This window comes from Carya illinoinensis, chromosome 3, assembly GCF_018687715.1.
Source record: "Carya illinoinensis cultivar Pawnee chromosome 3, C.illinoinensisPawnee_v1, whole genome shotgun sequence".
NCBI classification, from domain to species: domain Eukaryota; kingdom Viridiplantae; phylum Streptophyta; class Magnoliopsida; order Fagales; family Juglandaceae; genus Carya; species Carya illinoinensis.
The window spans coordinates 39,748,519-39,819,221 of record NC_056754.1 but is presented as its reverse complement, the minus strand read 5'-3'; the positions used below and the strand labels follow the sequence as shown (position 1 = coordinate 39,819,221).

At 38.3% G+C, this 70,703-nt stretch overlaps 1 protein-coding gene across 1 annotated transcript; it reads right to left on the bottom strand.

The window, feature by feature from the left end:
* Positions 1-41,397: 41,397 nt before the first annotated feature.
* On the bottom strand, positions 41,398-43,537 carry LOC122304215 (probable pectinesterase/pectinesterase inhibitor 12). Its single transcript, XM_043116334.1, has 2 exons — positions 42,409-43,537; positions 41,398-42,262 (listed from the first exon to the last, which is right to left on the bottom strand). The coding sequence occupies exons 1-2, from the start codon at positions 43,334-43,336 to the stop codon at positions 41,574-41,576; spliced, it is 1,617 nt and encodes a 538-aa protein (XP_042972268.1). The 5' UTR covers positions 43,337-43,537; the 3' UTR covers positions 41,398-41,573.
* Positions 43,538-70,703: the final 27,166 nt, after the last annotated feature.

Below are 70,703 nucleotides of genomic sequence, written 5' to 3'. Positions count from 1 at the left end.
ATCATATTATCTTAAATTTATCTCTAGCTTTTATTCATTTTCTAAAACCTCCTACATCCCATTCTCTATCTCTATCTCTATTCCACTAAATAATATTTTTTTATTCTTTTATTATTACTTTTGTCTCTCTTTTCTATTTACAATCTTAACTGCTAACTTTTTTGTCTTATTATTTTTTTTTCAAATATCACTTTCTACTAAATATTTATATGATTTTGACTATCCAATACAGTATTTTTATTAAAACCGAAATTCGTATTATAAAAATAGTAATTTTTTATTTTTAGTTAGTACATTTTCTAACGTGATGAGGCATTTTTTTTATTTAGTACTCTTTATCAATTTCGCTAATGGGGATCCGTAGTTATGTATTGATGATAAAAATTTTTGTCATTTTTTTAATGGTAATATTTTTTGTCATTTTTCTAACGGTAACATTTTTTGGCTTTTCTCTAGCGGTAACTTTTTTGATCTTATCTCAAACGGTAACATTTATTGTCTTATATGTAACGGTAACTTTTTCTTCAATAAATACGCATATTGCTAACATTCACATTCTCACAAACCACAAACCACAAATCTCATTTCATCTATAGAACCGATATTCTATTGTATCCTCTGATCTCCCACTTGCTTCATTAAATGGTTCGTACTTTCTTTTGCAAATTGTTGACATACGTATTCTCTGAAGATGATAGCGATGCTTTTAATGAGGAGGCTGATGGACAGTCATCGAGGCATTGTGGCAATCGCCAATGTCGTAAATTTATTCGGCATGATCATACTCAAGGGCATAAGCACCTATTTCGCGATTATTTCGTAGAAAATCCAGTATATCCCTTGAATATATTTCGAAGGAGATTTCGGATGAGCCAACCACTATTTCTCCGTATTTTAAATGAGTTAGAGTCTTACGAGCCGTACTTCGTTCAAAGAAGAGATAATGCCGGAAGACTCGGTTTATCACCTATGTAAAAGATAACTGCAGCATTTAGAATGCTGGCGTATGGGGTTAATGGATATTTTATGGATGAATACATACGTATTGGTGAAAGCACAACAATGGAGAGCTTAAAAAAATTCTCTGAGAAAATAGTAAGTATTTTTCAGATGAATATTTGTGATCTCTATATGCCAATGATATTGCTCGATTGCTTGTGGTTGGTGAACAACGGGGATTCCCAGGAATGTTGGGAAGCATTAACTGCATGCATTGGAAGTGAAAAAATTATCCTGCAGCCTGGAAATGTATGTACTCCGGCCACATCCATGAACCAACTATTATTTTAGAAGCAGTTGGTTCATATGATATCTGAATATGACATGCATTTTTTGGTATGCCCGGTTCACATAACGATATTAATATTCTTGAGTGATCTTTTATTTTCACGGAACTTTCCCAAGGGCATGCTCCTCCAGTCAATTACACAATCAATGGCAACGACTATACTATGGGGTATTACCTTGCGGATGGTATTTATCCCAAGTGGCAAACTTTTGTGAAGATGATTCCGTGATCATGAGGAAATAAGAAGAAAAATTTTGTGAAAGCACAAGAATCCGCAAGAAAAGATGTCGAGCGTGCGTTTGGAGTACTTCAACAACGATTTGCTATCACCCGTGGACGTTCCTGAATGTTCAAAGTGAAAGAACTTACAAATATAATGAAAACATTTGTTATTCTACATAATATGATCATTGAAGACGAGCATGATGATAGCGAGGGTCCGAACATTGAGTATGATCAACTTAATGATGAACTCCCGGAACTCTAGCACAATCATACAACTGAGCTTACGGAATTCATCCAGCGTCATCATCATATTAGAGATAGCTCGGCACATCATCAGCTCCAAGCAGATCTAATTGAACATCAATTGCTATTATATTCCCAAAATTAGATGTCGCCTTAGTATAGTATGTCCTTCATGTTTGTAGTAACTATGTTTGAGTTAATCTCCGCTTTGTTTGTATTTCCTTTGTGACATCCCCAAATCCTACATATGGACACGAGGAAATCGAGACATCTGGATGATGACAACATGTGTCACCACCCTATCGCCAAGTGCCAAGTGTGTGTACATGCAACAAGTGTGCAAAAGAAAACGCGCAGCGGATAAACAAAGTCATATAACTAAGTACCAGAATTTTTCTTTGATTAATACAAATCCGTTCAAAACATACATAGTAAAATATTACAAGCCACAATTATAGTTTCAAACCCAACAATAAGGCATAAACTCCAACTCAATATTCCGGCGGAGCTGCCTCTTCGGGCTCAGCCTCTTCCTCCTCCTCGACCTCTGCATCAAAATCTATGGTACAAAAATGGTGCCGCAGGTAAGTAAGATCCAAATGCCACTAGATAAAAAAAATATATTAAAATCAAACAATATGCATGAAAGAATGCAATGCACATGTCCCATAAAACACATTTTTTCCACGCACGCCAAAACTCCCATTTGGCCCTAAAAACGTATTACCTTCCAACTCACACCAAAAGTCTCATTTAGCCCAAATCCAACTCAATTTAATAACCAATTAAACTGAATGCACCATGACCTCCCCTAGGGGTCATCCGCACACCCTGGCTCCCATCGTCACACCACGAGTAATGACCGTGCGTGTGACTTCGTAACGAGCGATGCCCAGTTCTGCACCCCGCACGTACGTAGCTAAGCATCATTTAGCCCTCGCCAGCAAAGGGCCACGGAGTTGGTATGAGAGCATTACCATCCCGCCCACTCCCGTTGTAGCCCAGCGACAACCCAGAGGACGTCACTCAGTATATTACAATCCCGAGTGACCAGAGGAGCTCCACCGAGATAATACCTTATCTCGGCTTGGGGTCGTGATACATACGTACCCGAAAATTTATTTACACAAATAAAACTGGATTTTCTCAATTTAAAATAAAATGCACATGAATGCATCATGCAATGCACGCCTTAAGATACAAACCAACCAACCAATCACAAAAATAACAAAACTAAGCAACTCCGTCCTCAATCCATTCGACCCCCGAACTCCTCGGACTCAATCTGGAATCAACCAACCAATCAAATAATTAATTGTAAGAGTAAAAAATATATGTAAATCTAAAATAGAGTTTGGAAAATACTTACAGTGCTATAAGGTATTTTTCGAAGGATCACGACATTGCAAACGGTAGAGAAAAAGCAACGTAACAATGTATTTTACACTGTGGCTGTGGGTTGTAAATTACCCACTTTCGAATGGGGACAAACCAAGACACGAAATTGATAGGGAATGGTCTAGAGATGTTTATGAAGCTAATGGAAGTGAGTTTTGGCCATGGGTGGCAGTGGAAATGGCGGTGAAAGTGCAAAAAGTGGCAGATCGGAGTTGAACTCGTGGGAGTTGCTCCGGCAATGGATCGGGGTCGGAAATGGGTGGGTTAGGACGGCAAGAGGTAGGGGATGAAATGGTGGAGAGGTGGTGGCCGGAGGTGGAGCGACGGCGCCAGAAACGACCAAAAGCCGTGTGACTTAGATGGGCTGTAGGGGTTAACGGTGGCACGGATGAGGCTAGAAATTGGTGGGGTGGTGCACCGGCCGGAGGGGAGTTGATCGGTGGGGGCTGTGTCGGCCACGTCGGTCGGCAGCGGTGGGTCTGGGTGCACAAGCCGGACGGCGACAGAGAGAAAGAGAGAGAGGTTGAGCGCGCGAGAGAGAAGGAAAAAGAAGAAGAAGAAAAGAAAGAAGAAGAAAAGAAGAAAAGAAAAAAGAAAAAAGAAAAAAAGGGAAAAAGAAAAAGAGAAGAAAAGATGGAGAAAGAAAATGAGGTCCAATCCTCACCTCTGGAATCTAAAAACTGATCCGACGAAAACGATTTTAAAAACCATAAAACGACTAAAATAAATTAAACACCACATCAAACTAAAATAAAATCAATTAAAATAAAATAATTTAAAATAAAAGAACTAATATATTAATTAAATTAAAAAAAAAAACTCATTCAGTGAAAATACACATAGAAACGGGATATCACATCCTTCATGTTAGTATTGACTATGTTTTTATTTTCGACCCTTTGTTTGTATTTCCTTAATGTTAGTAGTGACTATTGGAATGCTAATCATATTTTATTAAAATTTCTTTCATGTGAATAGTGACTATATTCCGTTCATTTGTAATTGTTTATGAAATTCATAACAGAAATTTCCTTACATCTACTATATTGACAACACCACAAAAAATTGAACTCCATAAGTTTAGTCAATCCATATATTCATCTATCATTGTCCATTGTCCGATACATAATAAACAAAATGATAAACTTTTTTTAAAAATACAATTAACATATAATCTGAGTTTCTTTCGTGTCTCAACATAATTTCCTTCTGTAGTTGCTGGAAATATAACCGCTGCATTTCTGGCATGGCACTTGTGTCCATCATCATAATACGCTGCTCTGATTCCTTCTTCGCGAGCTCTACTTTTTCGGCCTCCAACCTCAATCTTTCATCCTCTTGGTGGATTTTATTTTTCTCTTTTTCCCTATCAATTTTCATCTTCTCGGCGTCCAACTTCAGTCTTTCATCCTCAAGGCGTAATCTTTTTTCCTCTTTCTCCTTGTCATACTCCATCTTCTCGGCCTTAAGACGAAAAAACTCTTTCTCTTGAGCGCGTGACTCCTCTAAAAGAGTATACTTCATCTTCCTGAGTTGAAAATTTTCTCCTGTTTGCTTGTCTTGAACCTTTCGTTTTCCTTTCTTAGCTTTCCTTCCCATTGGTCGGTCTAATTCGATCACTTCATTTTCCATTACATTATCCACCTCAACATAAAAAACTGAATCAAGGGAAGCGCCAGAACATCGAGTGGGGGTTGGGGACGGAGACATTGTATTCCTTCGCTTTGGATTCTCCTTTGTGATCTACTTAGGTTGGTCCTTCAACAGGTGCCAACAATGCTCGAATTGGAATGAGCATTTCTCTAGCGATTGGTAGATAAATTTGGCCTTGTCCAACTTGCATGTAAACAAAAAAATTCAAGTTAAACCGACGTATGAACAAAAAAATAATTCATCTAACAAGTAAGAGTATGAAAATTCTACCTTGTCTTGCTCCGTCATGCCACTTTGATTTAACCCTTCAACCTGGGCTAATTTTGCACAAAACTTGTTTGTTGCCTTTTGAATAACCAACCATCGATATATTAAAGACTTTATTGTCCGTTCATTTGTGGTGACTTTATATTATTGGAAGTACTCAAATATTTTTTCCCAGAGTTGTTGGTGTTTTTGATCTGTTCCCCGGACGGCGTCAAGGCTACAATTCAGCCATGCGGAGACAAAGTACTTGTCTTCCTCAGGGGTGAAGTTCGCACCCCTGACTGATTTCCTAACGCCGATAGGCTCGTTGGGGGTAGGGGTGGAGAGTCATCAAGAGTCACAGGAGATGTTCCACTTACCTCACCGTAAGTGAGGTCGAGTTGAGGATCTTAACTAAGGAGGTTGATTAAGTACATATGTCCAGGATCTTGTGAATCCATCTCTAAAAATGCATTGAAAATGTTAGACACGTCACAGCAAAAGTTTAGGGTTTAGTCCGGGTCGTTGGCTCAAAAACCGGTTGGTGACATCTTGGTAAGTTGGCCATCCATTGATGGCTGCAACAACCGGTTGCCAGTACTTGTTGGCCGTCTGGGTTACCTAGCCGTTGAGGAAATGACCATTACTTTCCTGTATCCTAACATGCGGTTGTCATCATCACAACTGAGGGGGTATAGTTTACACATGATTTCTCTAGCACAACATGATACAAAACAACAACCAAACAAGACCAAATAACATGCAAAACACAATAATGCTAAATAAGAGCATCCTCATCCGATTTATATTCATATCGAATATATTATTAATTAAAAAGGCTTAGAATTGTGTAAATATTGACAACGTGCGTAAGCAAGGAGCCCATCATCAAATGGTTGCAAAATCCCACCCGAACTCCTATTGCCTTTTGTGGAAAGTACCACAAACTGCAATATGGCCATCCAGGTGAGGATTACCCCGTCATATCGATGAGACCCCATTAACACTTGTGACTTAACCTGCACTATAACACTATCATCATAGCCTAAAAACAGCCACCTCTCCTAAGAGATATGCAACACTGCAAATGACCCAACATCAAATAAAAAACTAGTATGAATTCCTCTCCCCGTTGCACAAAGAAAATTCATGTGAGAACATCAAGAATCATCAGGGAAGACATAAATAAACACAAGAGATTGATCACCATAAAGTTTTTTAAATAAATTACTTATTTAAAAAACCATAGTTGTAAAGAAATTCATTGTCAAACAAAATCATTGTTGGCAAGAAAGATTGTCAATGTATCGATCATAATTGCATAATGAAAATAGAATCATACAACAGATTCATATTCATCTAAAAACTTTTTGGAAATGTAAGACCAATAACAAAAGGTAGCCCAAAATGCATGCATTGATTCCAAACAGTATGGAAAATTAGCAAACCAAAAATCATCAGGATTATTTTTGTAGCAACTGAACTGAATATGAAGGATCATATGCAAATCAAAATCATCAAGATTTTTGTACCAACCAAACAATCGTAGAAGGAAAATCAGCACAACATTTCTCTAGAGATTTTCACACCAACCGAATAGTATATGAAGGAAAATTAGCACAAAAAAATCATCAACCGAACTGGAAATGAAGGAAAATCATCACAGAAAAATTTCTCTAGTGATTTTCACAACAACCAAACATCATATTAAGGAAAATTAGCACAATCATACTCATGGAGATGTTCGATGCAATGGAACATATGAAGGAAAAATCATCACAGGAAAATTGCAGCAACCAAACATTAATTTATGGAAAATTATGACAGAAATTTCTGCAGCAACCGAACATATGAAGGAAAATCATCACAGGAAAATCGCATCAACCAAACATTAGAGGAAGGAAAATTAGCACAGAAATCTCAATGGAGATTTTCACAGCAACCGAACAGAGGAAGGAAAAAAATGACAGAAAATCATGTCACTTTTCAGGGTTCCCAAACAGTATATGAAGGAAAAAAGGGGGGAAACTCCCTACAAAATTTTTGCATCAACCAAACGGACGCCGATAGGAAAATTAGAACAGAAAACCCCAACATTTTCGTAGCAACCAAACAGAAGCCAATAGGAAAATTAGAACAGCAAAATCCCTAACATTTTCGTAGCAACCAAACAGGAAAACTCAAGAAATAGACACACAAAAAGCATCTAAAAATAGATTCACAGCAATTACACATCGGTGAGAAAATTAAAGGAATACGGATCTCATTTTCGCAACAACCAAACAACAGCTCCAAAATGAGAATGTGAACAGATTTTCTAGCAGCCAAGCAGTAGAAAAAAATAATATCCAATATTAAAAACAGATCCCAAATGCATTCTAAGAATAATTAGATTCGCACATACCAAATACTCAAAGGAAGAGGCTTCACACAGAGAGAGGAAGAGTTACGTACGTTCAGCGGGAGAGGCGATGGACAAGGGCACCAACCGTCGAGAGCAAAGCATGCGAGACAGAGAAACGAAAATAGATTTGGGGATGTACAATCGGTCTCCAAAGATGGAGATTTCCTGTACATCCCGTAAAGAGGAACCGCATTATAGGGAACCGGATGGAGTGAGGGTTTTTATCAAAAATCCTATAATTTTTATCAAATTATAGAAAAAATCGGGAGATACAAAACTGAATGGGGATGCTCTAAACCACGAGAAAGGTGTACAAAAAGAGAGACTTTCAAATAGTCGCACAACAACAACAGCGAGGGCATTTTTGATAAAAATACACACCTTTTAACTCATCAGGATTCAGACCATAGGTGGGGATACTAATAATTTGTAGAACACTCACCGACAAACTCCAATGAGAAGATCTAATGAATCTGCTGATATTTTTTTGCTTTAGATTTTTTAAATTCTTTAAACATTTTAATAAAAACTACAAACTCATTAAAAAGTACTTCTTTGACCATTAAGTTAAAAAAAGTACAATCGGTACACTATTTTGATAAATATTTCCGGTGGGAATATCTTTTTCCTAATTTGTAACACCCATTCTCGTAGGTTAGAAATGTCACTTATATTCATAACATAATGCCCAATAAAGAAATTCGACATCATAAAAAAATACCTCATTTATTAAATCGTAAAACTTATATAGCACATCAAGTTTCATAATATAAAAGCTAAAAATAATAAAGTAACGCAAACTAGTCATGTGTGACATCAACACTTATTTAAATGTCTAAGAATAGCTAAACCCATGTGGCAATAATTCTTATTCAAGGTCTTACGTATATGGTGAAACATGCTTAGGTCTATGTCACCGCATATATCATAACATAACATATGATGCACACTAAGGTTTTTGTCACTGCATATATCATGGTATAGCATATGGTGAAACACGCTTATGTCTGTGTCACTGCATACGTCATAATATATAATGGACCACACTTAGGTTCGTAGGTTGCACATCCACCTATAATATAAGGCCAATCTTAAAGCTTACTTTTCATTCACATGGCTTCTTACTTATCTTATTGTAGTGCATATGAACATGGTTTCTTCATGACTTTCATGGCATGTTTTACTCATATGCATGACATAGCATTGATCACGGCCCATTAACATGAGCATTGCATAACATAACATATTATGACATAAGCGTTACATCACATGACGTAATAGACATACAATTCAGCATAGCACACATAATTTGGCAATTTGCATCACAAGCACATTATCATAAATCATTGGGGTATATAAAGAGGGGCTAACCTTGAATTGGTTGTACATAGTATAGGTGAACAACACATTTTTCATGCTGAATAGAATTATTATAGCATACATAAAGGTTATGACCATGCTACTTACCTTGTAGCATTGCTTCCAGAATCTCACTTCGCAACTGTACCTATACTAAGTACTAATCTTCACTAAGATTTATAAAAGAATGTGTCGTAATATTCTAGTTAATTAAATTCATACTATGGAGAATAACTTAAGAAATATTCTATTACATACTAAAAATACTAAATACTAATATTATATAACCATTTATAATGCTAATATCATATCTTAACTTTCAAATTATAATTTAGTAGGGAATATATTTTATCTAAATCTTTAAAATAGCAGTGGAAATATTTGGTTCATAGAATAGACTTATTAATACTTAATATTAAAACTCTTGTAAACGATAACTATATATTTTCTGTAAAAAAAAGTTTATGGCCTAACATAATTATTCAAGTAAAACTAAGCCCAACTTAAAGTATTAGGCCTAACCCAACTTTAAATGACATAATAGTTTCCGTGCGGTAAAATAAAACCAAGCCCAACGCATAACAAGACTAATTTAACATCTAGTGAACTTAAACTCAATTCAAACAACAGTCCAATGTAAACCACGCCCAACCCAACATAAGGAAAGTAAGCTAACTTAGGAAGTAGCTAGAGAAGGGGTAAGGTATGATGGAATCCGAGCTTACAAAGTTAAGATGTCATTTTGTTCACTTTCACAAAACATCTAATATCATCTTATTTAATAATTATAAATTTTTCAAATTCTTATAGAAAATAAAATAAACAATTTAATTTTTTCAAATCTCAATACAAAAATAATATTAAAATAATATATTCTAATAATATTTTATTCAATTTTAAACTTTAATTTCAATTTATCTCATCTCATCTTATCTTAAAAAACAAACGAGGCTAGTGTTGTGTTGGTGGGAGGAAAGGAGTGGAAGTTGCATCTTGAAATGGTGACATAGAAACTTAAGAGGAGATGATGTTATTTGAATGGAAGTGGAAGACGCTGCATTTTATGGGAGTTGAGGCTGTTCGTTTTGGAATAATTGAAGCTATGCATTTTCAAAAGTCAAAGCTGTGCATTCTACTAGTTCTACAATTTATGTGTCTGTCATTTTCCTATGGTCTTTCCTTCAGTCATTTTATACCTTGTACTTTTCTATTTTGAGTTTGTTACGGGGATGCTGGGTGCATTGTTAAAAGGGGGAATCAAGGGAAGAGAGGAGCATTATGGAAAGTTGACAAGGTTTTCATTTGTAAGGAGGTTGGAATCCCTTGAAGTATTCCTTATCAATATACGTATGACTCTTAGAAGAATTTTATCAAACACCTTCTCTGCATTACTTTCCTTTTATTACCAAGTCTCCCATTTACATTTCATTGGTTTCCTTATCACAACACTACATCTACATCAACAATTACAAGTGGGTTCATAACAATTGGTATCTAGAGCCAACAATCCACGGAGGACGAAATACTTTTTGAATAGTAACAAGAGATCTTACAGCATCAGCTAGACTGAGACTCTCAGGATAAGAGTCTTCAAGAGCTCAGGGAAGGCTTGAATTAGCTGATGAAGATGTCGTGGACCTTCATTGTAAATCAGAACAAATTTTGCCATCGGACTATCGTTAGAGAAAAATCAGTGTCTGAGCAATCATCGGCAACTATAACTTTCACATCTTCTTGCACCTTATTCTTGGTCGAATCAAAACAAGGCTATACACATGGCCGGTGGATTGGAACTTTAAATGCTGATGAGCCAAGAGACCTTGACCTGCCCTAGAAAGACAGTTTCTTCCTTCAACCACTGGCCCTAGCTTAGGCAGCCCAGAGGGCAAAGGATTTAGCCAAGGACATTGTTGGCATGAAGGAATTGATTGACAAGAAGTCTTGGCCTTACGTGCAAATGGATCATCATTTGAAGGCAAAGTATCTTTGATACGACCTTAGTACTATCATTTTTGCTAAGCCAAAGGACGAGAAGAAATTCTTGAACGACCTCACTCGAAAGCTCTTCTAATACATTAGCAATTTGGACCATGTAGCCAAAATTAAGAGCGTCCCATAAGCAGAGAAGTACTATACTGAGGTAGCACTACCTATGGATGAAAAGCGTACCACTACATCTGGGTTGATGAAGATTGACAAAGCATGTCGCATGGTTGAGTTTGGCGAGAAATTTAGGGTAAGAAATTTTTTTTTCTCCTTAGTTCCTTTATGCTTTGCCCCTTATAGTTGTTTTTAAGCCCTTTGATAGAGGAAGAAAACGTAACCTGTGGGATTGAACTGTGATGACCTGGATGCCATTGAGCTTTTGAAACAACCCCATAAAATTTCTATAGCAAATAATCTAGTATATCATGTTACTAAGAGGGAGAGTAATTATGTGGTTTGTGTGGTGGAGAAGGAGGTGCTGGAAAAGAACTTGGAGTGTGGAGTGGAGAGTGGGTTTTATGTGACAATTCGGATGGGTTTGAAAAAATTATTGAGGGTTGGCTGTGCACTTCCCATGGTGGATTTTTCTGAGAATTTTAAGGGTAAGAAAATGTTAGTTCCTTATCTACTTGGTTTATTGCCACTTAGAGTGGTTTTTGAGCGCTTTGATAGAGGAAAAGAGCATACCCCCGTTTTTCCACTTTTCAATGTCTGATGCTATGTTGTAGTTTTCCCTCAGTGTATGTCTCTAAAATTGGTTGTAGGATATGATGATATTACCAATGCCTGTCCCCTTGTTGAGAATTCTAAGGATACGTGGAAGTCTTCTTCGCCTACATGGGAGAATAAATTCTGCATAGTAATTTTTAGTGTTTGTTCATTATTGGGTGCCGATTGCAAGACCACGAAGATCCCCTTGTCAAGAGGAGACCCCCTTGTCAAGAGGGGGGCCTATTGGGCCCAAGTCATTATTTAATGTCTGTGGGATCAGTTATAGAAATAGGAGGATTTCTATGGTAGGGTTGAGCTACGAATCATATAGGTAAAGAAACCTAGTGTGTCCTTGAAAATGAAATTAATGGCGTTGAGTAAGGATTTGTTGCTACAAGGGTCACCCTCAGTGATGAAGACAACAATAACCTCAAAACAACCTACTTGAAGCAAAACGGGAAGCTGGGTTATTATTGTGGTTGGAAGTTAGTTGGAAAGGGTTTATCCTTTTAGCAAAAGAATTTGCAAAATATTGTATGGCTTCCATCGTGTTTAGAGTAACACATTCATCAAGGAATTGCTACCCGCACTGTAGGAGATTGAAGGAGTAAGGCAATTTAGAATGCACATAAGTTTGCAAGATTTAGTAGATAGTAACTTTTCTCTTTAGTTGCTTGATATAATGCCACCTCATTGGCCCTTTGATAGGGGTAGAGAGAAAGAAAAGGTGGCATTGGTTTTACTTGTTAGTGCTGCAAAAGTTATGGACACAATTTATTACCTGCAGGCTGGCTATATTGATCTAGCTTTAAGAGATTGGTAAAGGAGCATATTGATGCATTAGAGTTAGACAAGTTAAATTGGATCGAGCATGGTTCAGTCACTCAACATGTCAAGAATGGATTGAATCTAAAAAGTCTGATGTAGCTATTGAAGTGTTTGAAGATAATGGAAAATGCCACATTCCTTAGTAAAGATAATCAGAGTCACTTGTTTGGGATTTCAAGGGATTCAAATAGTGGAACATGAGTAATTGATAATGGTTCCAGCAGTCATTTTGGTCTTGGTAAGAGACCAAATCGTACTGAAGATGCCAAGTTTGAACTTCTAGAGGAAGGCCAAGATCTTTTTACTTTTGATGGGGATGAGTTGAGCCCTCTAAGTGGGCTTGTAGAGCATGTTTATGCAATTGCAAGAGAGTATGTTGTAGTCTATAAGAGCCTTGCTAATGTTTGGGAAGATTACTTGGCTATTAAACATTCCTCAGTTGAAGGCCAACTCCAGTTTAAGGCTATACTCCTTGTTTCCAAGGGAGAAGCCATTGACTTGGAAGGTCGAAGAACTGCAGCACCTTGAGGGTAAGGTGTTTTGAGAGAGAGAAGGGGGGGGGGGGGGGGTGGGGTTGTTAGGAACCTAGCAAGAGAAGGGGAAAGGGATGATGTAACCTGAGCTTATGAAGTGAAGATGCTGAAGTTTTGTGTTGGTGGGAGGAAAGGAGTGGAAGTTGCATCTTGAAATGGTGACATAGAAACTTAAGAGGAGATGATGTTATTTGAATGGAAGTGGAAGACGTTGCATTTTGTGTTCGTTATGGAGAGTTGAAGCTGTGCTTTTTACTAGTTTTATAGTTTATGTGTCTATCATTTTCATATGGTCTTCCCTTCAGTCATTTTATACATTGTACTTTTATGTTTTGGGTTTGTCACAGGGATGCTGGGTGCATTGTTAAAAGGGAAATCAAGGGAAGAGAGGAGCAAATGGGAATGTTGACAAGGTTTTCATGTGTAAGGAGGTTGGAATCCCTCGAAGTAGTATTCCTTATCAATATACGTATGACTCTTTGAAGAATTTTATTAAACGCCTTCCTTGCATTACTGAGTCTCCCATTTACATTTCACTGGTTTACTTATTATAACACTACATCTACATCAACAATTACAAGCGGGTTCATAACAGGGTGGTGGTGGTTATTGGTACCCTTCAATTCATACAAGGAATCACAAAACCACAAGCAATAGCACACAAAAACTCTCAAACATGGAACAAGAATAGAGAAAGAAACCCAAGAATCCAAATCTTGATCCTTGAAAGAGGCTTTTGAGGAATCTCCAACCTCTAGAGAAGAAGACTTCAATTATCAAGAATCTGAATAGAAGTCCCTTACAATGGTTTCAACTTTTATACTACTAAGCTACAAAGTAAAAACCAATCATTTTATTACACAAAACACATACAAAAATGCATTGTATAATCTCTTCCTGCATAGCTCCTGCAACTTGAAACACACTACTTCATTAAATCCTCCAAAATGCCCCATTTCAACTTCCATTCCATTAATACCATTGCTTGCCACAAAACGCACCATTTCATTTAGTCCTACCAAAATGCACCGTTTTGCTTATTTCAGTTATAAACTATTGCCATCACGACACCATCACAGTAGAACTTGAACCCCTTACATTCCTTCCCCCTTTAAGGTCCTTGACCTCAAGGCCTTAACAACTTGCAACCATATAAAGGAATTTGTCCACAAGATGTGGATATAGGTCATGCAACTTCCATAGTAGCTCCCAATTGCTATCCTCAGTAGGTGCCGCCAACCATTTCACCAACAACTTAGTAGCACCATGGTTTTCCATTTTTACATTCTCATTTATAAATTCAACTTAGGTTTAGGTTGAACCTGCCCCTTAAAGCTAGAGGAGGTAGTATAGGTAATGGCATCACATTTTGTCCAAGTTTCTTCTTCAAACATGACACATGAAACACAAGGTGCATTTTTGAAGAGGGAAATAGATTCAACTTATAAGCTACTGCATCACTTTTCTCAAGGATTTCAAAAGGCCCAAAAAACCTTGGAGCAAGCTTCAAATTGTAGTGCATGGCTATTGTTTTCTATCTGTATGGTTGGAGCCTAAAAAACACCCATCTCCAAATTCAAAGGCTCTTGCAGTTATTTTTCTATCGGCAAACAACTTCATCCTTTCCTAGGACCTTTGCAAATTTTCTCTCAACATCACCCACAATTGCTCCCTTGACTTTAGCCGTTGGTCCATTGCAGGATTAGCATATGTGCCTGGAATGTAAGAAAGTAGCTTGGGTGGAAGGTAGCCATAAAATGCTTCAAAAGGAGAAACTCCAGTTGAAGAGTGATAAGTGGTGTTATAACACCATTCTGCCAAAGGAATCAACACACTCCATTCCTTAGGTTTGTCACTAGTGTAGCATCTTAAGTATCCCTCTACAGACTTGTTTAGTGCCTCAGTCCACCCATCAGATTGCTGGTGATAAGCATAACTAAAGTTGACTGAAGTGCCTTGTAGCTTAAACAACTCTCTCCAAAAAGTGCTTGTCAAAATGGGGTCCTTATATGAGACAATGGTTCTAGGCACCCTATGTAATTTAAAGACTTGAGAGGAAAAAATTTGGGCTACCTTACTTGCTATATAAGGGTGTGCAACAGGAAAGAGATGTCCAAACTAGTGAGTCTATCCACTACTATAAAGATCACGGTAAAACCACTAGAAGAGGGTAGCCTTCAATAAAATCTATGGAAATATCTAACTATGGAGAAGTTGGAATAGGCAGTGGTTGCAAAAGTATAGATGAATGTATAGTTTCATGCTTACATGTTTGACAAACCTCACATTCTCAAACCAACTTCTTTATGTCTTTGCACATCTCTTTCTAATAAAAGTTCATCTTGGTTCTGTGCAGTTTTTTGTAATAACCCACATGCCAAGCTTGTGGACTATCATTTATATGATGCAACACCTTACCCTTGAATGGTGAATTCTGTAACACTCCCCCAACCTAAAGAAAAATTAGGATTAGACATAGTAACCCATGACCTTAGTTAAGTGAAAGTAATGATCCTTAAGGGAAGAGAGTTTTTGGATCAATATTTGGTAAAATAACTTCCACCATAGGTTAGTAAATTTTTAGAATTTTAGAGTAATGTAGATTTTTGAGAAAATAGGTGCCAAGAGGCCATTAGTAGAATGACAAGTGGCATGATGGAAACTTGCTTCTTTAATGGCCTTGGAATTTGGTCCATAGCAAACCAAGGGAATTAGATGGATTTGAAGAAGGCCCAATGATTGGTTATAATAAGGGTCCAAGCTCATTACAATAGAAGGTCAAGGATAGGCTCACGACTAGAGGTCCAACTTAGTAAGACCCAAGACTAAGGTTCAACTTATTGAACTATTGATGCCCAAGGAAAGGCCCATTTCTTGGCCCATTTAAAGGTTTAAATCTTTAGTACTAAGTGGCCCAATGGGATTTCAACATTTCGAGTCAAAACTTAGGACTCTCATTTCACCATTGCAAAAGGGCATGCAAACATCAAACCTTTTGTTTTCTCTTTCTTAAAACCATCCCACACAGCCCTAGGGTTGTTTTCCAACAAGGGCCAAATCCATAACTTGAGTTTAGGTTTCTATTTTCAAAACCCCTCATCATTTCCATGAATAGTAACTTAAACATCATGACTTGCCTAATTTTCTTCTAGTTCTCTTCTTCATGATTTTTTATTTGAAATTTTTGTATTTTCCTCTTGTTTTGCATAACTCTTAGACAACCCTAGAATAGTAAAAACACTTCAATGCATGTCACTTGAAGAAAATTAGAAGTTAGAACCCACCAATCGGCACACCTAGTGCAAACTGATGCACTCCATTGAAACCATAGTCTTTCAAAATATTTTCGAGTGATTTTACACAACTTATTCAACCCATATCATGTCACCCAAACCTAGAAAATACAAACCTAATGTGGAGCCAAAATAGCTCCCATAATCACTTCAAGTAGGAAACTATTCCACGTTGGAAATGAAGCATGCTAGCTGAAACCTCCATTCATTTTTTAGATTTTTTCTGCAGTAAACTCCACCCTCTTCACACATCATTAGCATCCTCTGAATACATGTCATAGAATCACCCTCATTACACCTCTGAATTTTGCTCACACAATGATCAAAATCGATGGGTACTTTGGTGATGCAACATGTGCTCATGAACCATGTCCATTAAAATCTCTTTTCATTTTATGTTTAAGCTTAACCAAATGATAGCCATTCATACCTCAATACACATCTGGAAAAGTTACTCAAATAGTATTTACTAGTTGATCAAATCAGAACACAAGGATGAGACAAAGGATGATCAAAACTAGACAGCTTCGGGAAGCCAAAATCGCCAGCCATGCTTTTGATTTCTCTTGAAGAAGACATGTAATTGTTATTCCAACTCCTGAAATCATTCAAAATCTACCCCAATGGCCTCCATATAGTAATTTTCCAAGAGATAATCAAGAGAGTTGTTCAACTATTCAGCTTAAAACACCAACTAGGCACTCCACCACACACACTCACCTCACTTCAGCAAACCGTGCACTCCCTCATTTCTTGCCTCTTCCATTGAAGCCTATAAATACCCCTTTTCATCCCTCACTTCTTCCACACCTTTCTCAAGCTTCTCTTTAGTGCTCTTGAGAGCAAAACACCCTTAGTGTGAGAAAAGAGTGAAACTATGGGGGCTAAGTGAATACCTTGGAGGGAGTTGATCTTTGAATGTCTCAAATGCTTTGGTTTGGTGAGTAACCCTAGCTTATCTTTTTTTCAGTGATAGATTAACATGTTGGGCTTTGTGTTATGGCATGAGAAAGAAGATTTGATTGAGTTATAAGAGGTTGAACTTGAAGAAGTGCATTTCGATTCATATTTGGAGTTTTTCATGTGTAAATTGTTTTGAGATGAAATTTTAGCCATGAAATGTCTTCATATGACCTTATAAACCTTAATAATTTCTTTTTTGATTTTTTTAAGGTTCATAGTTGAAGAAAACAACATGTCACGATAGATTTATAAGTCAATATCTTGGGTTGATCATCTAGCATACATCAGCTTCCACTTGTGTGAAGTTATCTTGTGATTTCTTAATTAAGTTTTCAAAGCATGAGTGATAAACTTATGGAAATATGTTTTCATCAAGATAAAATTTAGATTACATAATTTATTTAGGCTTTAAGAGTTCATATGACAAAGAAAAGTTAGATTCATCATGCATATACTCAGTTTGAAGACTTTATGATGTTTTGATTTTGATCGTTACATAAATATTGATGGGATCACATGTGACCTAAATCTAAGTTGTTAACAGGTCCTTAGGATCTGATCCATTAATTTTTACATAATATATTTGAGTCACATATACATTCATGGAGATTACAGGCTTAAAATCACATAGGGTGTAAATCAAGTCATAAAGCATGTCATGGGTTGGGTGAATTTAGCATGATAGATTTTGATTCTTGTAATTTTAAGATCATATATGGATTTATAACATAGAAAATATAAGGTTTGTGCAATCTGGTGAAATTTGGAATCAATTTGTAAATAGTGAAAGTTTTGGGCCAAAATGACAAATTCGGGAAACTAGGGGGGCATATAAGAAAATACTAAAATTTTGATCCTTGGATTCTAACTATAGTACTATTTTATTTCTATGAGAAATGATCCATAGAACTCATGAAGTTTGTAAGTTAGCTTCTAACTTATTCTTGAATAATTTATTTATGATTCTTGTAGAAACACCACATTTTTGCATAAAAATGTTACTTTTTGCATAAAGCTTGCTACATGTTACAAAATGAACACATGTAATGAAATATTTTGTCATAAAGTATAGCATGAAAAATTTTTATCACGACCTAATGCTAGAATGAGGGAATATCTTAGTGGAACTCCTATGCCCACTCTAGAGTGAGTAAAAATGGAGTGATAACCCTTGTATTGACAAAAGGACCAAACGGGATTCGAATGAATTCTTTTTAAAGAATATAAAAACAAAGTCCTATATGACACGTAATGCTGGTGGGTGCACATATTATGATGGTGTTGATATATTATGATGTCAATGCATTGAGAAATGAGTATGTAGACAACGTAGTTTCAACATAAGTTATACTACGGTCACCGGCAGGTACTTATAGTGAAAAGGGAGAACTGTGATGATACCATATGTTATGTTATATGATGATGGCTCTAATAACAAGAAGTATGATCTTAAGAAAGTTTTCTCATTAAGAAAATGTGCATCAAAGCTTATTTTTTGAAAGATGTTGAGGAATCTAGATTGAATGGCAAATACACTTTTTCTGCATATCATGCATGCATCTTATGTTTATAATTAGTCATGCATATCTTATCTTGGTGCAAGTTGGTTGTTAATTCATTGAGATTTCAAGGAATCTCACTGTAGCAGTCCCACTATCATTCTCCAGAATGATAGAAGTTGTGTCAAGACCAACCTTTGACGAACAGCCTGATAGAAAGATAGAAGTTCCCTAGAATGAATTCCACTTGGATTTAGATGATTGAGAACGAGCCTGATCCTAAATGAAAGATGGAGTTGATATTATTGTTCATAGAGATGGTCTTGATCACCTTGGAGTGTATAAGAGAGATGCTTTGAGCTCCATTTTTCATGAACTTTGTTTGTAATAAGAAGATTTTTATTTCCTAAATTATGTTTGACTTATGTCTTACTATTTGGACCTCTTTTAAGTAAGGCACGATCTATGGTTAATTTTCATGTTGGGATATTTTAGTTTGTTCTGACACAAAATTTTTAGTAGTCACCATTTTTCCTCTGCGATTATTGCATACTGCTAGTTGCATACTAGGATACATTTACATAATATTTGTCATGCATGGGAGTATGTAACCATGTGTTGTATGTTTTGGCACTTCAAGTATTTGTTCTATCCCAAGTGGACCTTTTAGGCCCTATTTAAGCTTTCCCTTTCTCAATAACAAATCCTGTTGTAATGCAAAACATTTAGGAACCTTCAAGCCTTGCTGAAACTTAACATAAATGTCACTAATTGTAGGAGAAAACTGAAAACTTTGCTTCAACTCTTCAATCCAAACAGGAGTTGGGAAAGTGATTAAAGCCAAAGTAGCTGCTTGGTTTGTTGACTAGTCTTCACTTTAAAAACTTCCACCAACAAATAAGGTCTCCATTTGTTCATTGCAGAAAGAAGAGCTAGTAAAATTTTTTCATAAGTAGATAACAAGAGTGCTTTCCCCTTCAAAGCCTTGTTGTAAAAGCCAATAGGCTAGCTCTCTTGCATAAGAATAGGCCCTAAACCCATTCTAGAAACATCATATTCAATTGTGAAGCTCTAGGAGAAATCAGGTTGTCTAGAAACAGCAGGCGTGGTAACAACATTTTTAAGCTATTGGAAGGCTCGAGGTGCTTTTGTAGTCCAATTGAAAGAATGTTTCTTAGGAAACAGAGGTGGGGGATGAAGGGGCTAAGCCCCCACTCTGCATTTCCCACACCCCGCTTTGCGCATATATATATATACATTATATCCCTTTATAAATGAAATGGCGCCGTTTCATTAAGTGAGTTAAGTTCCCGTTCCCCCCCCCCCCTCTTCTCGTCTTCGACTTCTTGAACACTCTCACACTCTCTCTCAGACTCCTCTCTCTGTCTCTGTCTCTGTCTCGCATGATGCACGATATCTAGATTCCAGTAGTTCTAGTTCAAGTATCCTCTCTCGCCGTCGCAAAGGTAAGAATCCGCAACCCAGTTTGGTAGTTTCTCATTTTTTTTTTTGAGTTTTGATCAGAGATTGGAGGAAGGATGGGTTGAATCGGAGATGGAAGATGAGAATTTGTGTGCTGTGGATTCGTGGATTGTGATTGTGCATGTGTATTGTATTTGTGAATTTGTTTGAATTCTTTTTTTTTGGTAGTTTTTATTGTTTCAGAAACCCTAAATTAATTTAGGATTGGAAATTCAAAACCCCTAAATCAATTTAGGGTTCCAATCTAATTTAGGGTTTCAGATTGGAACCCTAAATCAAATTTAGGATTCCAATCGGAACCCTAAATTGATTTTTTAGGGGTTTCAATTTAGGGTTTCAGATTGGAACCAAAGGATTGTAAACCCTAAATTGATTTTGAAAGCTCTAAATCAATTTAGGGTTCCAATCTGAAACCCTAATTTTATTGATTGGAACCCTAATTTTATTTAGGATTCGAAACCCTAAATTGATTAAGGGGTTTCAATTTAGGGTTTTAGATTAAAAACCCTAATTTTTATTGATGTTTATTAATTTTCAGAATTTAATAACTTGAAATAAATGACAAAATATGAAAATTTTTACCATATTTAACATTTTTATGCTTCAAAAGAGTCTTTATTTATTTTATTATTATTATTATGGACCCCAATTTTAAATGAAATTGAAATGAATCAAAAGATTATTGTTTTATAAAAAACTACTAATATCTATGTTTTTTCACAAATATTTATGCATTTTTAATTTTACCCTTTTAATTCATAATACTTACGGTTACAATTTTTTTTAGTTTTATTTATTTATTTAGTGATTAAGAAAATATTGCTTAATAATATTGTAAATTTTTTAAAAAATATTTAAAAATATTAAAAAATAATGTAAAAAAACAAAAACAAATATATAGCTAATTAACTAATTGATTTTATTTAGGGGTTTGAATGAAAACCCCTAAATAAATTGGTTTCAATCATTGCAGTTTGCCTTGTTTATTGTTTGGTGTATTATTACATTATTTTTTTTTGTGTCTTGTGTTTGATTGCACTTAGCCCTTTTTTTTTTTTTTATTTTTTTTTATTTTTTTTTTTTATGTCTTGTATTAGATTGCACTTTGAATTTTTTATTGTGTTGGAAAATCAGGAATGTCTTCTAAAAGGGATCCAGATTTCAGTGATAGCTCTCTTGCCCTAACTAATACCCCTGCCCTAGAACCTAACTGTGACGCCCCCAAAACCTCACGCACGGATACGGGAAAATCAAGACGTCCGGATGATGACATCACGGGTCACCACCCTATCGACGTGTGCCAAGTGTGTGCATAAGCAACGAATGTGCACGAGAAATTTGTAGCTAAAAGCAAAGTCAATAACTAAGTACCAGAATTTTTCTTAATTTAATACAAAGCTGTTCAAAACATATATGATAAAATATTACAAAACACAAAACATAAACTCCACTCAGAACTCCGGTGGAGCCGCATCCTTGGGCTCTGCCTCCTCCTCCTCCTCGAACTCTGCACCAAAATCTACGGAACCAAAAATGGTGCCGCAGGTAAGTAAAATCCAAACACCACTAAACAAAAACATATAAAACTCAAACAATATGTATGAAAGAAAAACCAATGCACATGCCCCATAAAATCATAATTTTTCTACGCACGCCAAAAACCCATTTGGCCCAAAATATACCCTTAAAACCAAGCCTCGCCATTATCCTAGATAATGCCCCAAACCTCCATTTTCCCGAAAAATGGGTCAGAAGCCTTAGTACATTCTCGCCATTATCCCAGATAATGGCCCAAACCACCATTTTCCCAGAAAATGGATCAGAAGTCTCGAAACCAAACCTCGTCATTTTCCCAGAAAATGCCCCGCATTCGACAACCATAAGAACAATCCAATTATGCATGCACCATGATCTCCCCTAGGGATCATTTGCACACCCTGGCTCTGTGCCACACCGCAGGTAACGACTACGCATGTGACACCTAAACGAGCGATGCCCAGACTCGCGCCCCGTGCGTACTTGGCCAGGCCATCCTCTATCCCCGCCACTCTATGGACCACGGAGTCGACACGACAGCATTACCGTATCGTGCAATCCGGCCTCGCCCTGCGACAACCCAGGGGATGTCACTCAGTATTATCCACTCCCGAGTGACCAGAGGAGCTCCACCGAGATAATAACCCATCCCGGCTTGGGCTCGTGGGACACACGCACCCAAAAACCATTTACGCCAATAAAACGAGATTTTCTCGATTAAAATAAAATGCATAAATATGCAATATGCAATGCATGCCTCATGGTACGAATAACCAACTAAATCACAAACAAACATAACCAAGCACTCCGTCCTCAAACCATCCGACCCCCGAACTCCTCGGACTCAGTCCGGAATCAGCCAACCAACAAATAAATATTTATTGAATGAGCAAAATATATTTAAATCTAAAAGTAGGGTTTGAAAAATACTTACAACGCTATATGGTAATTTTAGAAAGCTCGTGGCGTTGCAAACGACGGAAGGAAAGCAACGTAACCTTGAAATTTCACTATGGCCGTGGGTTGTAAAATACCCACTTTTGAACGGGGACAAACCAAGGCTTGAGATTGATAGGGAAAGGTCTAAGGATATTTATGAAGCTAAGGGAAGTGGAGTTTGGCCGTGGGCAGCGGCAAAAATGGCGGAGGAAGGGCTTAAACGCCCAAAACGGAAACTAGCTCATGGGAGCTGTTCCGGCGACTGTTAGAGGCCGGAAATGGGTGGGTTAGGACGGCAAGGAGTCGGTGATGAAGTGGTGAAGATGTGGTGGCCGGAGGTGGAGCGACGGCGACAGATTGGAGCAAAAACCGTGTGGCTTGATGGGCTTTTTCCGGCTAAACGGCGGCTCCGTTGGCGGTGAAAATTTGTGGGGTGGTTCACTGGAGGGAGGGGAAGAAAATGGTGGGGGTGGTGTGCCGCACGGTGGCCGGCGGCGGTGGGTCTGGGCAGATGGTGTGTTCGGCGTGAAGGAGAGGGGAGAGAGAGAGACGGACGGGGGAGGGGGTCACGCGGGAGGGAAGGGGAAAAAGGAAGAAAAAGAAAAAGAAAAAAAGAAAAAAGAAAGAAAAGAGAAAAAAGGAAAAAGAGAAAAGAAAAGATGAAGGGAAGAAATGAGGTCCAATCCTCACTCCGGAAAACAAAACAGATCCGCCGAAAACGAGATTAAAAACCGTAAAAAGATTAAATAAATAAAACACAACAACAAATAAATAAAAACCAATTTAAAAGGAAATAATTTAAAATAAATAAATCAATATATTAATTAAATTAAAAACAACCCTTCAGTTAAAATACATGTAAAAACGGGTCCTCACATCCTTCTCCCCTTAAAACAAATTTCGTCCTCGAAATTTGCAAGATCTACCACGAACTTAAAACAAGCCACATAATATCACATAAACCATCTGTGACCAAGATTAAGAAACATACCGTCTTTACTCAAACAAGTATGGGTACTGCTCCCTCATGTCCGCTACTCGCTCCCAAGAGAATTTTTGAGCTAACGGATCTCCCCATGCCACCTTAACCAAAGGTGTCGTCTTGGACCTCAACTGTTGCTCCTTCCAATCCATGATCTACGACGAAACAACCTCATAAGTAAGATCCGGCTGCAACTGAATACTCTCTGGGTCGACAAAGCATGGCTCTTGTTGTCCAAAACTCTTCTTCAAGGACGATACGTGGAAGACATCATGAATATCCCCAAAATACTCTGGCAAAGTAACTCTATAGGTGACGGACCCTACCTTCTCCAGAATCTGAAAAGGGCCGACATACCTCGGATCCAGTTTCCTCTTCTTACCAAAACGCTTAACACCCTTCATGGGAGAAACTTTGAGATAAACCCAATCACCTTCTTCAAAAGAAAGCTCTCTCCTCCTGGTATTAGCGTAGCTTTTCTGGCGACTCTGAGCTGCTGCCATTTTATCCTTGATGATCCGAACTTGGCTTTGCATCTCTTGAATTATTTCGGGTCCAATTTTCCTACTCTCCCAACTTCATCCCAACACAAGGGCGATCTGCACTTCCTCCCATAAAGAGCTTCATAGGGAGCCATCTGAATGGTCGCATGGAAGCTATTATTATATGCAAACTCTATGAGCGGCAAATGATTTTTCCAACTCCCTTGAAATTCTATGACACATGCTCGCAACATGTCTTCAAGGGTCTGAATGGTGCGCTTTGATTGGCAGTCTGTATGCGGGTGAAATGCAGTACTGAACTTCAAATTAGTACCCAATGCTGCCTGCAAACTCTTCCAGAACTGAGACGTGAACCTTGGGTCTCGATCAGACACTATACTCTTTGGTATGCTGTGCAGCCGCACTATTTCTTTCACGTACAAGCGTGTCAACTTACCCAAGGAATCGATGTTATTAACATGCAAGAAATGAGCACTCTTCGTTAACAGGTCAACAATCACCCAAACAGAATTTTTCCCACTAGGCGTTCTCGGCAAGCCCACTACAAAGTCCATCGTGATGCCATCCCATTTCCACTCAGGAATAGGGAGGGGTTGGAGCATACCAACGGGTCTTTGATGCTCGGCCTTGACTTGACGGCATGTGTGGCATTTCTCAACATATAAGGCAATATCCCTCTTCATTCCATCCCACCAATAATTTTTCTTCAAGTCCCGGTACATCTTTGTACTGCCGGGATGAACTGAATAAGGGGCCGCATGAGCTTCTGCCACGATCTGCTCCTTGAATTCTGAATCTTTGGGGACCACTCTGCGATCTCGGAACCGAAGTATTCCATCTTTATCCATACTATAGTGTAACGGTCCTCGAGATTTTCTGACTCTTTTTCTGATATTCAGCAGCTTCGGATCCTTCCTTTGAAAATTCTTCAATTCTTCAAAATCAATTACCCGAATATCAAGAACTGAAGATAAAATCTCTTCTTGCTGTGAACTTTCAATAAGGAGCCTTCTCATCCCACAAAGCAAAGAATCCAATTCTAACGGCTCGGCTTCATCTTCCAAGTGCGATTTTCAGCTCAAAGCATCAGCAACTATATTATCCTTCCCCAGATGATACTTGATCTCACACTGGTAGTCACTGATTAGCTCTAACCATCGCCTCTGCCTCATGTTCAGATTTTTCTGGGAAAACAAGTGTTTCAAGCTCTTGTGATCGGTGTATACTTCACAAGCTTCCACATAGAAAAAGTGCCGCCAAATCTTAAGAGCAAAAACAATCGCAGCCAATTCCAAATCGTGCGTCGGATAATTCTTCTCATGGTCCTTTAGCTGACGAGATGCATAAGCAACAACCCGTCCTTCCTGCATAAGGACACAACCCAAACCGAATTTAGACGCATCGCTGAAGACTACGAATGGCTTATGCGGTTTTGGAAGCGCTAACACTGGTGCTGTCGTCAACCTGCTCTTCAATTCTTGGAAACTTCTCTCATACTTATCTGACCAAACAAATTCTGTATTCTTCCTAGTCAAAGCTGTGAGAGGTCCGGATAGGCGAGCAAATCCCTCCACAAATCTTCGGTAATATCTGGCAAGTCCCAAGAAACTCCGGATCTCGCGCACTGTAGTCGGATGCTGCCATGACAAAATGGCTTCCACCTTACTAGGATCAATAGCCACTCCGTCTCGGGAAATCACATGCCAAAGAAATCTGACTTCCTCCTACCAGAATTTACACTTGCTGAGCTTGGCATACAACTGGTGTTCTATCAATTTCCCAAGTACCAGACGAAGATGATACACATGCTCTTCAACATCTCGGGAATAAATCAGAATATCATCAATGAATACTACCACAAAGGAATCTAGATAAGGTCGAAATACTCAATTCATTAAATCCATAAAAGCAGCAGGGGCATTAGCTAACCCAAACGGCATCACCTTAAATTCATAATGCCCATATCTCGACCTGAAAGCAGTTTTGGGCACATCCTTGTCTCTGATCCTCAGCTGGTAGTATCCCGACCTCAAATCAATCTTTGAGAACACAGCTGCTCCTTGAAGCTGATCAAATAAATCGTCGATCCGTGGGAGAGGATATTTATTTTTGATGGTCACCTTATTTAATTCCTGATAATCGATGCACATACAGAGGGTTCCATATTTCTTTTTAACAAACAGCACTGGTGCACCCCACGGCGAAGTACTAGGCTGAATGACTCCCTTATCTACCAGCTCTTGCAACTGAGTCTTCAACTCTTTTAATTCAGCCGGTGCCATGCGGTAATGAGCTTTATGTACAGGAGCCGCTCCAGGTTCTAAGTCTATAACAAACTCCATTTCTTGAACAGGGGGTAGTCCAGGCAAGTCATCCACAAACACATCGGGGAATTCTTCGATAACTGGAATGTCTACCAAAGTCTTCTTCTCAGACGGCGTGGACACCATCTGAACTAAGAAGGCTTTCGCTCCCCATGCAATCTCTCTTCTTGCTTGAATTACCGATATAATTACCGGCTTTTCTTTTAACTTACTCCCCGCAAATTCCAGACAATCACCATCTGGAAGCTGAAAGCTAATTATCCGACTTCTGCAATTAATACTCGTAGAATATCGGTATAGCCAATCCATCCTGAGGATGATATCAAAACCCAACAGCTTAAACACCACCAAATCAGCATCCAAGAACCTTCCATCAAAATTTAACGGGCATCCCAAAGCAACCTTGGAACACCACACCATTTCACCATCGGGTAGAGCCACTACCAATGACTTTGGCAAAGGTTCTGTGACCAAATTACACATCCGAGCAAACGTGGAAGATACAAATGACTGTGAAGCACCCGAATCAAACAAAGTGCAAGCATAAAACTCATATAAACGGACTCTCCCTGAACCAAACACATTAACCCATGAAATCCAAAAAAACAAAGGAGAAACCAAATATACTAAAAATTAAATCCAACATAAAATTAAATTAAATTAATCTATACCTGTAATTACTCCAGCATCATGGGTCGCTGGTGCCTCATTATCCACATCTCCGGGTGTGACAGCATAAACCCGGGCTTGCACTGCTTGCCTTGGATTTGTTCTTCCACCGTGTCTACCTTCACGGCTTCTTTGAACTGGTCTTGGACACTCACGGGCAAAGTGACCCTACTGGCCACAATTATAACATCGAGCACCACCAGAAGGGCACTCACCCACACGGGCTCTATTACAAACTCCGCAAACTGCCACACGTCCTACCATGCGAACACCTGAGGATGCTTGCGTTCGAGTTCCGGTCCGCTGAACAAATTTCTGAGGCGAACCCAAGTTGCTTCCTTCACTAGAAAAACTTCGCCTCTTATGCCCTGGAGAGGAGCCCATGCTCAGATTATTCTCTCGCTCTATAAGAGTGGCCACATCCACTAAGTCCTGAAAAGTGGATATCCGGTGACTGACCACCATATGGCGTATATCAGGGCGTAGTCCCTCCTGGAAACGCTCAGCTCGCATCTCCTCTGTGGCGATGAGGTGGGGAGCAAATCGCCCAAGTTCTATAAATCTTCGGGCGTACTGTTCCACTGTCGTGCTCCTTTGGACCAAATTTGAGAACTCTATTGCCTTTTGCTTCCTTACAGAAGCGGGAAAGAAGCGATCATTAAACTCTTTCTTGAAGCGATGCCAGGTTACAGCGGCGAAAGATCCCAATTCTAATTCCAGCATCACCCTCTTGGTATCCCACCAATCAGAAGCGGTGCCTTGCAACAGATAACAGGCGTAGAGTACCTGTTGCGACTCGGTGCAACCACACACCTCAAAAGTTCTTTCCAAGTCCTTGATCCACTTTCCAGCTTGAAGTGGATCATTTTCTCCAGTGAAGTATGGAGTCCTATGCGCCTCGGTGCAACCACACACCTCAAAAGTTCTTTCCAAGTCCTTGATCCACTTTCCAGCTTGAAGTGGATCATTTTCTCCAGTGAAGTATGGAGTCCTATGCGCCAGAAAGCGCTCATAGGTGCATCCGGCTTGCCCCATGCTACTAGATCCTCCTGGGTATAGCCAAGGCCCTCCCTGATGTGGCCAAGGACCTCCTGGTTATGGCCAAAACCCTCTTTGTTGTGGACAAGGCCCTCCTTGTTATGGCCAGGGACCCCCTTGTTGTGGCCAACGACCCCCTTGTTGTGGCCAAGGTCCTCCTTGTTGTGGCTAGGGCCCTGTCTGCTGTGGCCTAAAATTCTGCTGCATAAACTCCGTCATCTGCCGTATTGCTTGGGCTATGGAGTCATCTCTTGATGTATTGTCCCGTGGCTCCTGAGTAGATTTCCTTGGTCTCACCATTTTTCCTGCCACCACAACCTTTGACCCCCTTTAAGAAAACAAAAACACATAAAACCAACAACAAACAAAAACAAAAACCAAAGACCAACACCACATAGCAAGAAACAAAAAGAAACCAGCTCGCAAAAACATAACTAAATAAATAAAAACAAGCAACCAAGTTCAAACAAATAAAACAAACATATAAAACATGTCAAAAAGCAACTTTACTTGAAATAATTTTTTTAAAACACAACTTAAAAAAATATTCTGGTACTACCTACGGGACATGTGGTTTTACCCACAGCCAAACCGCTCTGATACCACCTGTGACGCCCCCAAAACCCCACGCACGGACACGGAGAAATCGAGACGTCCGGATGATGACATCACGGGTCACCACCCTATCGACGTGTGCCAAGTGTGTGCATAAGCAACGAATGTGCACAAGAAATACGCAGCGAAAAGCAAAGTCAATAACTAAGTACCATAATTTTTCTTAATTTAATACAAAGCTGTTCAAAACATATATGATAAAATATTACAAAACACAAAACATAAACTCCACTCAGAACTCCGGCGGAGCCACATCCTCGGGCTCAGCCTCCTCCTCCTCCTCGAACTCTGCACCAAAATCTACGGAACCAAAAATGGTGCCGCAGGTAAGTAAAATCCAAACACCACTAGATAAAAATATATAAAACTCAAACAATATGCATGAAAGAAAAACCAATGCACATGCCAGATAAAATCATAATTTTTCTACGCACGCCAAAAACCCATTTGGCCAAAAACATATCCTTAAAACCAAGCCTCGCCATTATCCCAGATAATGGCCCAAACCACAATTTTCCCAGAAAATGGATCAGAAGTCTCAGTACATTCTCGCCATTATCCCAGATAATGGCTCAAACCACTATTTTCCCAAAAAATGGATCAGAAGTCTCGAAACCAAACCTCACCATTTTCCTAGAAAATGGCCCGCATCCGAAAACCATAAAAACAATCCAATTATGCATGCTCCATGATCTCCCCTAGGGATCATCCGCACACCCTGGCTCTGTGCCACACCACAGGTAATGACTACGCATGTGACACCTAAACGAGCGATGCCCAGACTCGCGCCCCATGCGTACCTGGCCAGGCCATCCTCTAGTCCCCGCCACTCTAGGGACCACGGAGTCGACACGATAGCTTTACCGTATCGTGCGATCCGGTCATTGCCCTGCGACAACCCAGGGGATGTCACTCAGTATTATCCACTCCCGAGTGACTAGAGGAGCTCCACCGAGATAATAACCCATCCCGGCTTGGGCTCGTGAGACACACGCACCCAAAAACCATTTACGCCAATAAATGAGATTTTCTCGATTAAAATAGAATGCATAAATATGAACTATGCAATGCACGCCTCATGGTATGAATAACCAACCAAATCACAAACAAACATAACCAAACACTCCGTCCTCAAACCATCCGACCCTCGAACTCCTCGGACTCAGTCTGGAATCAGCCAACCAACAGATAAATATTTATTGAATGAGCAAAATATATTTAAATCTAAAATTAGGGTTTGGAAAATACTTACAGTGCTATATGATATTTTTAGAAAGCTTGCGGCGTTGCAAAAGGTGGAAGGAAATCAACGTAACAGTGAAATTTCACTGTAGCCTTGGGTTGTAAAATACCCACTTTTGAACGGGGACAAACCAAGACTCAGGATTGATAGGGAAAGGTCTAAGGATGTTTATGAAGCTAAGGGAAGTGGATTTTGGCCATGGGTGGCGGCAAAAAGGGCGGAGGAAGGGCTTAAACGCCCAAAACGGAAACTAGCTCGTGGGAGCTGTTCCTGCGACTGTTAGAGGCCGGAGATGGGTGGGTTAGGACGGCAAGGAGTCGGTGATGAAGTGGTGAAGAGGTGATGGCCGGAGGTGGAGCGACGGCGGTAGATTGGAGCAAAAACCGTGTGGCTTGATGGGCTTTTTTCGGCTAAACGGCGGCTCCGTTGGTGGTGAAAATTTATGGGGTGGTTCACCAGAGGGAGGGAAAGAAAATGATGGGGGTGATGTGCCGCACGGTGGCCAGCGGTGGTGGGTCTGGGCAGATGGTTTGTTCGGCGTGAAGGAGAGGAGAGAGAGATACGGACGGGGGAGGGGGTCGCGCGGGAGGGAAGGGGAAAAAGGAGAAAAAGAAAAAGAAAAAAAGAAAAAAGAAAAAAAAGAGAAAAAAGGAAAAAGAGAAAAGAAAAGATGGAGGGATGAAATGAGGTCCAATCCTCGCTCCGGAAAACAAAACAGATCCGTCGAAAACGAGATCAAAAATTATAAAACGACTAAATAAATAAAACACAACAGCAAATAAATAAAAACCAATTTAAAATGCAATAATTTAAAATAAATAAATCAATATATTAATTAAATTAAAAATAACATTTCAATGAAAATACACGTAAAAGCGGGTCATCACACTAACCCTATTCCAACCCCTATGGGGAGTACACCTTGCCCTGCCCCTAATCCCACATAGGGCAAGAAACATGTGTCCATAGTTTGGTCTGACTTTACCAAACTAGAGGGTGGTGACCTTAATAACCCACAAGCTAAATGTAATGACTCTGAGAAAATATATGGATGTCACTATAGGAAATATGGTACATCCCAACTGAAGGTCCATTTAGAGGAACAATGCAAGAAGAGTCCAACGTTGGGGGTCCAACGTTGAAGGGGTATACGAAGTATAATTTCGATGAGTGTAGAAGGAGGTTAGCTCGTATGATTGTCATAGACGAGCTGCCTTTTCAGTTTTTGGAGGGTAAAGAGTTTCAAAAATTTTTCCAAGAGTTGGAACTGAGATTTATGCTTCCTTCTTGTCATACTGTGGCAAAATATATTAAAAAGATGTACATAAAAGATAAAGATGTTTTGAGGGGCCAATTGGTGGGTTGGTAGTTTGCCTTACTACTGATACTTGGACTTCTACCCAAAATATGTATTACATGCCTTTGACTATGCATTTTGTTGATTTTGATTGGGTTCTTCACAAAAAGAATATTAAGTTTTTTCGAATAATTGATCACAAGGGTGAGACAATTGGGAAGGTCTTGGAGGCTGCAATAAAGGAGTGGAGGTTGGCACGGGTTTTGACTATTTCGGTTGATAATACGTCGTCTAATGCTGTTGCCTTGGGATATCTGAAGACTTATTTTAAAGAGGCAAATAAGAGATTCTTGGGTGGTGAATATTTGCATGTTAGATGTGTTGCACATATTTTGAATTTAATTGTGACTGAGGGGTTGAAAGATGTTGATGACTTGGTTGCACGAGTTAGAATGTTTGTGAAATTTGTGAGGCATTCTCCTTCTAGATTGGAGAAATTTAAAGTTTTTGCAAAGGCCACGGGCATAACATTGAAGAAGGATCTTTGTATTGATGTTCTTACTAGATGGAACTCAACCTTCTTGATGTTGGAGGAGGTACAAGAATATAAGATAGCCTTTCAATTATTGGGTGATGAAGACATCCAATATGTCAAATACTTTGATGAGCACGGGGGATTGGGAAAGCCTAATGTTGATGATTGTGTGGTAGTTTATACTTTTGTTGATTTTCTCGGGCTTTTTTACGATATCACATTAAATATATCTGGTTCTTTGTTTCCTACATCCCATGGGTTTTGTCAACAAATATGTAGGGTGAAAGAAGAATTAGAAGACATGCGTAGGGGTTCCAATGAAAAGATGAAGGGGATGACAGTTACCATGATGCTAAAATATAACAAGTATTAGGGAGATTTGACTAGAATGAATATTTTGTTATATGTGGCTGTTATTCTTGATTCTCGTTTGAAAGTTTTAGGCATGTTATATGGTTTGAGACTTGCTCGCGATTAGGTATGGGCTGATCTTATTGGTGAAATGGCCCGAGATACCCTGACTAAATTGTTTGATGAGTTTAATGCAATTAAGGGTGGTACTGCATCTAAGACACATACTCCTACCCTAATGCTTTCTATAGACACCGTGACCAGGCCTCATAAAAAGAAGTATAGAATGCCGTGGACTAAGACTCTCGCATAGAATCTCACACTAGTCCATCAATCTACAGAGGTGGTTTCGAAGTTAGACAACTATTTGTCAGCGGATATGGTCTAAGATGATGATGATAATTTCGATATATTAGGATGGTGGAAGACTGCAGTAAGGAAATATCTCATCCTTTCTAAGATTGCCTGTTGTAGTTTGGTCATCCCTATTAGTACCGTTGTTTCAGAGTAAGCCTTTAGTACCGGAGAGCGCATATTGGATTATTTCCATAGTAAATACAATTGTCGAGGCATTGATATGCACACGGAGTTGGATGATAGGAAATGAAATTCATGTTCCGAATGTTTTAGATTTTAAGAAGACTGATGAGGAGGGTGGTGATCACTCTGGATCTGGACCACCTGGTAATTGTTTTTATTTTATTATTTTGATTTATTTATATTCATTTTGATTTCGTCGGTATTAATTTTAGTATTAATTGTTGTAACAACACATGAGATGAAGTTTAGCTCCGTTGCAATATGAATATGTGCTCAAACCCGGGCTGCCCCAAATGTCACGGCCAAAGACAACCCACAGCTCTTTCTTTAGAATATTCAAAATTTGAATCATTTGTTCATATTATGTATTCAATGATTTGTAATGTGGATACAATGTCTCTTGGACACTTTTATATCTGTAATTTTGTAATTGTTTAGTCTTTCAATTTTGTAATAGCTTAGTTATTATTGTTAGTTTATTATGTATTAGACTAGTAATTTTTATTCATGTAACTTTTTTTTTAGTAGACTAGACTAACTAGTAATTATTAGCCATAAAATCAATTTTTATTCATGTAACTTTTTTTTTTAATCTGGTTTTTAGGGTTTTTTTTTTTTTTTTGTAACTTATAATTTTAGATCCAGAAACAACTTCTAGGCCATTTTAGGCCCATTTTAGCTATTTCTGGGCCAAAAACCGCTTCTGGACCCAAGGCCTAGTAAGGGGATGGGGGGCGGACTGATTGGCCCCCCAATTCGCACCTTGTTATGCGAGAAGGGGTACCCTGCCCCTGCACTTCGAGAGAGGATGATGGGGGTAGAATTCCCCATCTGCCCCATGCAAGGGTGGGGGGAGGGGAGGGGGCTACCCCACACCATATGGTGGGGTAGCACCCCTACTATCAATGGAGCAGCAATTGTTTCATAATTTCTTATAAACTTCTTGTAATAGCCAATTAAGAACCCTCTCAGTGCTTTCAAGGAATTGGGAATGAACCAATCTATCAAGGAAACAATCTTACAAGGACTAGATTTGACACCACAACCATAAATGACATGACCCAAGTAATCAAATTCTTCCATTGCAAATTTACATTTTGACATTTTTACATACAAACTGTGCTGCTTTAATACCCTCAAAACTAATATGAGATGTGCCAAATGCTCCTCCAAATTCTTGCTATAAATCAGATTGTCATAAAAAAAGTCAAAACAAACATTCTAAAAAATGGTCTGAACACATCATTCATCAACTCACAGAAAATAGTAGGAGTATTAGTAAGGCCAAAAGGCATTACTAAGAACTCATATTGGCCGCTCATGAGTTCTAAAAGCTGTTTTCACAATGTCTTATTTTGTGACTTGAATCTGGTGATAACCAAACCTCAAATTTAGCTTGGAAAAAACCGTTGCCCCAAATTATTCATTAAGCAACTCATGAATGGTAGGTATGAGATACTTGTCCTTGATGATTAGTTCATTTAGTACATGGTAGTTTGCACACATCCTCCATGATCCATATGATTTTTTATAAGAAGCACTAGTGAAGAGAAGGGCTTTGATTGGGCCTCAGTACTCTATATTTTAACAAATCTTGGACAATATTCTCTTTTTCAATCTTCTGGTAGTGTGGGTATTTGTAAGGGCTCATTGAAACTAGGCCAGTTCCATCCTTTAGTAGAATATGATTATCCAAAGTTCTGCTGGGATGCAACCCAACAGGTTTTGCAAACACCTCCTTAAACCCCTCAATCAGTTTTGCTACTTATTTTATCTGAATTCTAGGTTTATATTCTTGTTCCCCAACCACCAATTGTAAAAACCATTCCTGCTATCTTACCAAAGAAGACTTCAACCTACTCTCCCCATTCTGCACCTTCAAATCATTAGACCTCAGTCCATACAAAGAAACTTTTGAATGTCAAACCACAAAGCACATTGACGTAGAGTTAGAATTCCAATTAATGGAACCCAAGTCTTTTAACCATTGAACCCCCAGCACAATGTTACAACCAGCTAAGGTTAGAATATGAAAAGAAATTCTGAACCTCAAGACTTGAATTTTAATCAATTCTTCACATCTTCCTTTACTCAACTGTTTATCACCATTGATCACTCTCACATGTAAATTTGAATCATCCAGAACTTTTTACTTTGCTGCTTGTAGCACTAGTAGATCTAAGAAGTTATGTGTACTCCTTGAATCCACCAAAATTCCCACTGTAAAACTCCTATTCTTCCAAGTAATCTCATAACATTATTATTAGAACATCTCGAGATTGCATGAATGGATGTTTTCAGACCTTCATCCCCAGCTGCTATCTCTTCCCCATGACATTAATATATTCAATGAACTCCTCAACTTCTGCCTTTTTATTAACATTGTCCTCTACTCGCAACAAGTACACTTTTGGATTCTTATATACATGTGCAAGATTGCATTTTTCATCACAATGGTAGCATAGACATTTCTTTCTTTTTTCATCCATTTGGGAAGAAATCTCTTTTTTCTTGACTTGTAGAGTAGGTTTCTGCATCTTTGTCCCTTCCACAACTAAGTCCGTATTTACTACACTCGTCATCCATGGCCTCTTAGTTGCTAATAGGTATTCTTCTTGGATTTTTTCTAATCCAAAAGCTGTATTGAGGTTAATAGGATTGAGCATTCATATTGGTAATTGAATTTCATCCTTTAGGCCACTCAAAAAGTAGTCCAATTTAAGCCTCTCAGACAACCTTTTAAGCGTATGGGACAAAGCCTTAAATTGAGCTTTATACACAACCACATATGAGGATTGCTTAAGACGTGTTAAAGCCTCCATTGGGTCATCATAAATTGTTAGCCCAAATCTTACTTGCAATGCATTTACAAAAGAATTCCACCTATTTAAAACACAACAGTCTATGACATCTTGATACCATATGACAGCCTCACCCTCCATATGATATGATGACATTAAAAGCTTCTGACTTAAAGGTGTCTGATGATAATCAAAGTATTGGGTGGCTTTGAAAATGTGATTACTTGGACTTAGCCAGGTCATTGTCTATTACTTTCATTATATTTAGTTTAACACTTAATTATTTGTCCAAGTTTTGGCATATACAGAATATCGAAAGCATCAAAGGCCTTGCTATCTTAGAGAAGGGGCGCCCAAGCCCACTACGAGGCCCATCATTTGTTAGTTAGAGTTGGCCACTAAGGGCCTAGGATTTAGAGAAAACCCTAACTAGAGTTTTGGCATAGGAGTCGTCTACTTGGGAGAAGAAAAAAAAGAACTTTTAGCTTTTCCTAGAATTCCCATCATTAGGAACCTAGGAAAGAAGCACCTTGGATAGCATATTGATGCCACAAGGCCAACATGCAAACCAACACCTATAGTACTTTGAACCTAGATATGAAAGTGAAAGGGGGGAGGGGGGAGAGAGAGAGAGAAGAGAGTCGAAACCGTAAGGGCCACATGCCACATGGACTTGTGTGTGAGTTTCTAGGAGATGCAATGATTTGGGGCACCTAGGGAAGGTGCAAAATCATAAGCACAAGGTTCTAAGAGGCTCTAGGAATTTAGCCAAAGGGGATTACATGCCTAGCTATGAAGCGCCAACAACCATTTTGCCACTTGTAGAAAACATGAGAGTTCCAAGGAGTTGGCATGGGGAAGTTCAAAAGGCAAATTCATAACCTGTGAGGATTAGGGTTTCGGCCAACGTGAGATGTACTTTGTCAAGTGTCACACATGCATTTGAGATGAGGGATTCTAGAAGGAAAAATGATTAGAAATGGAAGAGGCAACTTGGGACAAGGCAAAACCTAGTCCTTAGATTCAACAACACACACGCACCCCACACCCACACGCCACATGTCAGTTGCCTAGGGAACCAACACCCACACGCCACCCAAGTCTAGAGGAGAGGAAAGGTTGCCTAGGGAACCAACACTACACGCCACCCAAGTCTAGGGAAGAGCAAGAGACCTTGTGGGGAAATGAGAAGGTTTGACCAACCCACACACATACATTCGCCACTTGCCAAGTGGCAAGCCTGCACATGTTCATACTCCCAAGGATGATTGAGGGTTTTGTGTTTTGACCTTTTAGTCATCGAATTCATTGAACCTAGACGCCATGCATGAGCCTCTTGCTTTTCCAAGGTTAGGATGTGAGAGAAGGAGGGATGTCTATAAATGGGAAGGGGCCGAAGGGTGAAGGGTGTTTTTGGACAAATTTCAAGTCCTTATTCTTGCTTTTCTTCTCCTCCCATATGGCTAAGCCATTTTCTCACCATTTCTTGCCAACCAAACACCATACACATACCCTCCATCTTCATCCAACCAATCTCACGAGTGAAGAAGGAAGTGGTGACTCCACCCAAGAGGAAGGAACACGCATGGTAAGAACCATATGCCCATCTTCATCCACACACACTTGGCCACTTTGAGTGAAAAAGGTGATCCATGCTTTCTTGTGCACATACACATTCAAGAAAGGCTAGGGTTTCTTCTCAAGGGAAGGATTGGTCCACCACTAGCATAATACATGTGAGCATGAGATTTTGGAAGGGAAGAAGGCCACGACCCCTCTTGAGTTTGAACTAGGATCCCTTTTCTCTATAGAGTTCAGCCATATGAGTTCAGCCCGAATGCATGAGGAACCTATCTAGCAATGAAATAGAGTTCATGGGCGATGAGGGAGTAAACCCTAGTTTGAATTAGGGTTTTTGCGTGTGTCTTCCTCTAATATTGTTTAATATATTTTTGGCTTGCTATTTGTTAACTCTTTGGATAATGTTTGCATATGCCACGTAAACGTTGCATTCTTATTGCTATTGTATGCCCTCACTGATTGATGATAATCTCTTACTTTGTAATCTGATTCACATGATGATCTTGCCATCCTTAATTGTTTATGATGCTTTTGGATATGCTTGAAGATAGTGGTTCAAGCTGTTGGTTATAACATGTTTTTATAAGTCTCAATGATTTGGCCATTTCTATATGTATATGCTCGGGTTTTAAACATTGTCCTTCCATTTTGGTACGTGTTGAGTGCTTTACCTATGTTGTAAGCTGAGTATTCGAATCTCTAATATGTTCAAGTCGTAACCTGAGATGTTCAATGTTTGATTACATGATCACATGACTCACGGCATTCACATGGTCATATGGTCCATGAATAGAAAAGTGTTACAAGTCTCATGTCACATGCATTTGGGTTGCAAATTTTTTTCAAAGAAAAGAATCTATACATGTTTTATAACGACCCCAAATGCTAGGATAGAAAAATGTCTTAGTGGAATTCCTTTGTACACTCTGGAGTGTTTAAAATGGAGTGGTAGCACTGGGCTTGACAAAGTATTGTCGGTGGATCTTGAATGGATCCTTGTGAAAAGGATATCGAAGCGGGGTAGCACCTAAAACTAGTGGATGCCTCACATATGTTAAACATGGTGAAGATGAAATTGTGAATTGTCATATAAGTTAAAGATATGACATATTCACCATGTTCAAGTGGGCCGTTGAATGATGGGATAACTAGTGGAGAACCAACAGTGCATAGGGGAGTCGTGAGGTATCTAACTATATGTTACAAGAAATAAATAAGGCAATGAGCTCAAAGACATGTTACATGTATATTGATTAATGTGAAAAGATGGAAAAGATGTTTTATTTAAAAGTTAAAGTTTCATAAGCCAAGTTTTTGTGTCAAGTACATGTCCATGCATTCATTTCATAGTTTGCCTTTATATGCTTACGTTATCTATTGTATTTTGTGTGTTTACTTACTGAGATTTCTTGAAATCTCATCGTGGTATTTTCTACTAACATTCCCAACTCGGAATGGTAGAAGTTGTGGCAAGTACGTGAGACCTTATAGAGCAATAAATGAGATTAATGAGTTGATAGAGGACGAGTTTACAGTAGAGGTTTGTTATAATTTTATTGACACCGTATTGGAGCTCACGACACAGCGTCTTAAGGATATTCTAGAAGCTCTTCATAAGGATGACCTCGGGACCAGGTCACCCAAGCCCGAAAAGGCCTCTAAGTTAAAGAAGCACATGGATTTTGTGATGGGATATATTAAACAAGCTAGAGATTGTTTTGTTGAGGCAAAGGAAGTTGCTTCTAGCTTAGGACTTCTTGAGCCAGAGCCCCTACAGACAAGGAAAATTTTCTTGAGTGTAACTAGCGATGGGACCTTAGTGCTACTAAAGTTTCCCGTTTCTTAAATTGAGGTTGAGATGCTTTGGGATAATTAGTTTATGGTACCATTCTATTTTACAAATTGCTTTAAATCTTACTTAGATTTACATGAATTTTTTGCTACGATTTATTGCATACTGCTGAATATAATAGGTGCATTGCATCTTAACTATCATTTAGGGGAGTATATATATAGCTTTGAGTTACATGTCTCGACGCTTCAGTCACCATCCAGTTTCAAGCGGGGTCTGGGGTCATTAGAGAAAATCCACCCATATGAATTATTCCCACTGAGATGGGGAAAATCTAACCTCACTCTATGAAGTATAGAGATCATTTCTTCATTCATACCCAATCTATCATCATAACAACTACCCTACCCCAGGTGAAACTACTTGATGATTTTCTACAGAGTTTTGATCATACCAGTGAACATGTCTAAATTGTCAGTCTTGCCATGTATAGCATTCTAGTGTTCATCCAATTGTCTCTGTAGAACCTCTTGATTTTTCTAATTGCCCTTCTGATGTAACTTCAACGTAGCGGAACATGTACTATTTGCCATTGTAGGATCACATTTTCTCTGATACCAATTGTTAAGATTAATCCAACTATTGATCCAAAATCCCTAAGACTGTTGGATGTTAATTTAATTAAACATTTAACGTTCAGGATGATTACAAACTTCAACGTAGTGGAATGTGTACCTTCTGAAATTGTAGATCACATTCAATCTGATACCAATTGTTATGGTTACCCTTCAATTCATATACAAAATCACATAACACAAGCAACAATACACAAAATCTCTTAAACACAGAACAAGAACTAAGAAAGAACAAGAATTGAAAATTTGATTCTTGGAAGAGGCTTAGAAGGAACATCCAACCTCTAGAGAAGAAAACTTCAATTATCAAGAATTTGAACACAAGTCCTTTACAATGGTTTCGTTTTTATACTACTAAGCTACAAAGTAAAACATAGTCATTTTATTACACAAAACACATACAAAAATGCATCATATAATCTCTTCTTGTGCAGCTCTTGCAACTCAAAACACACTGTTTCATTAAATCTCCAAAATGTCCCGTTTCAACTTCCAATTTCTTAAATACCGTTGCTTGCCACAAAACGCACTGCTTCATTTAATCCTTCCAAAACACACCATTTTGCTTATTTAAGTTAAAACCTGTTGCTCATCTTGACACCATCACAACATAACTTGAAACCCCTTACAAGGGTTATTGGTTGGCAATTTCTGTAGCTACCCGAGTGGTGTTCCAACTTCCTGAGGTGGTCAATAGTGGACACAGCAAAAGCCACAACTTCAACTTAGTATACGGTACAGAAAATAAAATAACGCAAGGGTATACGGTGACAATGCCATCGTGGAGGGAGGCCGGAGACATACCATTGGTGTGTTTTGTGATAGTCCTGGTGAAGATTTCCAGAGGATGGCCTTCTTGACTTGGTGTGTAGGAAATTTGATTTCACAATAGGGGTTTTGGCCGCAAGAATATTGTTCGTTTGGTGGAGGAAATATTGTGGGTGAAAAAGAGAGTATATACGTGAGGGTTTTGAGGTACGTGTAAATCCGTTGGTTACCAATTAGGAAGGTTTTCAAACTAGGAAATCAAAACCGAGAGATATACGGGCGGGTAGAGAGTGGAAGAATTCCACTCAAATAAAATCACCGTCTCAAGAAAGAACAGATTAATTTGTTTTTAATAATAATAATAAAAATCCATAATTTATAACCTGCGTTACACAATTACAACAAAAAAATGCAAAAAATGACCGCAAAATAGTACGAAGATCATTAAAGACCTTAGGGCAAATCTATTCATTTTATTACATCAATTCCTAGTAATTAGTATGGTCTATACTCGCTTTTTTATTATAAGCATGCAGAAAATATTAATATTTGTTAATATATATATTATGATCAGAATTGCTAGATGCAGTCGGTAAATACAAGCGGGATGCAAACGGTTGTACGGAATGAATAAAAAAAAGTTATAAAAATAATTTTTTTTATATGAGTCCCATATTAATTCACTTTTTTCAAAACGACTGCACGCCGCTTGCACAACCATGACTGTAAATATCATTTCTCTATTATGTCGCTTGCACAATCACGACTGCAAATATAATTTCTCTATTATGATACGCTATCCCTCAACCATACGGCAGTAGTACTATCAATCGCTGGAGTCAAGTCTCGATCGGCGACAAGCGATAGCCCAACTTGCAGATTAAGATGGATGGAGTCTTCCACTTTGGATATAAAATGAAGACAAAGACCTGCCATAAGCAACCTGTCCCAACTGTCTCCCCATGCATACTCATACTGATATTTCTCTTTTTCTTTTTTTATTTGAAATTACCAGTATAACATTAACTAGTTCAGCTGAATCATTTTCATTCTTAGAGGCACTAGCATTTTGACATCGATTTTGTATACCTTTTTTCCAGATACAAAGGCACAGATCAGATTCAAGGCACCTTGAAATGGCATCAGGATGAATTGTACATGTCAGCGTGCTTTAAATCAGGAATGCAATAAAACAAATGCAGTACTGCTTTCCAGAACAGGAAATTATTATGCTTTAGAACATAATGACCACCAACTTACTATGGCCACTCATGTTTTATAAAACAGGGAAGAAAAGTACAAAACCTACCAACCTAAATGCCTTGGTCGTAAGGAAACGAGGTGGAATCCAACCAGGCATCACCAGTAATGAACTCCGACACCGTGTAGTTATATGCATCGTAATAATCCATTACATGATACCCCGGCCAACTAACCCGACCGTCCGTTGATGAACCAGGCCCGTAATTGTTATACTCCCCGTAATTCAACGTGTCCAAGCCTTGACCCCCCTTCCATTGAATCCACCCAGTTGGGTCGATGAAGTCGCCGACGTAGGACTCGAGGTAGACCGTCCGAGAATACAACCTCCATGGCCGCCCGAGGTAGCTCTTGAACCTGCCGGAATTGGAGGTCAGATCATCCGTAGCTAGGATTGAACAGTTCTGTATAGAGATTCCGGTGTCCTCATCTGGGGAATCGCGAGACTGTGCTGTTATAACCGTGTATTGATTAGGCAATGGCATTCTGGAGATGATGTTACAACCCTGGAAAACCACCGCTGCATTCCCGAAGAGGAAATCTATTGTCCCTGAAATGTCGCACTTTCGGTAGAACTGTCGGAAGGAATGAACGTATAGTGTGTCCTGGTAACCATCGATGGAGCACCTGTACAAAGCGGCCAAGTCAGCATTTACTCTCAAGGCAACAGCTTGCTGTTTCTCTGGTCCAGCCCTGTTCTCGATCGATATGTCTCGTGCCAGAAATCCATCGCCAGACACAGCTGAAATCCATTCAAGTTGCAAGTCAAATATGGGTTACGAAAGAGGGTATTTTATAATGTTCTCTGTCTGAGAAGATCAAACCCAAAACAATTAGAGTAACGAAGAAGACGAAATTAAATAAAAGCAAATTGAAAGTTTACAGTACCAAGAGTTGCAGATCCGAAAGTGGTCCAGCCATCGGCCACACTTCTGTCGCCAGTAATGAGAGTGACATCACTTCCATCTCCAAGCAGGACAATGTTGGGCTTGTAAATTGGGATTTCCACATTTTCCTCATAAGTCCCTCCTTTAACATAGATGATCGTTCTATCGTTGTAACTATTATTTGGGGCAAAGTTGATGGCATCGGTGATTGTGGTGAAGTTTCCTGTTCCATCTGCAGCCACCGTCAGCACCTGCCCCGGATCATATTCGTCATCTGAGCTCTCAAGGATCCGAGTGTCTTTCTTTGACAACCATGTTGGAACACCCATGAGGCGCCGATTTTTGGTGCCTTTTTTAGCCCTTTGCTTGGACACAACCGAGAGAGAATTACTCACATGTTTGTAAGTGTTAGTTATGGAGTTCACGAGGATTGGCTTCAAAGAACCCGATGCTGTATCCAGACCTTCTAAGCATGTGTCCTTGTTTGTGAGTGCTGCGCTAAGGTACGCTGATGCATCGGCCAGTTTTCGTTGGTTGGAGGAATTGATTCGGGCCACCGATCTTCGTAAAGAAGACAACGTTATTTGGTGTAGTTCCCGGCAGTCTTTGATGGTTCCTCTTTGTTTCTCGATGATGTTTGATTGTCCGGCAGTAAGAAACAGATTCGAGAGCTTTTCAGACTCGGTTATTGCGGTCTGGAGGGTGTGGAGGAGGAAGTTGAGGATGTCTGGACCGATACTAATCGATATGGAGAGCTTCAATGAATAGAAACAGACATCTGGGTATGGTGTGGTCTTGCAGAAAGATCTCATTGTTGATAGCTGGTAATGCAGAGAATTTATGGAAGAAGAGGAAGAGTTTAGAGCCCATGTTCTTGAGAAGATTGCAGAGAGGAGAAGAAACAACTTCAGATTCATGGAGGCAGCCATCGAAGTTACATGAAACAAACTGAAAGACAGATGCAGAGGTTAAGAAGGAAAATGGCTGATGGCCCTTATTAGATAATGCCATTGGGAACGTATGGACTCTCTTATTGTCGAGAGTAGTTTACACGGACTTTGATGGCAAAGGTTCAGGACAAAGAAATAAGCTACTAGGCATTTTTTTTTTTTTTAATTTTTATTTCCTTCACGGAGAAATATGAATATGTTGAGAGATGGTCTTGTACCCTTGTTAGCATACTGGGAAATGCTGGAGGGTGGCTGCCCACGGTATTCCATTATTGATCTTTTATTTATGTTCTTTAATTATTTATTCATCTCGGTATATGATATCTGTGTACTTATTTGACACATTTTCCCCCATTTTTATTCCCTAGAATTTGAAACTTTAATCCACAATCAATGGCACGGTTGAAAAGTGTGTATATGACAGTCAATATATATAAATAAAACATTAATGCTTAAATTAGTCTTTGTGGTTACCTTTTAGCGGTTGAGTTGATCACGAGAGAGAGATGCATGGATGCTCCGTTAAAGAGAATCTTATGGGCATGGCCTCACGGGGCGGTCTAAGTTCAAATTTTGGACTATGAATAAGAGAACTTATGTGGGTATACTTTAACTTATACACAAGTTTTTATTTTTTATTTTTCTAAAAGTTACTTTAGTATAAACGCATTTTGCTAAATGGTGGTGGCCGGGTTTAGGATGTAAACCCGAACTCGATATTAAATTAAGTAACAGAGAAATGAGAGAGAACCAACCCAGATAACAAGGCATGACCTCTAGCCAAGTCCAACTAGATCAAAAGAAAGCAAGGCCATAGCCAAGAGTGGTTTAGTTCAAAGGGAGGACTTGGTTTTCATCACCAAAACCGAAGATCCAGTCCATTGTGCATAAGAGAATTTCAAAACAAGAGTATTCTCAACTTTCATCAACCAACCAATCCATAGTGCAAAGGGTTTTAGAAAATAAGTTCAAATCCACAAATCTAAATGAAAGATTTCTAGAAGAAACTAGAAGGACTTCTCCCCTCTACAAAAGTGTGCAATTCGTGTTGTTGTGTTTGTGAGGACCATGCCAAACTGAGGGAAGGGATCTCCTCCCTTAGGTAAAATACTGACGACATTAAGGCAGCTGGGTAGGCAACGTGCAGCTCGTCAAGGGGTAAGGTGAGCAAGATGTTGCCGAGAGCTTGAGAGATGTGGGATAGCACAGGGCGACGAAGGATGGTTCGCTTGACACCAAGCGAATAGATGATGTGCTAAATGTACAAGGGTGAGCAAAGACAAAGAGAAGCTTGATGCAAACATGGGAGCTCTCTGAGATAACATAGAGGAGCTCATAGGGCGGTAGATGTCTTACCAGAGGCCCATACTCCACCAGAGACGTCATATCTGGAGTAAGCCTATGGAAGAAAGATTATGAATCAGCAGGCTATATTGTCTCACCTAAGAGGTATGGCTTAGCACCACGTGGGAGTACCCTACTAGGAGAAGGATTGCATGATTGGACCCAGAGGGCATATGGACTGTTGACATCGAAGATCTCTTATTCAAGCATATCGGGAGTAAGAAGAATGTTAGGACTGTCCTGCTGTATATAAAGGCTTTAGACAAGAGTCAACATCTCACTTTTGAGATCATAAAGTGTTTACTCTTTCTTCTAGTCAGAGTCCTCAAGAAAGAAAATGTCATCATTGCCTCAAAATGGAAGGATCGACACCAATGCAACTGTAGTATTAGAAATACTATTGAGGTAGGTTAGCTCCTTAGACCATACTGGGAATGTGAGGTAAATTTTTGTGACTATGTTCATGGAGGGCGGCTTAGCTAACACTCCAACAACACTGGATATCAAGAACATGGTGTTCAGGCCATTCTTAGATACCTTTGTGGTGGTGTTCATAGTTGATATTCTACTTTACTCCAAGGATATTGAAGGTTATAATAGTCACTTGAGGTTAGTACTGGGGAACCTAAAGGAACACTGATTGTTTACCAAACTCAATAAGTATTAGTTCTGGATGGACGTAGTTAAGTTTCTTGGTCACAGATATCCAAGGAAGGAGTCATGGTGGATCCAAGTAATCTAAGTAAGATTAAGGGAGTCATAAGTTAGCAATGTCCCACAATGGTTCACAAAGTTAGGAGTTTCTTGGGACTAGTTAGATATTATAGGAGATTTGTGGAAGGATTTTCTAAGCTATCGAGTCCACTCATGATATTAACAAGGAAAAACTCGAAGTTTATATGAAGCGAGCTGTGGAACAAAGTTTGGAAGAACTAAAGAGAAGATCAACCACACCCCTTATATTGGCTCTGCTAGAACCCCATAAACCATTGGTGGTGTTTAGGGATACATCAAAGTATGGGCTAGGATGTGTTTTGATGCAACAAGGACGGGTAGTTGTAATGACCCGACCAACATTTTTAACCAAAACCTAGCCCAACAGAAAAAAAAAAAAACAAGGTGCAAAATGCAATGTTTTAACAAGCCCTTTGTTTCCCCTCAATCTTTCCAGTTTATACAGCATCGAAACAAGCCCTGCCCCATGCTAAATCTTTCTCTCCAAGTTGCACCTCCATAACACGTTGTCGCCCTTACACCCCAAGCATGTTGTCACTCCATCTGCCACCCTAAGACTCTCTACTTTTTATCCTTCTCTTTGCATGAAACTACAAATAGCAGTAACTCCATTGTACCACTGTCATCCTCCGCGTTGCAATGCAACTTCGGTAAGCATGTCTCTCCCCTCCTTCCCTTGCCCATCTTTTACTCTCTCAATTTGGATATTCTATTACATGATCCAAAGCATTGTCTGACCGTCGCTGACAACCCTAGTACATGCCACCACAATCATTGTCTGTCATACGCATTGGGTAAGTGTTAATGAGAAGTTTGGATTATCTTTGCTTGTAGTTTTGGAATTGTGGATTAAGTGATCTCATGGTTGGTGGATATTTTGTTGGTCTTGATTTGTAAGATTGTGGACAGAGAGGGGATGCATGTCAAAATTTGGGTTGGTGTTTCGATATGCTTGGGGAATGAAGGTAAATGTGATGTGCGTTGGGATGAGATTTAAGCAAATCCAAGAAAATTGGACTAATCTTTTGGCTGAATGGTGAAGTTTGGATGTTGTGCCTAGGCCATTATAAAATTGAGGCACCATGATGGGCTATTTGGTATGGGTTTATACCGCGCTACAAACTTTAGAATTTTATAAGTTAGTACAATTCTATGTTGGTATGAGATACTAATATGTTAGTGGTTTTGTGTTGTTACTAGTTCTGTTTGAGTTAAAAAGCTTAGATAGTATATTTTAAAAGCCAGGTAAGTAGTGCTCCTATGCTAAACTTTGCTTAAAACTTATTGAAGTTGAATTTGTGAAAAAATAGCATATTTTGTTGTGAAAACAATCTCGATTATTTTTTGCATTTTTCCATGTATTTGAACTCGAACTCTTAGATCTAAAATTTTATCATGACTGGTGTAGACAAGAGTAATTTTTGCGCTTTGTTTTCTTTACTACATGAATCTTGAATATGAAGTCTAGAATTTTTATTTGATTATATGATATTTATTTGTTTAGTACTCTGTTATGACATGACATTGCATATGAAAATTCTAAGGAACAAGATTCTGTTTTGCTATAATTTCTGGCCTTGGCACGGGATACAATAGTGGTCTTGAGCCTTGCCATAGGATACAATAGTAGCATATGTTCTAAGTGCAATCACTTTGGTGACAAAGTGATTTTTCTTTTGCCTAGCTATCCATAGGATGCACAACCTTGCCGTGGGGATAAACATGGCCTTTGTTTTGAGTGCATCACTTCGGTAACAAAATAGTGATTTATGTTCTGTTTAAGAGGAACAAGTGGGTTATCAGATTGGAATAAGTGCCAAAGGGTACAAGAGACTATTGGAAGATTTTATGTAGGAAATTAGTTACTTTACTTTTGAATAGTATTTGAGATAATGTTGCATCATTTAAGACTTTGTGGAGTTTTATTTTATTTTATATGTTGGAGGAGTTCATCTGTCTCTGTGGAGGAATGTATATTTTTGGAATAAATTAATTTGACATGTTATAGAGTTGATTCCTGGTCATTTAGAGTTTATATCTATATTGTTGGGATGTGATTTTTAGAGATAGGAACTAACCCTCCAAGTACAGGGCAGTACATTAGTGGCTTACAAGTCTACGCAACTGAATGATCATGAAAAGAACTACGCTACTCACGATTTGGAAGTGGTAGTGATAGTATTTGCCTTGATGATATGGCAACATTACTTTTATGGGAAAACTTGTGAGGTCTATATAGACAACAAGATTGTAAGACATCTTTTCACCTAGACAAGCCTCAATATGAGATAGAGGAGATGGTTAGAGACTATAAGCGACTATCCATGTGAAATTAAGTATCATCCAAAGAAGGTCAATTGGTCGCCGATGCCTTAAGTTGGAAGTCTTGAGTGGAGGATGCATGAGAGTCTATGGATGTGGACTCACTCCTTGAAGGAATGAGGAAATTATTAGTAGAAAGCTCACAAGAGGAAGGAGTCCTCGCTTTGATGGAGCAATTAAGGGCAACAAATTACAATAAATAAAAAATCCATCAAAGGAAGGACCCAAAGTTGTTGGAGATCTAGCATAGGGTCAGAAAAGTGAAGGGACCCTTATATTTTAGCCTTGGTGAGTGCGGAATCTTATTTTACAAATGATGAAAAGTGGTTCCTATGAATTTAGAAAATATGGAAAGCATACTCACCAAAGTGCATGCATCACCATATTTGATACACCCAGGGAGCACTAAGATGTACTAGGATCTGAAGAACTACTTTTGGTGGGAAGGAATGGAGAGGGACATCACCCTCTTCATTGAAAGGTGTGCCACGTGTAGGCAGGTGAAAGCTAAACATAAAAGACATGCTGAGAGTTTAGAACCCCTACCCATCCCAAAATGGAAATGGGATGATATAGCTATTGTGGCTCCCTTGATCCTTGGTAACATTCCTAGCAAGGATCCATGATGCTAGGGGTGCCAGTTGGTCAACAATACCCTAGATCTTACTCAAGGCTAGGCATGCATTTTTGGATTGAGTACATGCCAAGTAAATATATATTTACGGAATAAGTAAAGGGATTAGTCAAGCTAATACTAAATGTACATGAGGTCTGTAACAGTAAGCAAATTATACTTCATTCGTAATATTCATATGTCATTGTCACTTCTTCCTGAATAATATTATACATCATCACTAGTTCATCACTTACATAAAAACACAACAAACTGTACATGGTTCATTGCTTAACTAAAACAAACATCTCAACAGTTACAAATGACTACTAATTGGAGACAAGTCTCTTTGTCTACAACTCAGGCGGGGCTGGTCCTACTTCCTCGAGAAACATTGCTTGGGCTAAATCAACAACAAGATCTATGGCTTGGTAAAGGAACCATAGATGGGACTGCCATAATGAGACTTCTAAGATATCTTAGTAGGTTAAAACCTAGGATAAAACTAATAACGAGAGACAATGGTGATGAATATCCATTCATTATTTCAGGTAAATAAATTTGTGAACACAGATATTCAAGAATGGTGAAGAATCACCTTTTGGCATAAAAAAATATATTCATAGTCATGACGAGGAATCACCCTTAGAATAAACCTCAAAGTATGTAAGTATGGTGAGGAACCACCCTCTATGCAAATCTCATATACGTATAGTAATTATTAAGGTGAGGAACCACTCTCTTATCAATCACATAAATTCCACAATATCTCATCATATAATTACCAATGGGAAATCACTCCACCCGCCTGACATAGGGAATCACTCTACCTAGCCAACGTGTGAGCTCATTCACCATATCCAACCCATCCGACTCGAAGAATCACTCTACTCGGTCAACACATACAAAGACACCATGCATGATCAATTTGGAGCTCTCTCTACTATCAAGGGAGGCCAATACGAAAATGTTCCATCCTGATCATCACGAGAAATCACTCTACTAGTATAAGACTCATGGTAACGTGCCGTAGGATTGGCACAAAGATTCCTTAACCCATCCATGATTATAGACATATAAAAAGACTCAATACTCAAAAATCACATCAATCTCAAAATCATAGCATAAAGATAACCAATAAATAGAATGAAGAAGAATGTGTTTTCATGCAAGGAGGAGGTAAGTTATAGATACTCACAAAGATTTACCCCACATTCCTAGTATAGTCATAGGAGATAACCTACTTGGATAGTATTTTCAATATTACAGTACGTACCGATCCTTTTGTCGCAAGCTTTGAAGCCCCTTGCTTTCTTGAAGACTCTTGACTTTAAGAGAGAGTAAACACTTTTTGATCTTGAAGGTGAGATTTTGGCTTTCGTCCAATGCCTCTTATACTATGGGATTTTCAGTTATAGTTTTGATGTCCTTTTGATTCCAGATGTGTTTGAATGAGAGACCTTTGATCTCGACCATACATTTGCACTATGGACTTGAAGCAACCAAATGACTGATGCAACAAGATGTGCACACTCCTATCGTTTTCCTTGTGTCCAATCCCAATATACTTCCCCTAGTAAGGTCTCCCACTTGTCTCAATAGCATACCTTATGTGATTAGATGATATGGCCTATAGACTCATAATCCCTTTTTTTCTGTAGACTCACTCTACACCTGTTGCCTTCTAAGCTCATTTGTCTTATCTTAGAGAGATCCCACATGCTTGAAATTTGGTGAGGACTAACCTTTGCATTGGAATGTGCCCGAGGCGGGGTATACTTCATCCCTCTCTATTGATGCAGGTTGGGGTCGTAACATACTCAATCTTTCACACACCCTTCAACCCTCATTATCTGTCACTGGATCAAATGTTTCCTCCCTTGTATTCTTCATCGATTGCTTTCATAGCCTTCGTCCTTGTTGCTAACCATTGTTCTAGCTCATTTGTTAGATTTGACATCATAAGACATCTGTGAGACCTCATCTTTGTTCTCCTCTTGTCCATGACATTCTTGGATTTTTCTGGTTACAACATCTTTGAGATCAAGGCCCTAGCCCTCCGATGACCCTCTTCATCCTCGAGGTGTTCCTTCTCCAACCTTGTCGTTTCGTCCCCCTCTCTTTCATGAAATGTCAAAAGATTTCTTCTAGAGGTATGGTTGTCTTTCACACAATCCTTTTTTCTTATACTATTACGAAGTTTAGGGATTCTAAGTGTTGCAATCAGAATGGGTAGTTTGAAGGTTATTTATAGTCGTGCTCTACCCTTTAATTGATCAAGCTACCATTACTTAATGCACTCTAGCATAATTATTGTGATTCGAATAAATAGGAAAACTACTTCTGCATCACTCACTCACTTTCCCATATAAAATCCTCATTTTCCGAGCTTCGCCATTGCACCTTTACCAAAAATACAATTTTGGACCTAGCTTATTGATGGGCCCCAAGGTGGACCAAGTCTTAAGGATCAATTACAAGATTAAGAGCCATGAAGATCAAAGAAGCAATGCAAGGATTGGTACAATCCAATTGGGATAAAGCTAGCAAGAGCCAGAACCATTTTTGATCCACTTGATCCAAACTATGAAAGACACGACTTGGGCCTACTGTTAATGAAGACCATGAACTTATTTATTTCATTAAAAGAGCTTATCTTATTAGTTTAGAATAAGTGGGCTTGAGAATGTTGGCCCACACATATGTCTTATTTCTAATGAACTAAGTTTTTGGGAAGGCCTTGTATTTTGGCCAAGGGCATATTTGGAAAGTTATAAATTAAAGTGAACTAGGGTTTAAGAAGTACTGTAGCCCGGGCACTGTTCACGCTACAGTACCCGCGGCTCACTTTAGGGTTTTGGGGATTGTTTATTTAAACCACTTGTAGCCTCATTTGAGGGGGTAAGACATTTTTTATTGAATTTTCATTGTGAGTGAGTTTTCTCCTCTTGTTCTTAATTGAACTCTTGAACTTATCAAAGGTAAATCACAACTTTTGTGGCGTTCCTCCTTGTAATTTGGGTTCTTGAGACGAGATTTCATTGGGTCTAGATTTTAATATAATCTAGGTTCTTGAAACGAGATCTCAACGGGTCTAAATTCTCCATCCATAGACTTGAGTTTGGCGTTCTTGGGTTTGTTTTTCCAATATTGTTGTTGGGTCTCAAAGCGAGTCAATTGGGGTTCACATCATTTGGTATTCAAAGCAAGGTTTCCAATCAGGTCTGATTCTATCTTTTTATTTATTGTATTGTTAATTCTAGGGCTTTAATGTTCTAGAATTGCCCAAAAAAAAAAAAAAAGCACAAAAATTCGTTTTTCCTAGGGCTGCCAAAATTTGCACCATCTAGGGTTTGAAATTTCTAGGGTTTCATTGATTTCCTTCTATTTCCTTGTCAATTTGTATGTGTTTGAATTCAATTGTTTGATTTTCACAATTGAATATTCCTGTTTGTGGTTGAATTTTTGAGAAAAGAAAAGAAAGGAAAAGAAAAGAAAGGAATAGAAAAGAAAAGAAAAGAAAGGAAAGGAAAAGAAAAAAAAAAATTCGAAAAAAAAAAGATTTCAAAAAAAAGGGGAGAGAGAAGGAAAGTAGAGGTAGCATATTCAGTGGTTGGTATATAGTTACAATAAAAGAGAAAGAAAGAAATTTGTTGATTGGGTCTTGTCCTTAAAGGGGCTGAATTACTTCTTGTTACCTCTTTCTAGTTGGTATCTTGTCTTATAGTTACACTTCCATTCCAATAATTTCCTTGATTCCCTTGTCATTTTATTCATTCCGTGTTTCTCTTGTTCTTATTTCTTGAATCTAATTATTAGTTGGGATAAAACAAGGTTGTATTGTCTTGATTTAGTTCAATTAGTTTTGAAAGAACTTGAGTGGGAAAACTCTTGAAGTAAAAGGCAAGAGAGTGTGAGATCATTATCGGAAAAAAGCCAATTAAGAGTGAAACACGAGTGAAGTGCCATTATTTGAGTGTAAACACGTGAGGGAGAGCGTGTGAGGTCTTTGTCCACTAACATTCTTTTTTGTGCAGCACATACAATGTCTCATTAAAGTGACTCATAACCAAAGAGGATGTCAGACAATTCATTCTTTTTGTTGCAGTCCATGCAACAAAAGTTTGAAAGGTTAAATTTGAAGTTGGGGGAAGTGATGGATAAGATGGAACAACAAGGTGCATTGATAAGAAATTTGCAAAGTGAGAGAGATAGGAGGAGATGTGAGCCTAGTATTGAGAATAGGTACAATAAGAATGAAGAGTATGGCGAGTCTCTTGTTAGGCGTGCTCCCAATACAGAATTTAAGATGGATGGTATAGAGCATCAAAGAGAGAACATTTTTCGTACTAGGTGCCACATCAACAACAAGGTATGTAGTATGATTATTGATGGAGGGAGTTGTACTAATGTTGCTAGCACTACTTTAGTTGAGAAATTGAATCTACCTACTTTGAAACACCCTAGACCATACAAATTGCAGTGGTTGAATGATTGTGGGGAGGTTAGGATAAATAAGCAAGTGCTAGTTTCTTTTTCAATTGGGAGGTACAAGGATGATGTACTTTGTGATGTTGTGCCTATGCATGCTGGCCATATTTTGTTGGGGAGGCCGTGGCAATGTGATAGGAGAGTGATCTATGATGGGTTTAGAAACATGTACAGTTTTGAAAAGGATGGAAAAAGAATCAAACTTGCTCCTTTAACTCCAACACAGGTCCATGAGGACCAACTGAAGTTGAAAAGTGAGGTTGATCAAAAAAGAAATAGTGAGGCCAAAACCTCAAGAGAAGGAGAGAGTGAAAAGAACAAAGAGAGTGAAGAAAAAATAGAGAGTGAAAAGAATAAAGAGACTGAAGCAAAGAGAGAGAGTGAAAAGAAAAAAGAGAGTGAAAAGGAAAAAGAGAGTGAAAGAAAAAAAGAGAGTGGAAAGAAAAATAAGAGTGAAGAGAAAAGCTGGAGTGAAGAAAGTGAGAGAAAAATAAAGAGAGAAGTGAGTTTTTATGCTAAGGCGAATTTTACTACTAACGGATTTAATGAATCTTTGCCTAGTATTGTTATCTCTTTGTTGCAGGGATATAAGGTCGTAATTCCTAGCAGAGTGTTTAGTGAATTGTCATCTATTAGAGAGATAGAGTATTACATTGATTTTATGCCAAGTGCGACAATCCCTACTCGACCTTTTTTTGAAGAACATGAGTCCTTGATGCACTTGAAAGGACACTGTAAGTTGAATAGAATGCATGACAAGTGGGTGCAACTCATTGAGACATTTCCTTATGTAACTAAGTACACACAAGGTAAAGAAAATTTTGTGGTTGATGCTTATGCAAGAAGGTACGTCCTTGTCATCATTATAGATGCAAAGTTATTGAGACTTGAATATGATAAGAACTTGTTTGTTAATGATGATGGCATGGCTAGTGTGTATGGAGTACGTAAGAAAGCATCGTTTTCTCATTTATATAGACTGGATTGTTACTTGTTTAGAGAGAAAAGATTTTGTGTGCCTACTAGTCTTATGCGTGAGTTGCTTGTGCATGGATGTGGTCTGTTGGGAAATTTTGATATAAAGAGGATTTTAGACGTGTTGGATGACCATTGGTGGGAGTACTACTTACCATTCATTGAATTTGCATATAATTGGAATGGTCATTTTGGTACAAAGAAAACCTTAGATGTGTTTCATGAACGTTTGTGGGAGTATCATTTGCCATTCATTGAATTGTTGGATGAACATTTCTTTTGGCCTAAGATGAAAAGAGACGTCAATTGCATTTGTGGCATGTGCATTACATGTAGGAAGGTCAAGTCTAAGGTTTTGCCACATTGGTTGTATACACCCTTACCCGTTCCTAGTAAACCATTGATAGGCATATCTATGGACTTTGTTTTGGGGCTGCGTACAACTAAAAGGGGTAGTGATTCTATTTTTGTGGTTGTGCATAGATTTAGCAAAATGTCACATTTCATTCCATGTCATAAAATTGATGATACCACAAACATAGCTAACTTATTTTTCAGGGGGATAGTGCGACTTCATGGTGTACCTAGGAGGATTGTTTCTAATACCCAGCTCTTATGCACTGTTCTTCATAAGAATTTAAAAACTTGCGAGGATTGTTTGCCATTTAAAGAGTTTGCATATAATAGGATCTTGCATACTACTACTTTATATTCTCCTTTTGAAGTTGTTTATGATTTTAATCCACTTACTCATTTAACTCTAATACTTTTGTTTGTGGATGACAGAAGTAGCTTGGATGGACATTTCCAAATTCTTGATAAAATTAATGATATTTCATACTTAGTGGATCTTCCAGGTATGTATCACATGTTTGCTATTTTCATTATTACTGATCTTTTTCCCTTTGATCCAGGTGGAGATTCGAGGTCGAATCCTTTTGAGGAGAGAGGGAATGATGGGCCCCAAGGTGGACCAAGTCTTAAGGATCAATTACAAGATTAAGAGCCATGAAGATCAAAGAAGCAATGCAAGGATTGGTACAATCCAATTGGGATAAAGCTAGCAAGAGCCAGAACCATTTTTGATCCACTTGATCCAAACTATGAAAGACACGACTTGGGCCTACTGTTAATGAAGACCATGAACTTATTTATTTCATTAAAAGAGCTTATCTTATTAGTTTAGAATAAGTGGGCTTGAGAATGTTGGCCCACACATATGTCTTATTTCTAATGAACTAAGTTTTTGGGAAGGCCTTGTATTTTGGCCAAGGGCATATTTGGAAAGTTATAAATTAAAGTGAACTAGGGTTTAAGAAGTACTGTAGCCCGGGCACTGTTCACGCTACAGTACCCGCGGCTCACTTTAGGGTTTTGGGGATTGTTTATTTAAACCACTTGTAGCCTCATTTGAGGGGGTAAGACATTTTTTATTGAATTTTCATTGTGAGTGAGTTTTCTCCTCTTGTTCTTAATTGAACTCTTGAACTTATCAAAGGTAAATCACAACCTTTGTGGCGTTCCTCTTTGTAATTTGGGTTCTTGAGACGAGATTTCATTGGGTCTAGATTTTAATATAATCTAGGTTCTTGAAACGAGATCTCAACGGGTCTAAATTCTCCATCCATAGACTTGAGTTTGGCGTTCTTGGGTTTGTTTTTCCAATATTGTTGTTGGGTCTCAAAGCGAGTCGATCGGGGTTCACATCACTTATGTTCCTTCCAATCTAGGTTTCATACTAGTATTTCCTCGTAGGTGAGATTTTTGTTTGTTTTCACAACCATTCTCATTTCTTCTCATTTCATTTAATCATTACGATTTTTCCAAATTTTCACAACAAAATAAAATAAATAATTCAACTTGTTTAAGTCTCAAAATAAAAATAATATTAAAAAATATATTTTATCAATATTTTATTCAACTTTTAATGTTTATTTGAACTCATCTAATCTAATCTTGTCTCATCTTATCTGCGAAAACAAATGAGGTTAGTTGTAATGGACTTGGACTAATTATGTGAAGCTGCTGGTTCCTAAAAAATTTTCTCGATGAGGAGACCTGAAACATGTTATGGATCCTTTTATATTCTTTTGGAAACACCATTATTTATGCCACTAGGCCCATTGTCTCCAATACCTGATAAGGTCTAACATACCTTGGGCTTAGTTTTCCTTTTAATCCAAACCTTTTTATTCACTTTGTAGGTGATACCTTGAGGTATAACCAATCACCCTGTTCGAGGGTCAAATCTCATTTTCTTAAATTGGCGTAGCTTTTCTATCTACTTTTTGCAATCGCCATTCTTTCCCATACGAACTTAGCTTGCTCTCTTATCTCCTATATTATTTATGGCCCAATTATTCCAGCTTCTCCAACTTCATCCCAACATAAAGGCATTTACACTTTCTTCTATACAAGGCCTTGTATGTGGCCATCTAGATAGTTGCTTGATAGAAGATGTTGTTGTAGGCAAAATGTGGCACCTTATTCCTCGAGAAAGAGCTTGACGAGATTCTTGGTCCTAGGGATGCTAGACGGTCGGAAGCACCTTGTTGTTCTTGTTGGGTCTAGACGCGTAATCATGGATCGAGTACTTGGTAAGTGAAATAAGCCGCAACAAAATAAGTAAAGGATTAGTCAAAGACTAGTATACCAGAGGTTTACACCAATAAGAAACTCATTAATTAGTAATAGTAATATTCATTTGTCATTGTCACTTCTTCCCAAATAATATTATGCACTTTCATCAGTTCATTACCTATGTCTAAACACATCGAACTGAATGCTGTTCGTAGTCTAACTAAAATGTAAATTTTACCAAATACAAGCAACTAACATCGAAAACATGCCTTCATATCTACAACTTAGTTGGGAACAATCCTTCTTCCTTGGGGAACTCTGCTTGGGCTACATCTGTATCAAGATCTATGGCTTCTACGAACAAAACTATAGTTGGGATCACCATAGTGAGACTTTTAAGAAATCAGAATAGGTCAAACCCCATGATAGTACTATTAGTGAGAGACAATGGTGATGAATATGCATGGACAATTTCATGCAAGTAAATAAATGAACACATATTTATGCATGGCGAAGAATCACCCTCTCAGCAAGACACATGTATGCATATCATTACCATGGCAATGAATCACCCTCTTGTCCAGTCTCACAAAGTTCAAATACCTCATCATATAAATCACAGCAAGAAGTCGCTCCACCTATTTGACTTGAGGACTCACTCTATTAAGCCAATGTGTGAGTTCATTCACCAAATCCAAACCAACCGACTTAGGGAATCACTCAACTCGGTCAACACACCCAAAGACAATACAGAAGATTAACCTAGTGAATCTCTCTACCCAGTCAATTGAGTCGTAGAAACAACACATGATCAACTCGGGGAATCTCTCTACCCATCTTTGCAAGTGAGGTCAATATGAAAATGTTCCACCTCGATCATCATGGGGAATCACTCTACTAATATGAAACTCATGGTAACATACTGTAGGAATGGCATGGGAACTTCTCAACCATTCCATGATGATTGACACATGATAAGACTCAATACTAGAAAACCACAACATCATCAATTTGCATGATTTAAACTTATCATTTCAAAATCACAGCATAAAGATAACCAATAAACATAATGAAGAAGAGATATTATTTTCTCGTATAAATGAGGTGAATTACAGAATATGCAAGACATAATTTTTATGAAATACTCACAACATTTACCCCACATTCTTAGTATGGTCGTAGAAGCTAACCTCCTAGAACAATATTACTATTACTACGGTAGCACTAGTGCCGCTCCTTCCGGTGCACCCTTTAAAGTCATTTCTTGGGATTTGACAGAGCTTGAAGAATCGGGACATGCAACACAAGATTACATACCCCCATTGATGATAGTTAAGAATGCGATGCACCTAGCATGCTTCTAACAATATGCAGTAATCATAGATGATAATTTTCTTTTTGAGCATTAAACAATTTACTAGAATACTAATCCCAAAACATAAACACTTCCATTAATATTCTATACCATTAGACAAATCATTTGGCCAACAAGTTTGTAATCAAAATGACGTAGTACTTTCCTTCCTCTTTTAGTCTTTCCTCTCCAATAGCTAGGTATCTAGGTATGGAAGTAGTTCCCGACCGTTGAGTAGAAAGAAGACTCACTACGAAGATTTGAAGTTGACACCCCTTGTTGCCTTTACGAAGATTTCCCATGTCTTACTCTAGGCCAACAATCAACGAAGTGTTAAAGTAGAGTTTTTTCCTGCTCTAGAAATACATTAAGTATGATTCCACTACGCAGGGAGTCAATCAAGGTCAAGAGAGCCTAGAACAGTCATGTTTGACAGGGCTTACAAACTTACCTTGATCAACGTTTCATGCTTGACTAAAAAATATTTCATGGTAGACTCATATGCTTCATGACATGGTAATCATGATAGGTGACAAATATTCATAATTGATGCTTATATGATGTGGAATGGCATAACATTACAAATAGAACTATCATAACATCACAATCACATGGCATGGCATGGATATCGTATCCATGACAATCATATAATTACAATAACATGGCATGGCATAAACATTGTACAATAACAATCATATAATTAAAATAACATGACATGTCATAAACATTGTAATTATAACAATCATATAATTAAAATAACATGGCATGACATAAAAATTTCAATTAAATAAGCATATATTAAATATGAATATAATTAAGAATGAGAGGGGGTAGCATGGGCTATAGGGGCTGATTTGTGGGTGGTTGAAACTATGACACATGAAGTGAAGGTTGCTTGCAAAAGAAGGAGAAAAATCTATTGTAAAGGGGCTGAAATGGTGATTTTGTGTGTAGGAAAAGCTTGCTTGTTTAACCTTTTATAAAACACTATTTGGGGCTGAACATGAGGTGGGAAGTCAACCATGGTATGGCCTTGTATGTGGAGGAAAACTTGGAGGAGAAGCTTGGGGGAACTAGGGGTTTCAGTGGAACTAAAAAGGGTGTAACCGAATGCACTCCATTAGGGGTTTCCGTTAGGATTTAGTCCAAATCTAGTTTTTGTTGGTCAAATGCAACTACCAAGGTGTAAGAAGTGGATGAGGGCGTAAGAGAGTGTACTTGAGTAGTTGGTTGCTTGTGGATGTGGCTTAAACCAATTGGGAATCACAAGATCAAAACCCTAAATCTTAAATGGTTTTCTATGTCCACCCTCTTACTTTCATTGACTTCAATATCGTTCCTCTTACTCCTAAATGGTTTTCTAGATCTAAACAGGTAAAAGAAAATAGTACTCCTAAGGAGAATTTTTATTCCTCCCCTTTTGGCAGCAACTTAGTTTATGAACTGAATATTGGTGTGACGTTGCATACACTAAAAACAGTAAAGCGCTTGAATTAAACAATGTACAAGCCGTAAAACTCAATGGCTTGACATTGCCTAATGTTAAGCATAAAACAGTACTACTATTGACCATAGTTAAACTAATCTTATCTACGCTCAAATATACATAGTCTATAGAGATACCAATGTTGATTCCATTTCCTCCTTTTCTAGAGCGTTAGTATCTACATCTCCCAGAGTGACAACGTACACTCTAGCGGGTACTTGGAATCTCAACTTTGGTTTGTTGTTGATGTTGGGGGCAATTCCACTTTCTTGAGCTTTGTTGGGATAGTCCCTCAGCATATGGCCTTGTGGACCACAATTGAAAAAGTTCCCTAAATTAAGTCTTCATTTGGGCCTCCATGTTTCCTAGCACACTTTCTACAGATGTGTACCAGAGTGGAAATTCATCCCCTAGTCATGATACCCTTTCCCTTATCCACTTTGGTTATCAAATTTTTATTTTCTGAGCCTCTATTCGTAGCAAATGGGTAAGCTCTCTTTCAGTCTGAATTAGTGTTGGTAGTTAAGCCCTTATGCTTACCTTCAGTAATTGCTACCATATTAACAAACTCTTGTTCATTACCAATTTGGAAACAGACCACTTGGATGTAGATCCTTGGATGCAAACCTCCTTGAAACTTCTAGGCTTGTATCTTTTCAGTAGAAATTAGTTGAGGTGCAAACCTTTCCACTTCCATGAATTGGACAACATACTGCACTACTGACATGATGCCTTAAACTTGAGATGCAAACTCCTGTGCCTTCTATTGCTTAATTGATTATGGGAAGGATCGATTATCAAACTCCTCTTAGAATCTTCCCCAAGTTATGGTAGCTAGGGTTCCCATTCTCTCACCAAAAGCTGTCGTCTAGTATCCCATCATATATCGGCCTCACCCTACAACAGGTAACTGTCATACAACACCTTTTGATCTTTGGTGCACCCATAAATTTTGAATGTTTAGTCCAAGTCGATTATCCATTTGTCTGCCCTCATAGGTGATTTGTTGCCCTTGAAGTTTGGGTAGTGGTATACCTGTAACAACTCACCAAAAATTCAGTGGATGAATTTCTTTAAGTTTTAGGAACCTGGTGGAAACCTAGAAAGGTCTCACAAATTGAGTAATCATGTAGGTTTTAATTAGTTAAGCATAGTCAGTTTCTTAGCCATTTAGGTATAAAAAACACGATTTTATTTATTTGAGGTACTTAGAAAAACTAGAATGAGAAACAATTTGCGCCTTTAATCTCATATGAATATTTAGATTAAAAAAAAGTAATTAAATGATTTTCTTTTTCCGAACAAAAATTGTTCAAAAATGCGTTTTGATTTATTCGAGGCACTTAGGAGTCAAAATTTGCAAAACAAATTGGACTCCTAATTTTGTAGGTTTATTTATGATTTTATAGTGCAAAGTTATTTTCACCATTTTCAAAATGAATAGTAACTTCTATGTTAGCGCTATGTGACACGCAGTTCAGTCATTTTTAGATCATAGTGTGGAATGTCCAGATCAGTCTAGAGAAGCTTTAGTTCGACTCATGAATAGTTTAGGACATTTGGCACTAAGAGGAATCTGAGATGATATGTGAAAGAAATTAAGGAAACTCAAGCATTGTGATCATGCCACCTAAGCCAAACACTATTCCATCCAACCATTCATTTTTGTGCCAAACCAAATAGGGTTTCAACCCTAGTGGAACCCCAAATATTTGGGATCCAATTGAAACTCCAAAGACTTGGTGAAACTTGAAAACCTTAAATGATTTCCCAAACCCTAAATGAAGTTGGTTTTAGCATAGTAGTTAATCACTTGATTATATCACTTTCATATGTTATTAACCATTCAAATTCAAGTTATTATACCCTTAACTGTTGCCCGCAATATTATGCGATACTTTTAGTCATACTTACATGTCACATCAACTCATGCCATGTCATTTATCATTTCATTTCACACCATGTCATGACACGAGTTTGGAGTTCATCACAAAAGCAGTATTTTCAAGTTAGTTGAGTCTTTTATGTTTATCAATACCCCTAGTGCTAGGATGAGAAAATATCCTAGTGGAACTCCATTGTTCATGTTGGAGTGTTTAAACTAGTATGAAATTTCATGAGTTGACAAAATGCCATCAATAGGCTTTGAATGGGGGCCTAAGTAATTGATCACTTAAGTGAAGTCAGGCACCACATCGATGGTGCCACACCACAGTTCAATTTAATGTTAAACGCACTCGTGTAGGTGCATATATTTGTCACGGGTTGTGTACATTATGTACTTGCAGTGGGTGAAGATATCCATATTGTGATGCGTATATTAGCGTAATAAGTACTAGTGCAGATACCTATAATGTAATGCGGTATCAATAGGGGAACACTGCTCAAGGGGACTTGTGTAGCATCCATAGTTGATGTTTAATTAGTCAATTTTTTATGGGAACAAGATTTCAAGTTCATGTTCAGTTTCAAGTTTAGTTTAGTTTTAGTTCACATCAGTTATAGTCTATGTTAGTTCATGTCCTATTAACTGCCAGGTCATTTTACACTCATTCATATTCATGTCAACATTCGTGTCGTTTTACTATCATGTATGCATTTGTAAACTATTAGTTTAAATTATTTGTTAATTTGCTCAGATTTGTAATCAAATCTCATTTGCTAGTCTCAATTACCATTCTCATTGAATGGTAGATCATATGTTAGGATCAAGAGGACCCACGAAGGATCATCTAGATGAGGTCAATTAGACTGCAATGCAACAATGAGGAGCTTAGCATGTCGATGCTCCATTTTTTGGATAGGATTATGGTTATTGTGGCCAAGTTTCACAAGCTACTCCTTAGGCTAGCTTAGTCACTAATATGTTAGCTTTATTATGTGTGTGAGGAGCGCTATCTCTAGTACTAGTGACATTACAAACATTTTGGACAAGTACTATAACTTTTGGACATCATTTATTATATGTTTATGAAATATGATTTTGTTAATTTGGGATATGTTATCTCTGGTGCATACTATTGCATATTGCTAGATGCATGCTAGGTATATTGCATCTTTATATGTCATGAACAAGGGCGAGTAAACTTGTGTTGCATGTCCCGATCCTTTAGAGTCTGCCAAATCCCAAGCCAAATATGGGGCATCACAATGAGGTATCAAAGCAATACGTCTCTGGGTTAAACCCACATGTCCCTGGAATTGTACCAGATAATAGGATTGAAATCTTAGTCTTTCTTTAGCATAGAATTTGAGATATTTAGGCTTAGGGAACATACATGTTGGATTAGATAAGCATGAAAGCATCGGCCATGGAACAAAGGCAACATTGCCCAACTTTATAGATCATGGAATGGAAACATAAGTCTGAAATGAAGGAAGGTAACAAATTCGGATTACCCAAAAGAGTTGAGGTTTTAGAAATTGAAGAGTCTAAGGAAAGATTCTTATTAGGATTTGAACTTTAAATTCTATAGGCCTAGTTTATGAGTTTAACCCTACCCAAAGTTTTGCATCTACAACTATTAGGAGGCTGATTAAACTTACTGTTAGATTGGGAGACATTCAGCTGAGGAAATTTTATGAGATTTGAAGGTGATGAACCTACTAACTTTGGATAATGATCTTACCTTATATTAGGTAATGGATTGAGTGCAATGTTTAGAAGATGAATCCGATCCAATTTCGGGTTGTAGATTGTGTAGACTTTAGGAAATTATTCTGTTGGATCACTGAATAAAGATGTAGCTAGCCGAGAGGAGTGACATATTTATTCTTTGGTATTGGGTATGATAAAGCTAAGATAGGACTACGAGAATTGGCTTATGAGATTGAATTTTTGGAATTCGAAAGGGGATTGTCAATATGATACATGTAAGCATGTGTTTCATGACGTTACACATGGTGCATAGAAGAGTACCAAGAAACCCTGGTGGAGGCAACAACCAGGAGGAATAGAATCCTCCAATGGATGGAGGACAAGGGATAGTAGAAGCTCTTCGTTTACAAATGGAGTTGCTCAGACAACAACAAGAACAACAACAAGTACCTATTAGAGTGTATGTTCTCACTCCAGGAAACACAAAAGTTGACACCCCAGAAACTGAGGAATCTGATGTCGTCACTGGTATTTACTAAGATGCATTTATTGTTAAGTTTAGCTAAGATTAGTTTAACTATTATTAGTAGTAGTGCTGCTTTATGTCTGATGTTAGGTAGTGTCAAGCCATTGATGTTTGTAGCGTGTACGTTGTTTGATTCAAGTGCATCACTGTTTTTAGTGATTGCGGCAATCGCATGAGAGCTCAATTCGTAGGCCGAGTTGTTACCGAGGAGGTAAGAGTAACAATTCTCATTAGGAATATTACTGTTGATACAAGTATAGATATAAAATATCCTTTAGTAGTACGAGGAAGGATATTGAAGGTTGATTAATTAGTATTCATGTATTGGAGTTTGTTTTGATTTGCGGATACAATGGAGTTTGTGTTTGGAAGAGAAGTGATTGGGAGAAATATTGGTCTTAGTAAGGTTCACTTATGATAGTAGTGTTACCCGGTCACCATTAAATGGTCTCTAGTGAAGCACTGTATTTGTGGAAGCATAGATTGCCTTGATATTGGAGACAAATATGGGGAGAGTGAAGTTTGGGTCCTAAGGTTTTTTGTGATCAATAGAAATAGATTTTTTTGTTTAGAGTTAGGTTTGGAAACAACTCTTGAGGGATAGAAAAACTATGCCAACCATAAGGGAGAAAACCTTAAGTTTAGATTTATGCCTGAATGATTATCTAGGTACCACCTATGAGGAGGAACGAGTCATTTTGGTTATGACGGAGTAAGCTAGTCCTAGACAGATAAGATTCCTTGAGGAAATAGAGAAAGTGAATTCAGTTGTGTATAGATTAAAATATGTTCAACTAAATTACAAGGACACTTGAAGTGTGCAGCATATATTCTTCTAAGGAAGACAATTATAGATAAGCCATATGAAGTTTTAGATTCAAAGAGTATGCCAGTATGGCTTAGCCTACTTCATGGAATGATTCTAGTACAAATCGCTGACTTGAGAGAGAGAGATAATTAAGAAATGACAAGATCTTGGTGGTGAAAATATTTGTGATGTATAATTCTTTGAGTAGCAAGGAAAGTAGTGACTTCACTTAGGCAATGATTTAGTGTCCTAGACAGTTAGCCTAGAACTTGTTCAATTTAGGCAGTAACCCTTGTGTGTGTGTGTTATATTCTCCTTTTATATGGTAGTTTTTATTTTATGCACCCATGTGATGGATATAGATAGGAATAGGGTATGTTATGTGTAGCACCCTGCCTAAAAAATCCGATAAGATTTAGCCATTAACACTCTTAATCCTAATTAGCATAGGATTGCGATTTTTATTTTTAGAGTTAATTATTTCTTACGTTTTTTTAGCTGAACTATTTTATTTTTATTAGTTTTTTCATCATTCTTAGACAAAATTAGAAGATTAGTCTTGATTCAATACATGTCAATTGAGGCAAAGACATGTCATTATACCAATTCAGCCTCTAGCCAAGTCCACTCCAATTTCACCTTTTCCTCAAGGGAATTTTTGTATTTTAAGCCGTCACATTATCCCTCTTAGTTCAGTTTGAGTGTTGGTTGAATTGGCTCCAAGGAATCAAACCATAAAGATACAACTGGTTCTATGAGAAGTTTAGTTGAAGACAAATCGAATGGCTTTGTGGTTGTTTGGGTTTCTGCACTTAGCTGAACCACCACCACATGCCACCTCCCTCCTCCTCCAGTCCCCAAGAGTTCCTCAAGTCATCATGGTGAGTCTTGACTTAAGCCACCCCAAGTAGAGCCAAAATTGATTGGCTTTTGAGCAAAACATCACTCGACAACCACCCTACTTCACCCTTTTCCATTGGCTACACACTCATTAACAATTAGCAGCCAATCCCTCTGCCTTCCACCACTTGAAAAGAGCATCAAAGAGTATCATTATACCTGTGAGCCATGGAGAGAAAACAAAGGTGATGAAAGCAATGAAGTGAAAATATGTCTAGATTTTCAAACTTCTACCTGACAGCATCATGGCATGACTTCATGCCTTATTTTCAATTTTTTTTTCTCTTCTTTCTACACCACGGTAGCCCTACACCCTTAGCCTCCTTGTAGCACCTGACCTTGATGAGATATGGTGGCATAGGGCATTTTTCACACCTACACAAAGATGACACATTTTGGGATTTTTTCACTCATCACCACTATCACCCGCTTCCACCACTCACAAGCCTCACCATTGCCTTGCCTCTCACCACTTACCCCTCCAATGAACTCTATAAATACATCCCTCACCTCCACATTTCTCCATGCCTCTTCTCCCAGTCTTCTCTTCAATTTATTGAGAGGTCTTCTACCCTTTGTGTGCAAGAAAGTGGAAACCGAGTGAGTTGAGTGAAGAGTGTTTGAGAGCTTTAAGGGCCGCAACTTTTGTAAGTATTCTTACTTAATCTCTTGATAAGTATCAGAATAGCATGTTAGGTTATAATATATGGCATATGAATGAATTTTTGATTGAGTTTAATCAAGGGTTAGCTTGTTAATACCAAACTGGGACATATTTGATGTTTTGAGGAAATAAATTATTTTGGGTTGAATTTGTAGCCATGATGTAACAGCTCACTAGAAATTAAATGGTGGAATTTTTATAGGCCTTAGGAACCTCTTAAATTTTCATGAATCCAATCACGTAGGTTTAGTCTGTTAGCCTAGTTAGTGGTATCACTCACCATAATGCCAGAAGCGTGATTTTATTTATTTGAGGCAATTAAAAGTGTCAGAATGCGTTATAGTTTGAGCCATTAGACTCAGTTGATTATTTAGGATTTTATAGTGCAATAATCCTATTTTGAATTTTTGGACGAGAAGTTTATTCAAAAACGCATTTCGCTCTTTTTGAGGCACTTCGGGGTGGAATTTTGATAAACGAATTGCACGGTAGGTTTGTACAAATACTTCAGATTTTTCAGTAAAAAATTTATTTTTTACTTTCTTGGAGTGAATTGTAACATTAATAGTAACACCTAGTGCAGTGTTTTCAAAATCACAGTGTGGAATGTTCAAAGTAGGTTAGAGTAGTTTTATTTGGACACTTGGCAATATCTTAGCCATACTTGGTGAATAGTATTAGACACTTGGCACCATGAGGAACCAATAGATAGATTTGTGAAGGAAATTAGAGTGTGAGATCATGTCATCTAAGCAAAATCTTATTTTTCATCTAATCAACCAAATTGTACTTGATCAAATAAGGTTTCAACTATAGTGAAACCCTAAATGGTTGGAATCAAATCAAAACCCCAAGAGCTTGTTTGAAACTGAAACCCTAAAGTTGGCCTCCAAACCCATTTTTATCTGATTTCTAGTATTGTGTTTAATCACTTGATTAAATCATTTTCTCATGCTATTAATTCTTCAAATTATTTTTATGACATCATTATCCAATATTTTAAAACTTGAAATTTGATTGGGACAAGAAAAATTATATTTGTGCATGATAGTATCCCAAAGCCCACAAATTTGGCCAACTTGGTAGACTAGCCTCTGCCCTTGACAGCCCCCAAATAGTTTCTTGATGTGAGTGGAAAGTCCACCACATCACCTGTAACAACCCTCTCCTTATTTCTTTTATAGTTACAAGCCTCGTTCTACGTGCCAAGCCTCGATGACATGTTTTTAAAAGTACCAAGCAGATTTTAAAGCAAGTCCAGTATTTTAAAGTTTATGAATATTTTAAATGCCCTGAAAATATTTATATGTAATATTTTTAGTGTTATCGAACTAAGCTTTGTTTTTAAATAATAAAATTGTAATATTTTTGAAGAGCTCCAAAAATATTATAATTGTGGAAAATTATTTAATTTAAATGATTTTAATCATTTAAAAATATTACGAGATTTAAAATATGTTGAAAATTTCAAATTAATTTAAATGATTTTATTCTCTTCAAATAATTAACAAGATTTCATAATTTTAATTAATGATGAAAGAATATTATTTTATGAACTTTAGTTGATAAAATAATATTTTATCTTAATTCATCTCAGTATTTTAAATTAAATAAATGCTTACACATTTTTCAAATCAGTATTTAAATTCACCGTTAGATCGTTTTGAAGATCTCAAGACGAAGGACCTAGATTAAATACCCAAGCCCTTACCCTTTTCCCTTCACTTTTTCCTTCTCTCTCTCTCTCTCTCTCTCTCTCTCTCTCTCTCTCTCTCTCTCTCTCTCTCTCTCTCTCTCTCTCTCTCTCTCCGCAGCGTGCTACTCTTCCTTCCTCCAGCGCAGTCACTGCCAACCACCCAGCCTCACCTCCACCACCTGCAGCTCCCTCTCACGTCGGCAAGTTCAACCCCACCGGTGGTGAGTCCCATCGGCAACCCTCTCTCTCTTCTCCTCCCTTCGAAATGGGTTTTAAACCCATTTATCTCACCTTGCACCATCGTATGCAACCAATGGAGCCACCAAGCACCTCTACCAGCACCTCAAGCTCATGGGCTTCACCTTTCCCTACAACTCTATCCCTCTTCGTTGCACCACCTCACACATGCAAGAAGCCTTCACATGGGTTTACCACTCTTGCACCGTCGTACACTACTACCCAAGCCACCACACCACCACCAACGGCCTCCCGTAACCACCACGACCTTCCCTAGCCATTCCCATGCCCAGCCGAAGTCCCCACATCTGTCACTCTCCCCTATTATCTCACGAGTGTTTCTCAACCTCATGGCCAGATCTGCCACCGTGGACCATCGTATAGTCACCACCTCGCCACTATAGCTCCACCACACCTCCCTCATGCCTTCTATGGCCAGCCATCAACAAACTAAGCCTCCCTCTCCATTTCCCTTCTTGAGACCCATGGCTCAAAACCCCTCCATGAACCATTGTGCCTCCACCGAGTGCTAACTTGGCACCACCATGACGTCACCACTCTAGGACCATGATTAAACCTTTTTCCGCTCAGATCCACACCCTTAGCCACCTTTAGTAGCCCAAACAGTCACCGTACGCGGTTTAACCGCCACGTACGACTCTTTTAATACCTTTAACCGTGACGGGCAGTGAGCAACGCACGAGTTATCCTGTTGATGGTATAACCCTCTATCCCTCGTTATTTATATTAAATGTTAGTTGGTTGGTTGGATTGTAGATTGTGTTGTTCATGTTGTGGAGTTCATTGTGAAGTGTGGTTGTGTAGTGAAGTGTTGGGCGTAATCATGTAGTTGTGATGCGATGTAGTGTTGTAAAGGGAGTACACGTGGAGTGTACTCCATATAGTGTAGCGATGCACTGCGTGGTGTAGTATGAAGAGAGTACATGTGGCCTGTAGTTTGAGGTGACTGGTGTCATGACTGGTGTCGCCTTTGAGTTGACTTATGGCTTAGGGTATGTGTAAAGTGATAGGATATTGTAAGAGTACCGTAGTGGAAGAATGACGGGTGTCGTAACGTAACTCGAGATTTGTCTCGAGCTACATGACGTGACAGAGATGTAGTAGTGAATGAAGCCTTGTCGTGTCAAGTGTTGGGATGAACTTGTAAAGGGGTTGGGAAGTAGGAAGGTCCTGCTAATCGGGATTGAGTAGGAGTTGGTATCGGAGTATGGAGTTTGTTTATACAAGCATGTGTTCACTGGACTATAAGTTGATCTTAGGTGATGAACGGTAAGGTACATGTGCAACTGGTGAGACACGTGTACCGGATGACTTTTCCATATATAATGGGTAATTTATCCTAAGCATAGTTGCACGATGTTTAAACCTTAGAGTTGGCTTAAAGTCATGTGGCATGTATGGATGGGAATGATGATTTAGTATGGGCTAAGAAGCATGAAGTTAGTAATGGGTATGTTGTCTAGGATCAGGGTGCATAGCTTAGTTAAGTCATGCATCGGAATGGGTTTAATAGAAGAGTAAAACAAAGATCTTAGTGTCTTAACCCTAAGGTGAAACACGGAGGTAATGAGGGTAAATGGACCCAGAAGGTTTTAGCATAGCAAATAGCATGTAAGAACTTAGGGTATAGCTACTTATGCATTAGATAGAGAATGACATTGAGGTTATGTGTATGCATTTAGGTTGCCATCTGACATGCACATGACTGGACTGTATGGAATGAGTATGGCATGGAGTCCAAGTAAGTATTACGTTCATACTCTTCTAGAGTTTTCTAAATAAATGAAAATGAAAATGAAATGATTTTACTTTACAATGCTTTACGGAATGACACGAAACACATTTTACGAAAGAACGCTAAGTATATGTTTTCAAGCATATGTATGTAACGGGCCTCCTTATGCTTATGAATGGATGCTATATGAATGTAAGTGTATGCATATGAATGGATGCTATATGTGGTAAGTATTGGATTTATTTTCACTAAACGAAATACGAGGCTTAGGCCTTATGCTTTAAACGACATGAAGAAAGAGTTTTAAATGTCCATATGAACTGATGCTTTATAGGATGCATGAACTAATGTTTTAGATAAAGCCATGAAAGATGATGTTAAGCTCATATTTTTAAATGACTTTTATGAATGAACGGACTAAATGTTAATGTATAAAGAAACGTAACGGCTATGATTGAATGAATGGATGATAGTACCAAAGGATTGGACTGGTCAGATTATAATGTTGGGCAAGTAGCACTGGTAGTGCACCCAGTGTTGCACCCTAACATAATCGATTCCTAACCCATGGCCACAGGCGGAATTAGTTCTAAAAGACCACTAACCCTCACACACGGGGCATAACTGTGTGCCACAGCAAAGAATGTATGCTTACGAGTCATCGACTCATTTTAGTTTTTACGTGTGCCCTCCTAGAGACAAGACGAGCATGACGCTTCAGGACAGACACGACCCAAGGGAAAGAGCATGAAAGCCTAGGCACAACATATTGTACGAGAGACTTTAATTATAAAATTTAATGTTTTCCATTGTAACATTTTAAATTAAGAATCATGTTTTATTTATAAACATGGAGTCTTTTGTATCCTGGCTTGGAAGGAAAAGAAATTTGAAAAGGAGCCGTAATTCCCATCTATTTTCTTAAAAACATCTTATAAAGGTCCCACCATAAGGACGAGTGTTACATCACCCCTCTTCTACAAGGCAGTTGCAGCAGCCCAATCCTCACCATTCTTCACTTTTTGTGACATAGGCACCTCCTATCAAAGGGTCATTCAACCCATACCTCCACCCTCCAAAAGTCAAAAAGTGTGCAAGGCACCCATCCTTTCATTTCATCACTTCTCATTCCTATTTCTAGAGAGAAACCCTTGAGAGCTCTCTTGGGTAGATTTCAGAGATGTTTTACATGGTAATTTTTGACCCCTTATAAGTATTTTCTTGTGATGATTTCTTCATTAAAGTTGTTTATCTTTGAGTG

Excerpts from the sequence above, each read along its gene's own strand:
- LOC122304215 (XM_043116334.1), bottom strand. The coding sequence starts at position 43,336 with ATGGCTGCCTCCATGAATCTGAAGTTGTTTCTTCTCCTCTCTGCAATC. Across the intron at positions 42,263-42,408 it reads TTTCGGATCTGCAACTCTTG|CTGTGTCTGGCGATGGATTT; the intron begins GTACTGTAAACT and ends AATGGATTTCAG.